At 44.8% G+C, this 72,089-nt stretch overlaps 1 pseudogene; it reads right to left on the bottom strand.

Moving 5' to 3' along the window:
- Positions 1-16,627: 16,627 nt before the first annotated feature.
- LOC143640721 (leucine-rich repeats and immunoglobulin-like domains protein 1) lies at positions 16,628-30,038 on the bottom strand (annotated as a pseudogene).
- Between the last annotated feature and the right edge of the window lie 42,051 nt (positions 30,039-72,089).

Genomic DNA, 72,089 nt, shown 5'->3' on the forward strand with positions numbered 1-72,089 from the left:
CTAAAACAGTTAAAAAAGAAATCCACATATATACAATTAAACAACTGAGTAATTAACTATTAATCAATAATATATTAACAATGCTAGATATTTTCATGGCTGAAATAAGAATCACCACTTTTACTAATATCTACTAGTACAAGTAAAAAATGTTTCCCTTTATATCAACCTATTTTATTGAGGAATAATCATTGTTTATATTAATATTAGGTAATAATTATACCTTTGACTTATGCATTACCTCATAAGGTTTACAGAGTGCTTCCCATGCATGATAAATTAAATTTTAGCCAGTTATAGCCTGATATACATAACAAGTTAAACCCTTAAAAACACATAAGTTTTAGCATACTCATTCTACAACATATCATAGATTCAAGAAGATATTTGAAATACCAAATGTCTCTCTTGCATCTTACAATAGTCCTATGACCTAAAATTTGATATCACATAAATTTTCAAGAACTTAACATTTGTATTTTGCATGTTAATCTACAAACAGTTTCAAAACTAAGAAAATGTACATCACAGGGAAACTTTATAACTTAGAAACCAACATTATTATTCCACCACAAACCTATGCTGAGATGTGTGGAATTACAAAGAGAAAGTCCAAACTGAAATATTAAACTTGCTCAGTACACAGACTAAACTGTCTAAATGAAAAAAAAAAAAAAAGAATTAACAAAGGACAATTATGAATTGCTTATCATTACATATTCTCCAAAACCCAATCCTCTAGTTGGAAAACAAGAAATGTCATAACAGAGCAGTTGAGATGTAGGAGATACCAGCACTGAGAAGTAACCTGTGTCTCATTTAAGAATCCCTTGGTCTCATCCCCCCTCACTGTTACTGACCAAAACAGAGGACCCGTCACAGAAGAGCCCATATCTCTGTGAACAAACCTACAGGAGTAATGACAACACGACACCCAATAATCTTATTCCTACTTGTCCTTCAGGACTAACCAGGGGCATCAGCATGTCTAAGACACATTCTCTGATCACTGTCCCTCACTTCTGGATTAAATGTCACCTTTATATGCAAGTGGGTGTTAGCCCAATTATTGCAGGTAGAAAACACCACTAGAGTGATGTATTTACATTTTTAGTTTGAGTGCTTTGAGTGCAAATTTCCTGCAAACAGACAATTATTATTTTATTTTTATATCCCTGGGACCAAACCCAGCCTAGCACATAAATGCTCAGTAAATGTTTATTGAATGTTGAATGGAAGTTGAATGTAGATACTGTGACTACATCTGGCACATCTACAACACTAATGATTTAGAGGGAAGGAGAAAGAGTTAATTGCTTTAAAATGCAAAAAAAAAAGAAATATTATTAATTGCATGTAGTAAAAATGCCACTATACAGTTTCCCTAATGGTGGAACTAAAGCAGTTATTATACCAGGAACCATTTTGAACCTACCATTATTGACTATGTAACACCTCTGAAGTATAAATATGGAGACATGCATCATTTATTATAATGAAAGTACTTTACTACCATTGACACTTTAAATCAAGATATGTGATTTAGAAAAAAACTATTTTTAGAACATTTCTTTTTCTCCCTGGGACTCCATATTTTATATGTAAAACTTATGTGAAGCTTTCAAAGTATTACATTATTTTTCTCTTTCCAGTTAAATATAGTAGTATCTTGTCACAAAAAAATCAGAAATTATTTAAAATATTTATATGGAAAAACTGATATCACTGAATTAAAAACACATTGTGTTATAGATGGCTAACTCTCTAAAATAAAATTTCATTTTCTTCTTTTGAAAACATGATTTTCCAAAGTGAGGCTCAATTTAAAAACTACCTATGTGTTGGGGAGTTAGGGGTATATTTCAGTGGTACAGCATTTGCCTAGCATGCACAAGGCCCTGGGTTCAATCCCTTATGCCACAATAAATGAATAAATAAGAGAAATTTATACAGGAGCAAAATATAAATATGCTTCACTAAGACATATGAAAAGATATTCTATATATACAAGATTTCTTTTCTTGCTTTCATTGTCTGTAATGTAGATTATAGTATTGCCTATTATATAGACAATTTGACAACTTAAAAGGGCTAATATTTGTAGCACTATGGAAAGTAGCTAGATTAATATGCTTGTTGAATAGAGCAACTGAAGTTCTCATTTTGATTTTGCATTTTATACTGTAAACTTAAATGACAACAAAATATTTTATTGAATAATATCATATGCTTAATAAAATTACTTTGTTTTTATGCAAAAATTCAATTATAGTTCTATAGATATTTTCCCCTTTATTAATAAATAATAATTCTCCAAGTAATACTGTTTGAAGCAGGTGTTTTATGAAGATTCTGACAAGTTTATTTATTATTATCTACCTAAATTATATACAATAACTAGAAATTACATGTTTTATGCAAAATTAAGATATATACTATCTTAAAGATGTTATTTGATACAAATAAACATAACACCAATGTTTATTTTCATTCCCATAAAATAACATTGTTTTGTAAAGCTAATATATGATCAAAACATGCCTAGTTACAAATAAATTTATCTTCCTGAATGTAATGTTAGATTGCTACTCCAGGTCCATAACTGTTTTTCTAGATTCCTTGGGGCTGGATGTGCTCAGCTGCATAAACTGTATTTTATGTGACACCTCCAAGGAGGGTCTGAGGCTTGACTTTGCTATCAATTACAGTAGTTCTCTATGTCGTTATGTATCAGCATCACCACTGAGTAGGTTAAATAAAGAATCTACGGTGTTCAGATCTGGTTTTGCTGTCATGAGTTATGAAAACCATTTCAGTTTTCTGAGCAGCTTGAATTTCATAATTACAGATAAGGACTGTGAGGAACACATCAGAACACACAATTGATAGGTTCCCAAATGCTGCTGTTAGGTGGGGGCTGAGCCTTGATGAGCATTGATGAGTCTTGATGCTGGAATTTCAGAAGGCAGAAGTTAAGTCATTGGAATGACAATGGGAGACATTAAAAGCCTTCTGGTTGACCTTGATAAAGGTGGTTTCAACAGGTGGTGGAAATAAAATTCTTTTGGGAAAAGATTACAAGTAGAGGGGGATAGTGAACAGAAAATAATGGCAGTGAGGAGCCTGGCTGTAAGAACAATGAAAAACAGAGCATTGACAGCTGTGGCCAGGAAGGAGGCTTCCTTTTGTAGAGAGGCATCCCATCAGAGTTGTATGGTGATGGGAATGATCTAGCAGAGAGAATAGAGGCAGACACAGGGAATAAGCAGCTTGCATAGTGGCTGAGACTACGCATCTAGAACTAAGTGAGGGGCTTGTTTTGGGTGGGAGTGTGGGCTGCACCCATTTGGGCACAGGTGAGATAAGCCCACCCCTGGTGCTGGGAGGGTGATTGTGGAGGAAGAGTCTTTGAACCTATTTCCTCCATGAAACAGAAAGCAGCATCATCATTAGAGAAGAAGAGGAGGAGAAGAGTTTGGGATTTGAGGAGAGAAGTGAAGATGTGAAATCATTTCTGAGGAAAGTGGATATGTGGATTGTTCAGCCACTGGCAACAACTTCGCCAAGCAGCTCCAGCGTGCACCTGCATTTGGGAGGTCATGAGTTCAGTGACGCCAGCCAGTGGAGCCACAGGTTCTCCAGCCTTTGCTGGTTTCACCACAGAAAGAAGAATTGGATTGTTAAAAGGAAACTAAGACAAAGGAAACGAGAGTCTAGTGAGTTGAAGGTATCTTTAAGAGACTGACTACAATAGTGGGCCATGGACAAAAGCTGAATAAGGAGAAAAACAAGGAACCAGGTGGTGGGTCAGGAGCAATGGAAATTTAACACAATCAAAAATTATCAGGATGGAAACTTGGCACACCCAAAAGTTGGGTGCCAGAAGGAATGAACAAGGACAAAGGCTAAGAGAGGGTGAGATACCTAAAATTGACAATAGCAATGGCAGATAATGATAATGAGAGGGTCCAGGATATGATAGAGCGAATGAGTGGGTCAGACAAGGTGGAATTCAAAACCAATAATAAAGAGCAGGTGAAGGAAAGGAGGGATCAGATTTGGGAAAGAATCACTGATGTTTATATTGATTTCACCAGGAAGATAAGGATTTAGGGAAAGTGCCTAAGTGGGAAGGGGAAAAGACCAGGGGATGGTCAAGCATGGCTTCAAGAACATGTGGATGATGATCAGGCTGAAAACATGATATTCTGGAAGCCACAATTCTAGGGAGAATTTTTTTGAGGGGTGGTGGTGTGGCAGGTAAATTGATAGATCAAAATCTGTAAGCAGCAGAGAAGCAAAGACTGGTCCTGCCTCTTCTCTGGCCCCACAGGCTGAAGATCAAAGAAGCAAAAAATAGCATAATTACAAGAAAATAGCCTCAAAATAAAAACCTTCTTCTCAGCAAAAGAAACAATCAACAAGGTGAATAGGGAGCCTACCTTTTGGGAGCAAATTTTTGCCACATGCAAGTCTGATAGAGCATTAATCTCCAGGATCAGAACTCAAAAAAGCAAACAACCCAATCAATAAATGAGCTAAAGAGCTGAACAGACACTTCTCAGAAGATGATACATAATTGATCAATAAATATATAAAAAAGTTTAACATCTCTAGCAGCTAGAGAAATGGAAATCAAAACTACTCTAAGATTTCATCTCGCGCCAGTCAGAATGGCAGTTATCAAGAATACAAACAACAGTGTTGGTGAGGATGTGGAAAAAAGACACTCTCATACACATTGGTGGGACTGCACATTGGTGCTACCAAACTGGAAAGCAGTTTGGAGATTCCTTAGAAAACTTGGAATGGAACCAGCATTTCACCAGGTATCCCACTCTTGGCTTATACCCAAAGGACTTACAAATGGCATACTATGGTAATGTGGCCACATTAATGTTTACAGCAGCTCAATTCACAATAGCTGAACTATGGAACTAACCTAGATGTCCTTCAATAGATGAATGGATAAAGTGTGGTATATATATATACACAACGGAATAGTACTCAGCATTAAAAAATAAAATAATGGCATTTGCAGGTAAATAGATGAAGTTGGAGAATATCATGCTAAGCAAAATAAGCCAATCCCAAAAAAACTAAAGGCCAAATGTTCTCTCTGATGAGTGGATGCTGATGCATAATGGAGGGGAGAGCATGAGAAAAATGGAGAAACTTTGGGCACAGGGGAAGGTGGGGTAGGGTGGGGGTATGGGGGAAGGAAAGATGTTGGAATGAGATGGACATCACTACCCTAAGTGCATGTATGACTGCATATAAGGTGCAATGCTAAATTGTGTACAACCAGAGAAATGAAAAGTTGTGATGCAATTATATACAATGAATCAAAATGTGTTCTGCTATCATATATACCTAATTAAGATTTAATTAAGTAATTAATGAGAGAGAGAGAGCGAGCGAGAGAGCGCGAGAGCACAATGTTGTGGGCAGCCAGAATGCAGAGAGCAGTGTTGAGTGAAATAAAAGGAAGAGAGGACTGAGGTCTTTCGAAGAGCATCTAAGGGTTCTCAGAGCCTTCATCTGGCCCTCCCTTTTCCAGCTCTCAGTCCTGGAACTCTTGTGCAGAGAGAGGCTGTAAATCATTTAAGGGCACAGAATTTGGACCAAGAGAGTCCGGTAACCAACCTTGGAACAGAGAAACAAACACTCTGGGACTTGGTTTCCTCATTGCTACAATAAGGATAATAATAATGCTTTCATAAAGATAAAGCAAATCTTAGATTTCATCTCATTCCAGTCAGAATGTCAGCTATTGTGAAGACAAAGAACAATAAGTGTTGGTGAGGATGTGGGAAAAAATGATACACTCATACACTGCTGGTGGGACTGCAAACTGGTATAGCCAATATGGAAAGTAATATGGAGATTTCTTGGAAAATTGGGAATGGAACCACAATTTGACCCAGCTATCCCTCTCCTCAGTCTATTCCCAAAGGACTTAAAAACAGTATACTAAAGGGACACAGCCACATCAATGTTACATCAGCACAATTCACAATAGCTAAACTGTGGAACCAAATTAAATACCCTTCAGTAGATGAATGGATTAAAAAATGTGGCATACGTACAAAACGGAATATTACTCAGCAATAAAAGAGAATAAAATCATTGCATTTTCAGGTAAATGGATGGAGTTAGAGAAGATTATGCTAAGTGTAGTTAGCCAATCCCAAGAAACCAAATGTTGAATGTTTTCTCTGATATAAGGAAGCTGATCATAGTGGGATAGGGAGAGGAAGCATGGGAGGAATAGACAAATTCTAGATAGGGCAGAGGGGTGGGAGGGGAAAGGAGGCAATAGGAGGTTAGAAACAATGGTGAAATGTGATGGATGTTATTATGCAAAGTACATGTATGAAGACAGGAATTGGTGTGAATATGCTTTGTATACAATCAGAGAAATGAAAAAACTGTGCTATATATGTGTAATAAGAATTGTAATGCATTCCACTGTCATATATAAATTAAAAAGTTGATTATAAAAAAAGATAAAGTGAATCAAGATAGAATGCACAGAGCAGTCTCTAAGTGGTAATTTAATACAACATGTGTTCAAAGAACACCAGGTGGCATCCTGAAGATTTGCATGGCTTCCAACATAACAAGAAAGGGAACATTTTGGGAGACCTTATGAAAAAAAGCAGCAGTCAATATTTCCATTTGGTGTTAATATATTCAAAGAATCATTTTGCTTTGGTTTAGAAGGGTAACTTCTAAACTGGATTAAATGGAAACATAAAAGTTTAAATTTAGTGGCCAACCTCCCCTACCTCAGCCCTCGTGGGCCTATCAGTCCTGGTGAAACCCCTTCCAGCTCCTCCACATATCCCACCTCCTGTCTCCAGTCTCTCCCGTGTTTCCAACCTTGCTCCACTCTGCATCATGCTCTGTCCCTGAGCACAGATTGGTAAAATTCATTTAATCTGGCCCAGTGTCTCTGTGTGGTAGAAATCTGGATGATGTCTCTCGAGAACTAAATCTTGAGCTTGTAGAGTGCACCTTCATGGCATTTGAGAAAGAATCTATCTCTTTTCTTAACTACAATTAGAAATTAAGTGGCTGCCTTCATATTAAAGCCCAGGGAGTTGACGAGATCATAAAGTTTCATGCTTAGCTGTTGTACTTAGGTTTTTATGTAGAAGAGCTTAAAAAAGCTAAATACTATGTTTTATAATCAATTTAGTGAATGTTCACTTATTAAATGCTTATTATGTGCCTAGCAGTGTGGGAGCTGAATTGCAGAAGTAAGACTCTTCTTTTTCTTTTCCTTACTTTCTTTCCCTCTTTCTTTCTCATTTCCTGAATGTTAAAGAAGCAAATGTTTTGAATACAGTATTTATTTTTTTTTCTTTCACATTACTCTTACCCAGTATCTAGCACATTATCTGCTATTAATGTTCAATAAATATTTAGCAAGTTGACTTTTTTCTTTTTGAACTACTTTTTTCCCTCTTACAAACACATTAAATAAATTCAAAATTAAAGGGATCCATATGTCTTCAACATGAGAGATAAGAAAATCCAGGTAAATAGGAAGATTGATACTAAAAAGAAGAAAAAAAACACATAGATAGTAATGTTGAAGATGAAGAATAAAAGTTAGATTATAAATGCATAACTTCTATGCATCAACCTGCAATTATCAAGATGATTTCAGGAGGGTTGAAGCAAGTATTTTTTTAATCTCATGAAAACACATGGTGTTGACATTAATATAGCACAGGTCTGGAAGACCTAGATATGGAGTAAGCCTCAAATGTTGCTTAACACACATGAAGTCTATGGATAACTAGTACTGTGTTTTGCAAAATAACATGTTTTTCTACTCAAATAAATTAATGTATTGCTAAACACCTTAAAATAAATTTTAAGCCATATGAAAATAAATTCATTGATATTCTGGAATAAGTGTGTGCTTTATATTTCTAGTTTTAAAACAAATTTATTAGTCATGAGGTACAAATTTTGTATATTTTGGATATTAAGGCTTCTCTTTTGGATTTCTTTGACAGATTTACCACTATTAATCAATATTTTATACCCTTAAAATTTTCATGTTAGAGTATATCTAAATTACTTAAGTTTGACTTTTCTTTGTTGTTTTTTACATTTTTTGTATGATGTCCACAATAATCAAAATATGACAGTAGTAGGGCAATTTCTTTGCTCTCGGTCTTTGCATGTAAAAGAGTACCCTCTCTTTGATCTGCTTTGTTCTTCTTATCCTGCTTCATTTCCCATCATATGACCTAATACCTCTTAAATTTATGTCACACATTTGTAAGTTGCCTGGTCTATTTCTCTGGAAAGGGAGCATTTCCTAGCTTTATTCACTGGCATATCAGAAGTCATTTTGAACTTTAAAGAAAGGGAACCTTCTTAACAGGAAGAAAATTTAGTTTCTATAGAGACATTTAACCTATATTTTTAAATAATAAGATTTAGATTAATTATATGGCACGTTTAAAATCAAATAGCAGTGCTAAGTTACAAAGCCATTTCACCAGATCTATAATATTTATGGATATTATTCTTGTTTTAGTAAGGTGGTTCAGCTTCAAAGGAGCCTCATTAGGTTTTCAAGGCTTGATGAGCCTATTTACAAATTAACATTAAGATTTAACAAGTTATTTTAGGAAATTCATTACATAGCTATTGCAATGTCTAATTAAGATGGTTTAAAGTAAGATTATATAAGATTATGAAAATTTTTGTTTACATTTATTTTTGTTAACATGTGAGTATTTTTTATAACTCTTCATGTGCAGTAGGTATATATGCTTTCCGACTAACTGTCCAGACAAGCTACAGCTTGTCTGTAATAGGTGGTATCTGACAAACACAGGAAGTCTTGAAGCATTCCCCAACACATCCCCCTCACTTTTATAAACACCCTTTCTTCTCTTGTTTAGGGGTTTTTTAATTTCTTTTTTTAAAGCTCTCTCAATTATGAATTTGAAAGTCAAAGAAAGAATAGGTGGAAAAATGTCCATCAACACAAAATACAAAATTTTGCATGGAATTTAAGAGATTTACAGAGCTCTTAAGTCCCATCCAGAGACTGGCTAGGGGTCATGGATGTCATATTAGTGTCTCCTGTTCTTTTCTGTTAGTTTCCCCATAGTACCCTTGCAACTGCCTTCACTTTAACCAGCACTGAACCATTAGAGGTGTCAGTTACACATTTCAAAATTGTTGAACCTTTTTGTACAATGCCATACTTGGGGGAGGGGGGCTAAGGAAAAAAGTTTAATTGAAATACATTATTTTAAAAAATTCTCTAGGAAAATATTTCAGGTAAGTTTCTACCCATAAGACTCTCAAGGTTTAGTATAACATCTATTTAATTCTCTTTAAGAGTGACAATTCAGCCTGTTATGTTTCTATCATTCTGCATGAAAGGGAAAGTTGGCTACTTGCTAAATATGGAGTATTGTAATAACAACAATTCAGAGAAAAATATGAACAATAGATGTAGGAAAAAATGTGCAAGGGATATGGGCAACAACTAAAGATAGACAATAAGTTAATAAGCTGGTGAATAAGTTTTACCTTGCAGATGTCTAGTAACAGTCCTTACCTCCATCACTCCTTTAACAGAAGCTTATCGACAACAACCATATGCAAGCCCCAGTGGGAGAAAGAAAAATGGATGAAGTCAGGCTTGAAAATCAAATTTTCTTTGAGGAGTCTAGAATATCATTCAGCCTGCTAATGTTTAATAAGGCTAAATTATTGTACATGTTCATTACTATTTAAGGGGAAAGACTAATATTATAGGTACAGACTCTACATCCATTAAAAAGTTATCTACATCACTTTCTTATTCATCCAAATCAAGCTGAATTCTGTGTGAGCTAGTAGCAAAAACATAGGAATTCTGTCTTGAATTAGAAAAAAGGGAGAAATGTAGTTTCTAACAGAATTTACCACTGTTCTCTACATGTATTTCAGATATTTTTTTCTGCTCTAATGGAACATCAAGGTAGAATTTCACCACTTTCTTATATTCATAAGTATGTCTGAACCCATAACTTAAACACAAAGAAAAATAAAAGTGAAAGCAACTTTCCAAGACAAATATTTGAAAGCTCTTCATAGACTGCATGCCTGTAATCTCAATGACTCAGGAGGCTGAGACAGGAGGGTTGCAAGTTCAAAGCCAACCTCAGTAACTTAATAAGGCCCTGAGCCACTTCAGGAGACCCTGTCTCAAAATTTTAAAAAAATAAATAAATAAAAGAAGAATGGGGATGAGCCTCAGTGGATAAGCACCCCTGGTTTCAATCCCTAATACTACTACTAATAATAATGAGTTTCAGAGGAAGGTATTCAATTAGGATTGCAGAAAATGATTCAATTAGGATTCCCCTTTATTCAGCATTCCAAAGAGAATAAGAGCTTCCTCACTGAAGCAAGGAAGAACATAGAAGCAGTGAGATAGCCATGATTATTATTATGATTAAATAAAAATAAAATGAAAGCTGACATTTCTCTATTTTACATTTAAGAACTAAATATCTACCAATGAATAAAGATAAAGGTCTAGTGGGTGTTATAAGTCTTATATTAAAAATAAAATTACCCTCATTGATAGGTGAAATTGATCTGGCGTTTCACAGAAGAAGATAAATGGATTTTTAAAAATGTTTTTCTCCTCCTTACATAAGACACTTCAACTATTTATATTATTTAAAAGTTATTTCTCATGGAAATAGAATCAATTTTATATATGTCTGAAGCACATTAATGAGTATTTTGAACTTCTTTCCCTCCACCCAAGTTATAAGTCAAAGCAAAGAAACTCTGAAAGCTATTACATGTAGAAAATGGTTTTCTCTTTGAGGAAAAAAGTATTTATGGGCTGCTGCTAAATTTAACAGAGGCAATACAAATTTAGTGTGGCTGATTTATGCATAGGAGCAAGGTTTTTGTGGTGGTCAGCTAATGACATAGAAATTTCCTATTACAAGTTTCTGGTACATTTTAATTATGAATATTTAAATGTTTTCTCAATTTGGTGTCAACCACGCTTCCCATAATGCTTTCCACCTCAACTTCCTTGAAGTTTTCATTTTGCTTTGAGTTGCACTCTCAAAATGATATTACAAAAACAAGATAATCTTGAATATGCTCTACCTAATTAATATGATCTGGACATTTCAACATTACTTCACTTGTACCAGAATAAGGATGCTTAAGGCAAATCTGCCACCATTTGGGCATCAGGGCTCTGAGTAAGAGTTATATGTACTTGCAAGTTTAGAATAGTTTTAAAAATTAAATATTATGGATAATTATATTGAATCATAGTTTTCAACTATAAACCTAAATAGTTCTAAAGCAAGATTTCTATTTTCTTATATTTCACATTTAATCTACTTCTTACACTATATTATGCATTTAAGTTTTTTTTTCTTCCTGATGATGAATTACATCATTCTAATACCTCAGGAATCCCCTCTCCAAGTCTTAACAGCCAGCCACTTGCTGCCCAGTGTTATAGTTGGTCTTGACTAACAGCTTATAACCTTGAAACTATTTTCCCTTTTGGTTTTAGTAGCAAAAAGATGGTAACCACCTAGATGTGAAGAAAAACACTCAAACCAAGAGCAAGCCTAATGACACTCTAAGTTGACATGTAAAACTATGTACTTATTATGTGTGATGTGATGTTTTGAAGCATACACACACACACACACACACACACACACACACACACATATCATGGTAAAATTAAATCTAGCTAAATGTTTTATCCCACACAAAGCTTACCAGTTTTTCTATATAAAATTACTATGAGGTATCTCATCAAAATCCTGCACTTGGGTTTATTTTCCATTCATCTTTTAGTCATAGAATCCCGGAAGGCATCTCTGCTTACCTTCCTGCAGGGCTAGAGCCACTGTCTTCACTTTCCCATTGGTCATTTTTACTTCTTGAAACTGGGGGCTGCAGAATTCCAGCAGCTAGTGGATCAGCATCGTTTTCTTCTCTACCAATCCATTCTCCAATCACTGGGGGCCTCAGAAGAGAGGAACTGAATTCCATTGTTTCCTTAAGAGAAGAAAAGAATGTGCTGCTTTAGATGGCTTTTTCTTGTTCATGGACAACAGGAAAATAACCCTGTCTAGAGGGTTGGCTGCTCACTCAAACCAAAATGTTCTTTTCTTTCTCCTGAATTGACCTAAAACTTCAGTTCTCCTCATCTCTACTCAACTTCTTGTTCTGTGTGGTTTATGCTGATTCCTGAGGATCACTGTGATACAGGATTTAGTAGTAAAATCTTGGATTTGGATTTGGAAGGTTACACATGTGTTCTCAGATGAGGAGTAGGACTAGCATTCCTGGTGGAAGGAGGAGGGTGCTTTAGGGCCCACAAATTGAGAGCGTGGTGTCACTCCTGGAAATGGTACATAATTTCTCTGGAAGAAATTGGGTTGGGGTCAACAGACAAAGTGAAGAGGCAATAGGGCCAGATGGACACATCATCTCCAATTGTGAAGACTCCTGGACTTTTAAAGATCCAGTAGAGGTATGTCATACTAATTCAAAAAATGTTAATCTCTTCTCATAGATTTAAAATGAGGTAACTCATTCAATTGAATGACTTGAACATGATTCAGCTATAAAAATTGTGTTGCATGAAGATACTGAATATATGTAATTGCTAGGGATATTTTAAGTTAAAAAAGAACAAGTTAAAAAGAAATACATATACATTGATCTAATTTTCGTTTAGAATTCACATGGATTGACACCCATCATTCATTCATTTTCTAAAGTTCATTGATTCTTAGTATGTGCAAAAAGCTGCTCTTTACTAGGCAAAACATTGAGTAAAACCAAAGTTTTATAAAGGTTTTATTTGAAGGGAAGAATTGAGGGTGATCTTAAACTTTTGATTTGGTATTTCCATGTCTTTTCAACATTTTATGATAAATATAATCTGGTGATTTTGAAAATAGTTTGATCTCAGAAACACATGCTTTATTTAAATTATGTCTAATGATAAGTTTTAGTATTAGAAGTGTCTTGAACAATTTTGAAAATGTAGATCTTGTGTTCTGAGTCTTTACAATTCACAAATATATAAATCCAATACATGATACAACAAAAATAATAATATCATATATGTAATACAATGTGTAGATAAATATAATTTCAAAAGCAGCATATAAAAAATAATGTAGATAATATTTGATAAGAATTTATCAAATATAATTTCAAAAGAAGCATATAAGGAATGATGTAGATAATATTTGATAATAATTTCTCCAAGTGTGAATAAGTAATAAAAGGTAGTTGGATACCTAAATACTGTTTTAGCCTATGAAACATAGTAGATGTACTTTAATAAGAGTGTGTGGGCTGGGGATGTGGCTCAGGCGGTAGCGCGCTCGCCTGGCATGCGTGCGGCCTGGGTTCGATCCTCAGCACCACATACAAACAAAGATGTTGTGTCCGCCGAGAACTAAAAAAATTAATATTAAAAAAATTCTCTCTCTCTCTGTCTCTCTCTCTCTCCTCTCTCACTCTCTCTTAAAAAATATTTAATAAGAGTGTGTAACTTTTTTTTTTAAAGAGAGAGTGGGAGAGAGAGAGAGTGGGGGAGGGAGAATGAGAGAGAATTTTTTAATATTTATTTTTTAGTTCTCGGCGGACACAACATCTTTGTTTGTATGTGGTGCTGAGGATCGAACCCGGGCCACTGGGCAGAGATCATTGTCTGGCTTATAGAGCTGAGTACTCCTGTCTGCATCAATAGGGAAACATTTTAACATTCAAGCTCTAGAAAGAGTTTGAAAATCAACTACCATCAAGACCTTTATCCCTGGCTTTAATCACCATTTTCATTAGCCTGAGCCTGTGCAGTTCCTTTTCCATTTCTATTATTCTCAACCAAGGACTTGTGTTTCCAAATCTTTGTTCTTTTGAGCCCCTAGCTATTTCTTCCCATTTTATTCCACTGAACTCCACCTCATACTCAATCTGTCCACCCCAGGCTCACAAGTCCTTGCCTGAAGTATGGCCACCTCTTTTTGATTAAGCCAGAGCTGCATCCTGTCTGCATTCCATCACTTCTAAGCAATTCCTTGTTCCTCCTTCTACAGGGGATTGTAGGCTGATTATTAAATCAGATTCTTGCATATACCCTGTTACTGAGATTTACTTCCCATTTGATCCCCAACTGGGGTAATTTTCAGATTTTTGAAAATATTCACACATGACTTAAAGCTTTGACAGCACCACTAAACCTCACCATCTTCCACCCATGTCAAGATACAATCACAGTTACTTGCTTTTCTCCATTTCTTTCATCCATCTACTCCTATGGCCACACCCTAAAACCTGCCATCCCCCAAACTATCCCTTTTCTGATGCTTTATATTTCAGTACCTCATTCCTTACCCACTTTCTTTGGTGATGTTTGTCACTCATTGTCTTCTCTTCAGTTTTTGGGCATCTCCCTTTTTGCACACTCTATCAGCAATTCTCTGACCTTTCATCTTTTTTCTATTGAGCCTAGACCTCTTCATCAAATCTACTTTTCCTGTAAATCCATTAGGCTTATCTCATTACATATTTCATTATATACTCCAGTTGGCAAATCTTGCTACAGAAACCCACAACTTAAAATATATACCATCCTACCTCTGGACTCTCATCAGATACTGAACATATAATTGGATGCTATTTTACCATCCAAGTGACATATATTATGTTAAAAACTGAACTTATTCTATCAAAATTTGGTTAAGCTTGAGTGAAGAAACAAATTGCTGTTGTAAGATGTTTAAAATCATTATCTTTTTTTGCATTTATAAATGAAGAAATGTCATGCTATATTTGGTATATATATATATATATATATATATATATATATATATATATATATATGGTATCTTCTAGACCAAGAATGGAAAATATACTTCTTTTTCATGCCAATTTCAATTGCTTAGAGTACCAGTAACTCATTTGTATTGACAACTGAACACATAATGCACAATTTGGTTAACAGGATTTGGACATTAGAGGATTAGAGAAGGTAGACTGTTTTCCAAGCAGTGCTTAGTTGATATGTATTCAACCATCAGGTTTCAGCTTAAACAGTATTTCCTCAAAGACAATTTATCTTGAAACTTGATCTAGATCTTACCATGTGGTCCTTATCATAGCTCTTAACTAATATCCCTGCCCTAATAGACTAACAGTTTCCCTAAGAGAACTTTTCTATCATGCTTACCATGGTATCCTATGCTTAAGTGTCTAGCAAATGCTTAATAAATATTTACTGAATAAGTTGCATGATTCTAACCTGCAAACCTGCTTTGCACATACATTTTCTAGCCAAAAGAAGCCATTTGTTGTCTCCCTAAGGACACCATATATCCCAATTTTCATTCCTGCCATTTGCTCAACACTTATAAATGAACCTTTATTAAAGACACTTCAGTGCCGTTTGTTAGACACTTCAATATTTTACATGTTTTCAATGTACATTGTACAAAAATTTCTATAAATAAATAAATTTGTACATAAAAGTAATACTTCCTCTTTCACATTGCCTCTCAGAAGCAGCAAATTCACATATTTTGTGGAAGTAACATATATCAGTTAACTGTTGAGGACAAAACAATGGATCAATGATGACCTCTGGAACAATGATGACCTCTGACAGGAACATCTGACATAGGTAGCCATTTGGCTAATATCTCCCTTCAGCTTTTTGGCTAAAGAAATGTACTTTGAGATTTTTTTAAGGACCTTATTTGTTTCAATGTAATTTTCAGTGAATTACACATTGGCACTCACAAGACAGTTAGCTACAGGTCTCAAAAGTGCAAACACACCCAGGTCTAGGGCTAAATCTTATGTAGTCCACACCCAGTCCCGTCTATGTGAAGGGAGGGCATGGATGGGCCTGCTCAGGCTCCTCAGTAGACATGAGCTAGCCCTGGAAGGTGAGAACTTGATCTTTTTTACCCCCAATGTACTATTATATTGGCAGAATTAAAACGTCACTATTGAAAAATCCACAGGTACCAACACCAGCAGCCTTTGCCTTAATAAAAAGCCTCAGCTAACAATCCGGCGACATGGACAAGATGACATTTGCTTTTAAGAAAAAGTGAGCTTCAGAGAAGGGAGAAAGGCCTACCGTCCTAACTCATGGCTTGTGGTGGATTAGCAACCTTCACTTCATCCCTCAAAGAAGCAAGCCTCCAGGGAAAAGCCCCTCATGGCACATTGCAGGAGCCACCAACGCAGGCTAAATGTAACTGCGAAGAGCACACAACACCAAGGACTCCCCGTCCTTCCTAACCCACCAGGAACCCCAGGAAACAAATGTCTTTTTTGTCTCTAAATTCCCACCATGCACTAAGGCACCAGAACTATTCCTAACCCCCCTCCAAGGAAACAGCAACCTGCAGGAAAGGCCAAGGAGGCCTCTGGGAGCTCCGTGCTGCCTGAAGGGCACACAGGGCAGGGCTGAAGGTCTGCGGGGTCCGCGTCACACAGCCTCACTATAGAGTACAGGCAAAGCCCCCTGGGGAAAGAGAAGGCCGTCAGAGCCAAGTTCCAGCATGACCAGCTGTGGCAGCTAGTGTAGCTGCCAGGGAGGCCAGGAGGACAGTAAGGGATCACCTTTTCCATCTAGGGACACCGCCGGCTTCCTCAAGGATGTCGGCATTCTATTGTTTGCTGGGGTAGAGGGACCTGTCCCCGGCCCCACTGCGAGGATGATGTGGAGAGACTCCTTGGTCGCCCTGGCTGGGATCCTGGCCACATAGTGCACTTGGCTGTGTGCTGTCCCTGCATGTGGGCTGAGGGTGGGGGGCCTGTTCCTTGGAGTAACTGTCCACATCAGCATTGCAGTCACTGCACCCAAGAGGGCCACTGGGTTCTGAAGGAGAGATGGGCCAGGTCAGAGCCACCCCCACAGAACAGGCCACCCACCTGCACCCAAGTGGGGGTCCTGCCCCCGGCCTGCAAACGCCCCCTCCCAAAAGACCTTCACAGAAAAGGCTGGGCACATGCCACACCATTAGTGGAGATGGGGTCCTTCTTGCTCACATGCCCCAGATTAAGCTAATCTTGTACTTAGTGACTGTAGTCACGCTACTGTGATCAGAGGGAAAAAAAAGAAAAAAGAAAAACCCCAACAATTAGGTACCATGCAGGGTTAAGAGTTTTCTGAACTATTAGAAATTTAACCTCAAAACAGCCCTGGTGAACAGATACTAAAACCCCCTATGTTGCTTATTATTCTGGAAAATTCTTGCTCAGGTTTACTGTACCATAAATAGTAACTAAGAGACACACTCCTCTAGAATTAAAAGGGCACCAGGCAAGAGCTTCCTGTTTATATACTAAATACCCAATTTAGAGAGTGCTAGATGGAAATGTAGGCATCTCCCCTCTTCATTTAGTGAGTGGGTCAACCCAGATCTTGATTTCAAAAAGACACTACTTTTCCTGGTGGAAGCATCACCTGCCCATCGTAGGTGGACCAGGTGTCCCAGTGGCTTTTTCTGACACTTTCCAGGGCTCTTTACTGTATCTAACACAGAGCTTGGGCTGCCTCTGCATGATGCTGTGGATGTAACCTTTGGGAAGAGGCCCGCGTCTCTCAGACACACACCTGCAACAGACTCCCCAGGTTAGAAACTGCAGAGGAGGTCTCAGTGAGTTTGAGGAGCAGAACGGGTGGGGCTGCTGCTGTAGTCTCTCTATCAGTGTGAGTTACTACTGTGCCACCACGAAGCTGGCAATGGGCCTGTTTTCTAGTACCATTTTCCCAGCAAGCACTCTTTGAGCATCTGCAGCCATGTTAGAGGACCAGCTCTCTCAGGCCCGGCCTTCAGCTCAGCAAGCGCTCACAATCTCCCACCAACTGAAACAGCGCCCCCTGCAGAGAGCTTTCCCTGTGAGTATGGAATACAGAGCAGGTCTTGGCACTGCCGCTGCACTCGCATCCCTTGGTACCTTCATGGTGCCAGAGCCCCCACACAGATCCCAAAATCCAGGGATGCTCAAGTCCCTTGTATATAACAACACACCATTTGCACATAACCTGAATACACTGTCCCATGTAAGTCACCCTAGATTAAGCATTGTGACTAGTAGAATGTAACTTTGTGTGCACAGCTATTGGACTGTGTTTTGGGGGAATAATGACAAGGAAAAGAAGGCTGCATGTGCATCACCTTCTCCGCCCTGGATATTTCTAGTGTGTAGAGAATCAAACCCACAGATACCAAGGGCCAACTGTGGAAGCAGGGCTTGGTTTCAGGGCCTGGGGTTTCCCTTCAGCTGTTTCTGACAGTGATCCTAACTTATCGAACTGGGAGGCTTACTGCTAAGCCCAGATGGTGACCTTCTGGAGAGACAGGATGTTGAAACCTCTGCAGAGCTTGCACAGACCAGGACTGAGCTGAACAACAGAGGCCTGGGTCAGCAGCTGCCTCGTTCACCTGATGCTCCCTCCTACCTAACGCCAGACACCTGAATAGGGAGCTAGAGGCCATCTCCACCTACGGAGGACAGTCACCTAGATAGAGCTCCATCTCACTGTGTCAGAGGCCTTACTGTTGCTCTCGATATGCTTGTTGGCCCAATGGCCACCCTCAGTCCTGATTGAGGTTTCTCACCAGTCAGAAAGGGTCCCCTGAGAAGAGAAGGTACCCTGAGAAGGTAGCTTGGAACATCTGGTGGCATAATAGTTTCATCTTCAAGGAGATAAGACAATGAAATATTCAAGATTGCGGTGACAACAGATGCAGATGCGCATTCACTGTCAGGCCCCGAACAGGATCCCCTGGCAACAGCCATCGAGGCTGCGCAGAGACCAGGAGTTGGTGCAGGTAGGAGGCCCTCCCAGACCCGAGCTGAACCTGAGCCCAGGTCAAAAGCATGTGAGACCACAAAAGACGGGGAAGAGTGACAGGAAGGGAGACAGAACTAATAAATCCACAGCACTGTGATGCTTCAGGGACAATCCACCTCTGTTTATGAGGAGGACATCAGCAGGAAGTTCTTTTTTTTTTTTTTACTTGTCAATAGACCTTAGTTTATCTATTTATATGCTATGCTGAGGATCAAACCCAGTGCCTCACTCATGCCAGGCAAGTGCACTACCACTGAGCCCCAGCCCTAGCCCCAAGGCAGCTCCATTTCTGGCTCTGCCCTGACTATGAACCCAGTGTCCGCAAGACCAAGGGTTCAGTTCTCCAGAACCACATTCCCAGAGGTCCTGGTGTTCCCAGAGCATGAGAGCTCTTGAAGAGTGTGGACCTGGCTTCTCCTGCCCTGGAAATGAATGGCCACCGTGCTCACCTGTGTTGGTGACACTGTACTCCTCGCTCTTCTTCCTGGTTTGGTAGATGATGCACACCCACACCAGCGACATAAGAACAATGCTGCACACCACGGTAATGGTGAAGATGCCATGGTGGTCCTTCCTGCAGCCAGGCGTGGGCAAGATGCTCAGCTGGCTGTGAGCGGGCTCCGTGCCCAGGGTGTTGGACATCTCGCAGGTGTACTGGCCCGCGTCCTCCACCACCACGTTCTGGACCACCAGCAGCTGGTTGTCGGAGGTGAAGTGGTGCCTGTCGGTGAGACTTAGGAGGCAGTTCCCTTTGAGCCAGGTGATGCGGGTGGAGGGGCTGCCAGTCACTGCACTGGAGGGCCACCATCTCCCCCACAGACACCACGAGGTCTTCCAAGGGTACCACCAAGGACGGGGTCTCTGCAAGAGATCAAGAGACAGCACACTCACTCTGGGGCCTCAGTGCTGTGGTCTGCTTGGTTCTCTAGACATGGCATAATCCCACCTGAGGGCTTCCATCAGCGTGGCAAGCTTTTCAGAAGATGGCTGATCGCTGGTCATAAAGGTTCCTGTTCCCAAACTGTGCCGTGTCCCTGTTCTTGACTAAGACCACACCCCTCCTGCATGCTCGTTGGTCACCAGTTGCTCAAGGTTCTGGCACTGCACTGGCCTTTAGGGGCCGGCTCTGCCCTCTTCTGCTCTCCTGCCCAGGACCCCATCGCTTGGTCACTCCCACAGTGAATGCCATACAAGATGCGCAGGTTCTTGAGTCCCTTGAAGGCACCTTTGGTGATGTGGCTGATGGAGTTGTGGCTGAGGCACAGGATGCTCAAACTGCCCAGCTTGGCCAGGCTCTCCTTGTCCAGCCACGTGAGGTTGTTGAAGGACAGAATCCAGGGGAGGTGGAGGGGCACAGGCCATTATCAGGCTTCACAGACTTGCTTACAACAACCCATGGGATCTCCGTGGGCAGGGAGCATATCACAGTGGATGTGCAGCTAGGTCATCCACCTGGCCTAACAACAGGGATGGCTGTGCAGGTCCCAGTGTGGTTAAACTGTGGGGATGGCACAAGGTCATGCAATACAAAACCTCCCTGCTGGTGTCCAGGCTGGTCCTGATTCAGACTTTTCTTGGCAGAGGCCCGACACCCTGGATAGGCCCCTTGTGGGTCAGATGCTGCCACTCCATGCACTGGACAGCAGAGGGCACCATGCATCCCTGCCTGGGACAACCACTGCAGGGCCTCAGCCTCAGGCTGGAGGCTCTGGCCTGAGTGTCACCTACCCTCCCTGTGAGCAGGACAGGACACACCCCAAATCATCCATTTAGCCTGCATGTGAGACTCCAACCCTCCTCCCAGACACCCTTTCATTTCTGACACAACCCTGGCGCTGGTCACTTGGCATACGGGTCACCTCTGGTTGAAAAATGGGAAGTTTGGGCTGGGTCAGGAGGAACAAAAATAGTATCAGTGAAGATTAATGGGTTTTTAAAGGGGGCAGCAGGCAGCCTTCTTTCCCTGCTGGAGAAATAAGTCATGGTTTCTGTCAGTCACAAGACCTGGCAGGAGACCAAAATTATATCCTCACCTGCAATTAAGGAATTTGGCTTAGGGGAGGGGCGGGAAAGCAACCCTCAGCCTGCCTCTGAAGTGACCTGAGAACGGGGCAAGCTTCTAGGACTGGTCAAGGCATACTGCAGTGACCCCCGGTCCCTCTAAAGGGCACAGCAGACAGCGGTCCACAGCCAGAAAGGGGAGCAGGGAGCTCAAAGCCCCATCAAGGCTCTGGAGCACAGCTTCTCCCAGGAGGTCACACACCCTCTGCTGAGTCACAGGATGGTGGCTCCTCACCCTAGGAACTAGACAGGCTCAGGACTGTGGGACTCAACCTGCCCTGCTTCCCCAGGGCTCCTGGACTAGGACAACAGAGAACCACGTGTCCCTGGAGTTACCTCATGCAGTCCTCACCTGAGCAAAGAGAGTGCCATCCGATACCACAAGAGGGAGGAAGCAGCACCCTAAAGCACCAGGAGGGCGAATCTAACACCCCAAGTCCAAGGGCAGTGAGCGGGAGGGAGAGGCAGGCTGTTGCATGGCACACGCTCTGACCACTGACCCACAGAGACTGAAACGCCAGGTCAGCAGAGGGATGCTTGTGGGCCCGAGATTCAAGGGACACACAACTGGAGGGACCGGCTAAGGACTCGGGCTGCAAGCGCAGCATGAAGTTCCAGGTCCCTGTGAGTGTGCCTGGCACCCATAATGCTTGCTCACATTAAGTGACGATTTTTCTAGGCCAAGCCTATGAAAAGTGGGAAAGGAGAAAACCCTCCTAAACTCTCCTGAAAAATAAGGAAACCCAACCGGACTAAACTAGAGCATTATGAAACTGAAAATTTCCACCTAACGAGGACCTGTTCCCCCAACACAAGCAGAGATCTAGAAACGGGTGCAGACACGGGAACATGGCCATGTTCTCCGACCTTTGGCTATGCAGCTCCGGCTGTGCATGCAGGACAGAGAGGGGACCCAGGTTCCCTCTCCAGGGGTCACCACTGTGGCTCTCAGCTTGGGCAACAGTGAGCTCAGGTGCCCTCAGGCCCAGCCTGGGTGTCCTGCCTGGGGATCTTCCAAAGGAATGGAGGGTGGGGGGACACTGTGAGCCTCCATGCACATCCACCTCCTCCACCAGGCACGACAGGTAAAGGGAAGAGCCAGGTCCCTGGGGAAGCTGACTGAGGTGCAAGCGCTGAGGACACACAGATTCTTCCAGTCAGCGGGTCGCCATTGCTCTGTTCATGATCCCAGTGTGGTTCAAACACACTGTTTCTCTCTCTCTCTCTCTCTCTCTCACTGGGGCTTGAACCCAGGGGTGCTCTACCACTGAGCAACATTGCCAGCTTTTTTTTTTTTAAATAGGTCCCACTAATTGGCTGAGGCTGGCCTCAAACTTGTGATACTCCTGCCTTGGCCTCCCAGGTCACTGGCATTACAGGTGTGCCACACCATGGCCCAGAGGCCTAAGGTACCATCACTCTGCAAGAAGCTACAGTGAGAAGGGTTCTTTAGGTTGCCCTTCCCAGACAGAGCCCTTGACTTCAGGAGCTTTTTCCACACCCAAGAAATCCCTGGGGACAGAGGCTCTTCATGGGGACCGACAGGCTACACCTCTGTTATTTCAAAAATAGGAGGTATGAAGGGCCTGGAGCTCAAAGACCTGACATTCCTGCTTTGGGCCTGGCTGGCCTGGACATCTATCCTTCTTTCTGCCAGAACAGGGCCACCGGCCTGCCTGCCTCTGAGCTGCCTTTGCCCCCGAGGCCTACACCCCTTCTTAGTCCACTGCTCTCTGCCATCGCAGTGGATGCGTGAAATGGAGTTGTGGCCAAGGTGCAGCTGGTGCAGGGCCGTGAGGCCAAAGAGGGAGCCGCTGTTCACTTCCACCAGGCTGTTGTGCTCGAGGTGTCTGCAATGACAGTGCCCGGAGTCAAAGGGGTCCGACCTTTACTCAATACCCGGAGTGTGCCTGGTCAACGCTCCGATCAGACACGGTGGTCACACTGAGGGTGTAAGAGCACATGGGAAGCATGGAGACCCCCTGGTGTGCATACACATGGCGGAGAGAAGACAGGCAGACCCCAGTGGAGGGTCTCCAGGCCAAGACATACTCAGAAAGTTTGGAAGGGCAGGGGATGTTAGCCATAAGTCACTTTTAGCTAAGTCAAAGTGAACCAGGCAGATGAGTGGGCAGAGGAGCTCTCAGCAAGGGCAAAGCCAGGAGAGGAACAGAGAGAGAAGGGGAAAAGGGAGGCAGCCCTTATCCTCATCCACCTGAAAAAATCCACTGTGCCAGGAGACATGGCATTAGCTCTGGGGTCCAATGACTGTATGATTTTTGTTTTTCTGGTACCCAGGATTGAACCCAGGAGTGCTTAACCACTGAGCCCCAGCCCCAGCCCTACTTATATTTTTTATTTAGAGACAGGGTCTCACTGAGCTGCTTAGGGCTTTGCTAAGTTGCTGAGGCTGGCTTTGAACTCACGATCCTCCTGCCTCAGCCTCCTGAGATGCTGGAATTACAGGTGTGTGCCACTACTCCCAGCTCCATGACTATAAGATTTAAATCTTGATTTTGCTATTTTGATGGCTTAATGAGTCTGAACACCTGCGAAATGGAAATATCCAGAAGAATCCACCTCATGGTGCTGTATGGAGAGGGAATAGAGAATGTACCTCGGGGTTGTGGGCAGTGTGAGGATCTGGCTCCCAACATGCTCATTAAGTATGCACCATAGGTCCCTGACTTACAGTATTCCAACTTGTGATGTCCACACTCTATGAAGGTGTGAGACTAACACACATTCTGCAGAAACTCCGCTTTGAATTCCGAATCTAGATCTTTCCTAACTGGTACAATCCTTTCTCAATGCTGGGAGTGGCAGAGAGATGGCTCCCCCTCACCCCTGTAGTACCCAGAGGAAACAACTGACACTTTACCATGTGTTGTGCTACAAGCTAGGATGCCCTGGGGACTAGGAATTAAGTGTATTTTCAACTTATGACATCCTCAGCTCACAGTGGGCATCTCAGGATATGACCCCACTGAATGAAGAGCATTCATGTGCCATTTCCTCACTTCTCAGAATCCTCACCAATGACAGCTCTGCCTAGACACCTGGTTTCTCTCATGGAAGTTACCGATGCACATTTTGCTCTTTTTTTGGTACCAGGGATTGGACTCAGGGGTGCTTAACCACTGAGCCACACCCCCACCCTTTTTTATATTTGATTTAGAGACAAGGTCTCACTGAGCTGCTTAGGATCTTGATAAGTTGCTGAGGCTGGCCTCAAACTTGCAATCCTCCTGCCTCAGCCTTCTGAGCCACTGGGATTACAGGCACACACCACCATGACCGGCCCTAATTTGTATAAATTCGTTCCACATAAAAATGAAATGGTAGAGCCTCACACTGTTTTCTTCTGAAAATTCTCTTAATCCTCAGACCATCATCAACTTAGAACTTCAGATTCTAAATGACAGACTTGAGGAAGGAAGAGTGTTCTGGAATATGCACGACAGAGCTCCAGCCCAGCTGAAGTGGCAAAGGAGGAGAAGCCACTAGCATCCTGGTCATGCAAAGCAGAGATGCTTCTGCACAGTACACTGTGGGTCCTTGAAGAGAAGAATCCCACAGGGTCAGAGCCTCCCTGTGCACATTACACACACACACACACACCCCTGCCGAGTTTCCCAGCCAGCGAGCCAGCGGGTATCTAATGCAAAAACATTTGCAGTCAGGGCATCTGATGGGATCTCCATATATGGGGCAAGCGCAGCGGGGGACCCCCCATGAAGCACACACATTCAGCTGCTGGCTCTAGTACTAGAGAGCCTCGGGAGACTGAAAGGACTCTGGGTGGCCTGGAGGGGCAGGGAAAGACACATGGAGCTAATGGGAAAGCCCTGGTTTCCCCCAACTATTTCTGGAGCATCTCGTGACCCAACCTCCTCAGCATCATGGAGACATTCTCCGCAGACAGCCCAGGATCCACACCCCACTGAGCCTCAACAACTGTTCTCGTCAATTTAAACCAAATTTCCACTACTGGCTTGTTTTCTTGACATTTATTCTTCCAATAATAAAAAGAAGTCAAAAATCAATCAATTAATCAATCAATCAAGAGCCAAGCATGGTAGCACAGGGTTATAATCCCAGTGGCGTGGGAGGATTGTGAGTTCAGAGCCAGCCTCAGCAACTCAGCAAGGCCCTAAGCAACTCAATGAGACTCTGTCTCTAAATAAAATACAAAATACAGCTGGGGAGGTAGCTCAGTGGTTGAGTGCCCCTGAGTTCAATCCCCGGTACCAAAAAAAAAAAAAAAAAAAGCGAGAGACCATCATAAATCAACCACCTCGTAAGATTTAGGAGATAAAAATTGCCATCTCCTGCTTACCGCCTTTAGCCATGCTAACTTCCTGCCAAATTCAAGAAATGTCGAGGATGCCTTCAAGCCTGAGGTACTTATTTTACGGGTACCTTTAAAAACAACACTAAAACCTCTGAGATAAATAAACGGAATGAATGCAGCCTAAGCACTAGCCACGCCAGCTAACCAGCAGGATTCCTCATGTCATCGAGGAGGACACTAGCATAAACCTGTACGTCCATACTCAGTGGACCTCATCCCTGCAAGATGAGGTGGCCCACCGGCCCCAGACCCAGCTCCAATCTGCTTTTACTAGGTGTTGTCATAGGGGCATTAATTACAGTTCATGCAGAACTTTACTGGGGGCAAGGTGGGGGGGGGGAGTAGGGGTTGCATTTGGTGCTAGGGCCTTGGGGAAGTTTGGCCCCCATAAAAATTGGGCTATAACCTTAATTAAAGTGCTGGTTTCTGTACTCACAGTTGTGTCAGCCTGGGTAACTTGAATGCTTTTATAGGAAGCTGAGTGATCCTGTTTTTGCTCAGGCAAAGAGTTAGCAGCGACCGTGATAGGCCATCGAATGGTCCTGACTCCAGGGATCCAATGCGATTGCTGGCCAGGTTGCTGGAAGGAGTCAGGAGAGAAAATGTCACAGCTGTAGGAGGCCTTCCTCATTCTTTTACAGACACCAGACCCATCTGGATGCGAGCTGGGAAAACACGCTAAGATACACCCAGAGGGACAGGTTTCCTGAGGAGATGTCTGTTATCAGGAGGCTTCAGAGCCTGCCCTGACTCCCAGATGGGGAAGCACTGCAGGTGGCAAGACTGTCCAAGGTCAACCTCAACTCAGCCCAGAGCACACAGCACCTGTGGCTAGTGGGCTGAAGAGGGCGGGAGTGACCGTCACTCCCGAAAGAAACCCTCTAGAAAAATATGTGATAAGTGAAAATTACTTTCTATTTCACAGAAAGATTCTCCTCCATCTAAAATAATCCTGTGACCTTGTGGAAACAGTCCTGGGTTAAACACTTAAAGCACAATTCTTTACCAAATTCACCAGTACATTACTGCTTTGAGAGCATTCAATTCAACATCTACTATGTTCTCTAGATGTATATTCTTACACTGGTTTAAGCCATTTGCAGAAAATCAACATAAACCCTTAAGAACGTTTGAACTGACATGCAACTTTAAGACATGTGAGTTTTAAATTGACAGATGTTTACATCTTTCATAATGGAAATTATCAGAATATACTCTGAAAGTTAAGTGATTCTTCCACAGAGCAAATTTAACTTGACCTCCTAAATGGTACAGATTTGACACACCATTTAGAAGGCTAAAAGAAATACTGATTTACTTCTTCTCTAAAGCAATACTGTTCAACAAAATTATAATGCAAGTTACACATGTAATTTTGAATTTTCTAATAACTATGCTAAAATGATAAAAATACAATTTTTAAAACATTTACTAAACATGTCAAATATCATTTCAACATGTAATAAATATCTTTAAAATATTTATTCTTTTACAAATTGTACTAAGTTTTCAAAATCCAGTATGCATTTTACACTTACAGCATATCACATTTTCAACTAACCACAACATCCTGGTCCATAGTCAGAATGTGGCTAGTGGCTACACTATTGAGCAGTATAATTTTAAGTAATATTTTGAGATCTGACATACCACTCTGTTTATAATTAGTTCACATTCATGTCTCCTTTTTAAACTGAAATGGCTGCGACTACAAATATAAGCAAAACTATTAATTCACTGGATAAATCAGGATCAGATCCCCCTTATCTGGGGATCTGGTTAACACACACAAGGTAGTAAATGGATTATTCCTTATTATGTCTCAGGTAGACTTCAGAGATGGTGCTGATCAACAAGAGCAAACACAATTTGTAGCCAAAACACAGGTTAAACACCAAAACATTTTTATATCAAATCATAACACTGCCTTAATTATAGCATCCCTTCCCCTCTCATTCTTGAGCACATACTTCTATGCAATTTATTTATAATATTGCTCTCTAAATTTGATAAATTTTGTCAACCCTACAGTCACCATTCAAAAATAAACAGAACACTATATAAGACACAAATGAAAAAAATCAACCAGCTACTTTTAATACAATTTGTCAACAATTTGTTAAAATCTGAGTTCCACTGACTTTGATTCTTCTCACAATTTCAATTAATTTACTGCTAAGAAATTTCCCAAGTCATTAGGATATTTGCTTAAAATGTAAACAATTCCAACAATGTGCTTTCTAGAAAATAACAACTACAACCATAGCTTAGCACATAAAATTTGTCCTTTAGGCAAGTTATTGAATAAATCCAACAGATACAACTATACTCCTGTTTTACATTTTGTAACACCATATTCAACAATTTCTAAATTTGGAAAATCAATTCAGATTGCACACAAGCACTAACTTTAAAACTTAAAACCTTACAGGTTTCTACAAAATACTTGTGAATAAATATATTCCACAGAAAAACAACAGAAAAATCAACACCACTCAAACAAATCTCAGCAAGAAGCACAAGATCACTATATTCATAAGTACAGAATATATGATACATGCTAAGAGTATTTTTCTCCTAATTTAATTTAATTCACCTAGGCAATTTTTGTTTAAAGCACTTGCAAAGCTTTAAGGAAGCAAACATAGCTAGCTAGCCTCTTCTGCTGCACATACATACAAGGATAATACATTCATCTCCTGATATTATTCCACCATTTAGAAATCAAAACAACAAAATTTGATTCTTACCTGAAGTTAGGAGAGGATTAAGGGTTATTTCAGCTAGATCCTTCTGAATTCTGTTAGTGAAATGGGAACAGACAAAAAGGATTTGAGACAGTCTACAGAATAAGCAGAAAATCAGAATGCCCTCTACCATCATGCAGGTAAATGCAAGGCTGGTTTTGCCTTCAGTAATGCTAACATGGCTGCTTCCTCTTTGTTCTCAGAGGCATAACCCAAACTCCTTAACAGAAAATTGCAGCTTTTTTCTCATTTGCTACTGTAAATAGGTAAGTCACTTAGACGTGATTTGAGAAAGTCCTCCACTACTACTAAACAAAAGGATATAAAATCTATTTTAAAACTCTTTTTACCAAAGAAATTCTCTTTTCAAGCTTATATGCAAATGAGACAAAACGGAAGGAGGAAAAGCACTAGAATATTTTTGACAATGACTTCAATCCATATTTATTGTGGTAAAAATTAGAAAGCTATTGCAAAAGCACATTAATAGTTTTATCAATATTTATCTGTTTAAAAAAAGTTTAAAATTTACAAATACCTTTACCAATGAAAAACTTCCAAGGACTATTTTAGCAATCTTACTTAACCATTTATTTTCTCTGATCTTAGGTTCAGCACATAAATTTAAATTTCATACTCTTGGAGGAAAGAGGGCCTTGAGGTAAGGGGAAAAAGAGCATTTCTCTGATTTTCTTGAAATTTACAATGTTTTCAAAAGTTGTTTAATGTTCTCTCCACAAGATTACAACACACTGAGAAGAATTTTAAATTATTTCAAAGACTGCTGCTATTCAATATAATATTCTCAAGTTCATTAGTGTTTGATTAATGGTGCAATGAAGGTGAAAATATATAGAAAAATAAGAACATGAATCACTATAAAATGCAATAATTGATCAGTTTTTATATTCTTTCTTTTAGTTGTGATCAATGAAAAACAACAAAACATCAATATTAAGTAATGCTATAGGTGTATTTTATGTTTGATACAAGAGTTCTACTCAATACAACCACTATCACTGATGGAGTCCCATTGATGGATTTTTTTTGCCATCATAGAAAATAAAAGTCAGCAGGAAACAAATAATCTTTCACTTACAACCAACAAAATGTTTTTTCCTGCTGTTGATTTTCACTACTATGTCAAGAACATGCACGAGTTTTAAAGATGTGCAAAGTTTTAACAGCAAAGTGACACCTGAGATTGTTAATGGCTACTTTTCAGTTTTATTTGTTCTCACAAGAACAAGGAGGGATAACTATAACTACAAAAAAAATTATACCTATTATGCAGGATTTAAAGACCTGTTTGTAAAACTAAGCAAATTTAAAATCTGCTTTCAAAAAATGCCAAGGCCTGACATTCAACATTTTTTAGCAAATATAAACTTTTTTGATCATTTCCTTTCATGAAAAGTGACACATTTCCTTTTATGAACCTGCCACCACAGATGCCTGGACTGACACCCAGGTGGACACGTGCTAATTTCACTCAAGAGTATAACTCACAAAAGGAAACATCCCCAATGTACCATCTAATTCAGTTTCACACATTTTCCTTGCCAACTCCTTAAACTGTCAGGATGAGAATTCAGTCTCTAGGACTCTTACTGAAATTACCAAAGTACAGAATAAGTTTGCTTAGAAGCATAATTTTAGTGAGGATGTTTTCATGCTCCCTAAAGGATGACAATTCATTCAAGTACAAATAAAATTGGTCATGAAGTATTTCTGGAGTATTGTTCTTGATGTAAAAATAAAAGCATCCAATTGCTTGGAAGACAACCTGACAATGTTACCTTTTAGCACTAGTGGATAACTTAGCAGTGGTTTTGCTAGAGAGTGTGATGCTCTTCTTCCGATGGATGGCAGAAGGTTCTTTCTTCATGATCTTCAGGCTCTGGAACAGCAGGGTCTTGCTGGTCCAAATCTGAACTACCACTGCTGGTACTAGGGCTGTCATCATCATCAGACATTTGCTTATCACTGGCCATCTTCATGAAGTTATCACTTGGAAAACTTTTTTAAAGAGAAAAGGGAAGAAATGTTAATCTAAGAAATCAATCAACAGCTTTTCCTTATCTTAATATCATTCCCAAATTGTATCTTTATAAAAAGGCTTCAAAAGTGCTCGAATTTATGAAAATGTTCCTGGGGATAGGATGAGTTTTCCAATGCCAGTTCTCAGGGATTGTCCGAAATCACCCACTCACATTTTTTTCCATTCCTTGGATAATCTATCAATTGTCTACTTTCTCAGAAGGCATGAAAAAGATTTGCCGGGGAACTTAAGGCAAGGAGTATTAACAACATATGACACACTGTAAATAACAGATTCTTATGAAAAATGTTAAAAAGTCACTACAGGTCTAAATATTCACAGACTGACATGGGTCAGAGCTACCAAATTCCCTTTCCCAGAGGAAAACATTCCCTGTTAACTGCTCATATGCTTATTTAAGGTGAACGTAAAACCTATGCACTAAAACCTTTAAACACAATACTGGGAAATTTAAAACTCAACTAACAAGCCTCCCTAGCTTTTTCCAGGGCCAGCAGTGAAGATTCATCCAGCTGCCACCATGGGAAAAGCAGAATCCAAGCTGCACTTTCTGCAAAGCTCCCCATGTCACCAAGGTTCCTTGCTCAATCTTTACATCATGGGGGACATTTTATCCAAAATTAACGAAAAGAAGGGTAAAAGCCCAAGGAAAAACAACAAAGCCCCAAGAACTACAACAAATGACCGCGCCCTCATAGGCGAGCTGCTGCTGCTGTCACTGCTGCTGCCGGTGTCCACGCAGCTCCGAGGCCCTTTGTGGGGAAGGCTGCCCACGGACAGCTGGCCGCCCCAGCCGCCAAATAATAGGAGCAGCCAAAAGGCCCCGCAACTCGTGGACACCGGTGGCGGGGATGCCTGACTGGAATGTAGCTGCCGCTGCCGCCGCCGCCCTAACTGCCCACACCCCAAGACCCCAGCTCCGCCGCCCTACCTTGCTGCCTGAAGGAAGCTGCTGCCGCCCCTACTGCCCCCCACGCGGACCTCAGCCCCGCCGCCTTACCTCGCAGCGGGAATGAAGCAGAGCCGGCACCGCCCCGGCTGAAGCCCACGCGGAACCATCCCTGCTACCCTACCTCCTGGCGGGAACAAAGCAGCCGCCACCGCTACCACAGCCCTACCTTCCCCCAAAGCCCACCTCAGTACGGCTACCTGAGAAAGAGGAACGAGGCGGAGGCAGGAACGAACCAGGCGGAGGCCGGAACGAGGCGGCCACCTGAGGAGAAGGAACGAGGCGGCGGCCGGAAGGACGCGGCGGCCAGAACGAGGAAGGCGGCCGCCTGAGAAGGAGGAACGAGTCGGCGGCCGCGGCCACCGCAGGAAGAGGAACGAGGCGGCGGCCGCGGCCACCGCAGGAGGAGGAACGAGGCGGCGGCCGCGGCCACCGCAGGAGGAGGAACGAGGCGGCGGCCGCCGCCACCGCAGGAGGAGGAACGAGGCGGCGGCCGGAAGGAGGCGGCGGCCGGGAGGAGGCGGCGGCGGCCGGGAGGAGGCAGCGGCCGCCGGGGGAGGAGGAGCGAGGCGGCGGCCGCGGCCACCGCGGGAGGAGGAGCGAGGCGGCGGCCGCGGCCACCGCGGGAGGAGGAGCGAGGCGGCGGCCGCGGCCACCGCGGGAGGAGGAGCGAGGCGGCGGCCGGAAGGCGGCGGCGGCCAGGAGGAGGCAGCGGCCGCGGCCGCCGGGGGAGGAGGAGCGAGGCGGCGGCCGCGGCCGCCGGGGGAGGAGGAGCGAGGCGGCGGCCGCGGCCGCCGGGGGAGGAGGAGCGAGGCGGCGGCCGCGGCCGCCGGGGGAGGAGGAGCGAGGCGGCGGCCGCGGCCGCCGGGGGAGGAGGAGCGAGGCGGCGGCCGCGGCCGCCGGGGGAGGAGGAGCGAGGCGGCGGCCGCGGCCGCCGGGGGAGGAGGAGCGAGGCGGCGGCCGGAAGGAGGCGTGGCCGGAAGGAGGCGGCGGCCGCCTGAGAAGGAGGAACGAGGCGGCGGCCGCGGCCGCCGGGGGAGGAGGAGCGAGGCGGCGGCCGGAAGGAGGCGTGGCCGGAAGGAGGCGGCGGCCGCCTGAGAAGGAGGAGCGAGGCGGCGGCCTCGGCCGCCGGGGGAGGAGGAGCGAGGCGGCGGCCGCGGCCGCCGGGGGAGGAGGAGCGAGGCGGCGGCCGGAAGGAGGCGTGGCCGGAAGGAGGCGGCGGCCGCCGGGGGAGAAGGAGGAGCGAGGCGGCGGCCGCGGCCGCCGCGGGGGGGGGGGGGGGGGGAGGAGGAGCGAGGCGGCGGCCGCGGCCGCCGCGGGGGGGGGGAGGAGGAGCGAGGCGGCGGCCGCGGCCGCCGCGGGGGGGGGGGGGGGGAGGAGGAGCGAGGCGGCGGCCGCGGCCGCCGCGGGGGGGGGGGGGGGGGGGGGGGGGAGGAGGAGCGAGGCGGCGGTCGCGGCCGCCGCGGGAGGAGGAGCGAGGCGGCGGCCGCGGCCGCCGCGGGAGGAGGAGCGAGGCGGCGGCCGGAAGGAGGCGTGGCCGGAAGGAGGCGGCGGCCGCGGCCGCCGGGGGAGGAGGAGCGAGGCGGCGGCCGGAAGGAGGCGTGGCCGGAAGGAGGCGGCGGCCGCCTGAGAAGGAGGAGCGAGGCGGCGGCCTCGGCCGCCGGGGGAGGAGGAGCGAGGCGGCGGCCGCGGCCGCCGGGGGAGGAGGAGCGAGGCGGCGGCCGGAAGGAGGCGTGGCCGGAAGGAGGCGGCGGCCGCCGGGGGAGAAGGAGGAGCGAGGCGGCGGCCGCGGCCGCCGCGGGGGGGGGGGGGGAGGAGGAGCGAGGCGGCGGCCGCGGCCGCCGCGGGGGGGGGGAGGAGGAGCGAGGCGGCGGCCGCGGCCGCCGCGGGGGGGGGGGGGGGGGAGGAGGAGCGAGGCGGCGGTCGCGGCCGCCGCGGGAGGAGGAGCGAGGCGGCGGCCGCGGCCGCCGCGGGAGGAGGAGCGAGGCGGCGGCCGGAAGGAGGCGGCGGCCACCTGAGGAGAAGGAGGAACGAAGCGGTGGCAGGAACGAGGAAGGCGGCCGCCGGAGGAGGAGGAACGCCGGAGGAGGAGGAACGAGGTGGCGGACGCAGCCGCTGGAGGAGGACGAACGAGGCGGCGGCCGGAACCAGGCGGCGCCTACCTGAGAAGGAGGAGGAACAAGGCAGCGGCAGGAACCAGAACCAGGCGGCGGCCACCTGAGGAGGAGGAGGAACGAGGCGGCGGCAGGAACCAACCAGGCAGCGGCAGGAAGGAGGCGACCACCTGAGGAGGAGGAAGGCGGCGGCGGCCGGAACCAGGCGGCGGCAGGAACCAACCAGGCGGCGGCAGGAACGAGGCGACCACCTGAGGAGGAGGAAGGCGGCGGCTGCGGCCGGAACCAGGCGGCGGCAGGAACCAACCAGGCGGCGGCAGGAACCAACCAGGCGGCGGCAGGAACGAGGCGACCGCCTGAGGAGGAGGAACGCGGCAGCGGTAGCAGGAAGGCAGCGGCCGCCTGAGGAGGAGGAACCAGGCGGCGGCCACCTGAGGAGGAGGAGGAGGAAGGAGGCGGCGCCAGGAACCAACCAGGCGGACTTTGCCAGGAACCAACCAGGCGGACTTTGCCGGCGCTGACCCCCGCGCCCCCGTTGCCTTATCTCCTGGCAAGAAGGAAGCAGCTGCTTCCACCGCCCACAGGAGCCCAGACCCGCTGCCTACCTCGAGGTGGAACGAAGCTGCTGCTGCCGCTGCCGACCTTGCAGATTCCAGCCTCCTGCCTGACCTCGCCGGGTGAGTAGTTTTGCTTGTGTATAACTACCCCACAATAGACTTTTGTCATTTAAGAGGGCTGCAGGAAATCTTTGCCTGTTATATTTAGGAATACAATGACAAGGAAAGTGTGAGTTTCTGCATGGGTGCACTCATAGCTATGTGAATTGAGCGCTTGACCCACCACATTCATTCACTGACTGCAGGACCATGTCCTGTGCACCTGACAGAAAATATGTGCAATATGTATCTCAGCAAAGCTAAAACCATCACCCATCACAGACTACTCCAACTTCTGAGAAAGTGTAGAAATCAGTAATCTTTATATTCTAAGGGTCTTTCTATCATATGTAACCATATAAATATATATGTGATATCATTAATTCTAACATGTGCCTTTTATCATCTCTAAAATCAAAATGTACCATCCAATAAATGATGTTTTCAATCACTCTTAGGCAGCAATTGTGATGCAATTATCATTGCTTGGGACTGCATGAACTTGTCCATTACTCTTTATATTGTGATGTACGATAAAAATCCAAGAACAAATAAGTTTAAGAAAATTATTTCAATAAACATAAAATAAAAATTCTAAGTAACAAAAAATATTATTACAGTTTAATTGGTAATGATTTTTCATTTATAATGGCACATAAAATATTGCATCTTTGAATTAACTCTTTAACTTGATATTATAATTTATGTCATTGTTTAGCTAACAACAATTTTTCTTAGAGGCAAAATAATGATTATATTATAATCAAACGTTCAATTTCATGTCATGGCAAAAGCACATACTAATTTTTCAGACTAGTCATTTATCAATTTGTTGACTATGTTAAAGAATTCCGAATTGTTGATATAGTTAAATGCATTTATCTATTAAGCTAGGCAGTAGACATTACAAAATGTTTATACTAGATCTGGAAAGATGATTATAGCTAATAGTTCTTAAGCACTTACCATATGTCAAGCACCATTCTCAGTTCTGTACATGTCCTAGGACTTAATCCTTTTGCAGCACTATAGGGTTAATATTATAACTATCCCCATTCAAGAACAGTGGCAGTGATGGAGTGAATGAGAGGAGTGGTGTGGGTGGATGAGGCGAGGCACAGTGCGGTAAGGGAGGAGGAATTTTAGCTCAGAGCCATAGCAGACACTCATAGGTATTATCAAGGAGCTAGTCTACCTGTGCATGCTCCTTTTGATTTTAGAAACAAGAAATAGTCAGAGATCAAGCCAGATGGATCCAATATTATCAAGGTATTCCAAGAGAGTGATCTGTTTGTTATGTCATAGGGGCCTTCTGTTCAGAACTCTTATACCTACAATGATTTTAACACTGAAATGACTAAGAAGTGCCTTCTGGCATGCTTTGTTAGGTTTTACATTTCTAGACTACTGTAAATCATAAAGGTCACATAATCCAATTAACAGGACTAAAGAAAGAAGTTGTCAAGAAAGAAGAGATGTTAGCCAGGCATGGTGGCACATGCCTGTAATCCCCATGGCTCAGGAGACAGAGATAGGAGGATTGCAAGCTCAAAGCCAGCCTCAGCAAATTAGGGAGACCCTATCTTAAAATTAGAAAGAAAATGGAAAGGGCTGGAGGTATGGCTCAGTTGTTGAGCACACTTGGGTTTAATACCTGGTATAAAAAAAGAGAGAGAGAGAGAAAGAAGGAGAAAGATGTAATGAAAGTTGTAATTTGGTCACATCTAATGCAAAGCCAAAGAGTACTGTGCATTTCAAAAGAAGGAGGGCATATGTACACATATGAATACACACAGTGAATCTCACCATAGTGTACATCCACTAGAAATTAATTTTTAAAAATAACTATGGTAAATGGCAGAAAGATCAATAGAGGGAAGGGAGTAGGGGGTGGGGAAAGGGAAGTAAAGATACTGGTGTCAGAATTAGAATAATGCCATGCTTGTATAATTATGTCAAAATGGATTCTACTGTCATGTATAACTAAAAAGAACCAATAAAAAATTAGCGGAAAGAGACAGTTTTTTTTTTTTTAATGTAGGTAAAGAAGAAATTTGTGACACATGGAGAGATAGTAAAATCATTCTCTGACAGCTCCCTCATAATATCCAGCCTTCCCACAGATGACCCTCAAATACAGATAGGAGATGATTCAAACGAGAAATGGCGGGAACCACTTGAATCATTTCCACATTAGTACAAAAAAGAAAAAAAAAATTCCTTAAGGAAAATCCATTAAAAGTTACATGTTTAATCTCTACCAAGCCAATTTCAGTTCCCTGCAAGCCATGGATATCCGTGTCCTTACTGCTTTCCTTGTGGGGATTGAATGTGCAGTCACACAGTAAACAGGATGTCATCTCCTCTCCCCTGCTGAGGCATTATGAATGCTGTCATGTATATGGTGAAAAGAAATTAGTAAGCTGTGAAATTGGAATTTAATTGTGATAAGATATTTTCTCCAAAAAATCAAATAAATAAGTCACTCCAGGGTGGAAGGTTGGCAAGAAGGTGGCTCCCCACACTTGGCTTTAGTTTCATTAATCATGGTGACAAACTCTCAGCAGATACCTGTCTCTAGAAGTCACTCTAAATATGTGCCTGTCCTGGTGGTCACAGTGCATGAAATCACCTTGGGGTCTGGTGGTGAACGAGGCAGGGGGTCACGTGTATGGCATGCCCCACAGGTCACCCAGAGAGGGTAGATGAAATATTTTCCATTGCATTTGTACCTGCAGTATGTCATTACCTGAGCGATATTTGAAATGTAACCCCCAGAGTCTGGAGAGAATAAACACCAATTTTTAAGAAGTGGCTCAGTAAGAGCCTAAACTAAAAATTGAAGACCAATGTTTAGCATAGATGTTAGTTTGAAATATTGGTCTATACTGGACATCCTAACCTTTTTACTTTGTCACCCTTCCCCCCCAAAAAAATATATAAATCTGGATTTTTAATTTGTTTTAAAATGGAGAACATGTACTAGTGGCCCCTCATTTGCCTGGGGCACAGAGGGCCGGGCCTGTACCTGGAACACCTTCTAGGGTTTTAGCCATGTCCTGTGCTGCCCCCTGCCTGACCTGTGAATTGCCTCTGATTTTCTGTTCAGCACAGTCAAAATTTTACCCAGGTCTAAAAAAAAAAAAAAAAAACAAAACAAAACAAAACAAAACAAAAGTTTCAAAACAAACTACAAACTGTGAGAAGTGCATGTTTCACGGAAAATTGAAGAGTTGGGCGAGAACCTCTTTTTCTTTTTTTAACTAAATAAACTTCCCCAGCCTCTGAAGAGCAAAGTGCGTCTCTGTTCAAATCATGTTAACATCTTAACTCGGCTTATTTTTCAGCCTCGTCCTTTATAATCACCCCTAGTATATAACTTCTTGTTTGCTTTCTTGTTTTTCATTACTTGACTAAAATAGATTATTTTGATATCATGGAGGGAGCTGTGGAGACATCCTAAATTAATATTGGAAACCCTCCGGATTCTATTCTCTGTTATGTTGTACCTGTGAATTCAGGTACCAGGATGCTGAGGGCTCCTAATCCTACTGGAACCAGAGGAGGTGTGGGGAGGGTAGCTTCTTTGTCTTGCAAATTTGAAAAATGAAATCCCCAGAGGCCAGGGTGAATGCAAAGTAACAGGATTTGTTAGAGAAATAGCAAACAGGGCTCTCATAGGGGAGGGGTCCCCTTGCTAAGGGGTGTCTGTTGTCTAAGGGTTTTTATGGGCTTGATCTGTCCCTATAGGTGATTGGTGGAATGACATGTAAATATGGGATTCAGAAAAGGGACCAATCAACTCAAGTGATTTCTAAGTCCTTACTAGCACAAATGTCTATTGGCCCAAGGAGAAGTACCTTCTGTGGTTACCTGTTGTCTGTTAGGGAACTGTCCTTGGGGGTAGGATCAGCTGGCATTAGAAATTTGATTTCCTGGCTCCCTATGGGTGGTCTGTCTTGTCATCTGACTACCCACATTTCTCAACTGAACTCCAATTGTCTTCCTGAATTCCTGGCTGTAATGTCCCCCTGCCTGTGTCTCAGCACATCCAAACACGCTTCTCCTCCTGGGCTCATTCTCGGGAACACAAGTCCCTTTGCTCACCTGGTCACTAACTGCAGGGCCAGGGTAATTCTCTGTGAGCTGCCCGGGTTTCCTTCTGGACTTCTTCAGCAGCCATGACATGCAGCAGATGGTTAGAATTAGATAGACTTGACCTCTTTGACATCTTGGGACTTCATCCCAGTCTTTCCAACTTCAAGGTCACTATTACAAATACCACAAATACACCCTTATTTCCCTCTGGGATTCTGCAGTGGCCTCCCACACACCATCTTCCTGCTCTAGTGTGACCCTTTCTGCTACATTTCCTTTGCTCCTCTGGCATGATCTTGCTAACAAGTACAGCTGGCCCTGTGGGTCACCAGGCCCTTCTTTGCTCATGGCATCATAGGAGAGGTGTAAATCCTATGCACTGGTGCATAAAGGTCAAGTGTCCTCTGTGCTCTCCTCTTGTCTCATCCTCCAACATTGTGTCCCAGTGGGTGACCTTCAATCGCTCCTGGCAAACCATTTTTTTTTATCTTTAGTATCCTTCAGTTGAACATCATGGCCCCCTCCTCCTCACCAGGCTTTCACTTGACCTTCACAATGACATCTACCCCTGACCCCTACTTCCACACCCAAACTCTGAGCAAAGTTAGCTCTTGGTCCTCTGTGCTTTCATGGTTATCAACGTTTTCCTCGACTGTCCTTTTTGATTGTTACCACCATCCCCAGATTGGGTGCTTATTGAAGACAAGACTCCTAACTTTTTTGTTCTGGTGGCCCCAAGTTCTAACACGCATCTAGTACCTAGTAAGTGCTCAGTAACTCTGCATTGGTGGAAGGAATCCACAAGGAATATTGTCCCTAAAGCACATAAAATATGCAATTAGGATTCCTCATTTGACACTGATGTATTCAAGATTTCCAATGTTGTAACAAAATATCTTACAAGTCTGCTCTGTTGGCCTTTACCATGTTATTCTGAGTGGCCCTTTCAAGAATTTGAACATTTTGTTAAGAGGAGTTGGACGGATGGCTCTTGCTGTATGGTTGCACTTGAGGTCTGCAGACACAGAAAGAATCCCTGTGTCGAACCTGCCCTGTCACTTTTGAATTAAGAAGGCGTCCTTGTCCTTAATTGAACGGAGCTGCTGCTGTTTCACTCTTTTTAATTGAGACCTTCCTCATGAGAGGTTGGGAACACACTGAAGGGCAGAATGGGGACACTGTGAAGGTATAAAACCAGAGGTGTAGACAGCCTCGGATCAGGAATAATCCGGTAGAGGCTTCCACAACCATCTATTAAATGCAGGGTGAAGGAAGGAGGATGAGATGCTCCCTGTGCCTCAAAAAAGTTCTGTGGTCTTGATGGTAAACTAAGAGTTCTCATTTGAATGACGGCTGCTCTCCATGGTGCGCATTCCTGGGTTAGTTGGACGTAGCAGGGTCAGGACAGGAGGAAGGGAAATGACCTCACTGTCACAGAGAGGGTAAGGGCAGTCCTTACCCTGGAGCTGGGCTCCTGAAGTAGGATTTGTGCAAGAGAACTTAAAGCTGAGATGCCGACCAGCAGGAGAGCTCCCGAGAACTAGGCCAGCGCGACAGGCCAGTGAAGCCTGTCTTGGGGGATGATGGGAGGAGAGAAAGAGACTTAAGCTCAGGAAAGGGAGGACTCAGGGGCAACTGATAATGGACGGATATGTGGAAGTTGGAGAGGGACAGAAAGTTCTTCCTATGACTGGAGTCAAAAAATTGTGTGTGTGTGTGTGTGTGTGTGTGTGTGTGTGAAATGTCTTCACAGCTTTACCACTTCAAAGGCACAGAATGTAGGGCGCTTTCTTCTCACCAGGGCCCAATCTCCTTATGCTTATTTTTGTCCTTATCCACCAGTGACTAATGCAGCATAAAGTGGGTTTTGCAGCCTGCACAGTCATAAACAAGACAGTCCCAGCTCAGCCTCACTTGGCAGATTTACAACTGAGTGGAACCACTGAGGGCAAATCTCCCTTTAAAAAGGGTGGGGCTGAGCCACACATGGTGGCACATGCCTGTCATCGCAGCGGCTCAAGAGGCTGAGGCAGGAGGAACGCGAGTTCAAAGCCAGCCTCAGCAATGGCAAGGCGCTCAGCAACTCAGTGAGACACTGTCTCTCAATAAAATACAAAATAGGGTTGGGGATGGGGCTCAGTGGTCGAGTGCCCCTGAGCTCAATCCCTGGTACCCACCCTCAAAAGATGGTGGGTCTGTCCAAGTTGATTTTGTATGTCACATGGACAGAGAAATGAGGGGACAGCTTCTGGGATCCTGTTACCCTCAGAATGATCCAAAGATGAAGTAAACTGTTTGGGAAGGTAATGAGCCTGCACCGAGAGGAGCAATCCTGAAAACGTGGGATGAAATACCTTGGGAGCAGCAGTTCAAGCCTCAGCGATTGGTTGGACTTAGACTTCTAAGACCTGTTGGTTAACAAAACCATGCCAAAGCCCAGCACCAAGAACAAACAAACAAACAAATAACAACAACAACAAAAAACCCCACACACCTGGAATGACACCTGTTCATATGAGAAGAAATGCCTCTTCCCATGTCGAGAAGAGGAAACGCATGATTTAGCAGCTTAACCTGCTGCCAATTAAGTAAAGTAAATGCATGAAACACGACTAGCCACATAGCTGCCGTGTGTGTATTTCACTCTGTAAGTGAAAGTCCTACTCCCACGGCTGGGAGAGCAAGCAGGAGACCTTTCAGCCCAGTGAATTCTGTGGGGACCATTGATCTGCCTCCCTTCGCCCCCACCCCCATTTTCTCTGTTTCTTTGTGGTCTCCAGCCTGGTGGTTGATTTACTCAATATAGAGGAGAGACTGTTCTTGCATTAGATTATCTGAAGGGAACAGGCTCATCCGGGCACTCTGTGTTTCTCATAAGTGCACAAGAAAAAGCATTTGCCTATACAGTTTTTAAAATTAAAAATGACAGTTATGAGTCCCCTCGTAGGGGTTAAAAAAAAAAAAAAACACCATTTGTGCTAGCAAGGCAAAGCAGAATAAGAAACAGATTGTTGGTAGAAGGAAAAAGAGTGGGGAACAGGGATTTCCGCTTTATTTTTTTCATCATGAAGACAGGCGGTTAGCTCTGAAGCATGACTGCACAGATGAGAAGTATTTAAAAAAAAAAAAAAACCTTTGTATTTCTTGCTGAATTCCAATGACAGTGCATGAACAGTGGCTTCTGTCAATGCACTCGAAGACACGAGACACAATCCCCAACTGTCATTAAAAATGTAATATTTTGAGAATCGGAGTGGGGTGCAGGAGATTCACATGACTGCCTCATTTAGGTGCTTTGAGGCAGCTTAGTTGAGGATGGGAATGGGGTCTGCTCGTTGGAAGTTTGTATTCCATTCAAGTAGGACACAGGATTTGGGGAGTTTGACTATCGCCCAAAATCGGCTAATTGCTGCTTTCCAAACAGGACCCAGACGTTATTTGATTAGCAAGCACTATCAGGTTCTTAATCCTAGGGAGAAATATTCACACATCTTTGAAAAGCACAAGCCGAGACGTCTTCCATCCAATAGCTCGATCTCCTTGCTCTCTGTTTTTTTTTTTTGTTTTTTTTTTTTTTTTTTTGACAGAGACAGTCGATAAGCCAGGAGCATCTGTCTCTTTCCTGGACCCACCTCAACTTCCTAATGTCCCCCTTCCCTCCCCACCCCCAAGACGGCCCCCAAAGAATAGACAGTGCTGTGCTGCTTCCCAAGAGCTAGTTAGAACAGTTTTGTCACTTGAAGAATGTGATCATGATGCTGTGACAGATTTGCCAGCATCCTTCCAGTACAGTGCCCGAGATGGAAATATATTCAGAGCATCCTTTCTGTTCAGAGAGTCCCCCCCCGCTGTACCCCTACTTTCTGATCCTAGAATTCTCATTGGCTTTAGAAGGATTACCAAATCTGAAAACGTGGGTGCAGAAAGTGACCTTGGGGGAACACTGAATTCTTGAGTTCCCGTTTCTTGCTTTTTATGGAAAATGACTTTATTTTTCCCCCATGCAAATTTCTTTGTGATGTTATGTAAGAGGAGTGTGGATCTAAAAGGAGTCAAACTTCCTGAGCAAAAGATGATGACTGAGGAATCCTCTCTTTCTCTCATCATTCCTATTGCTCTCAGCCACAAAATGTGGCACGCTGAGGGGTCATTATTTGCATTCAACCTGCAGATGGTAGTAAAAAAGATCTCGCCTATCTAATAAGAAGGTTGACAATTTACCAATATCTGTGCTTAGATCTGAATGTGGAGACAGAGGTCTGGCTCACTGGTTGGTGTGTTCACGTCTTGCTCTTTACACATCTACCCACCCAGGGGGATGTGACCACCTGCCAGGTGGGCACAGGCTGGGTGGGGCCTACAGACTGCACCCGCCCTCTGTCTCTTCTGTCTGTGCTGTTCCAGTCTTTCAGTTAGTTTTTGGTTGACCATCTCTAGCAAAGAGAGCCTTAAGGTCCCAAGGGAAAGTCAATTCTCTTGGGGGTATTTTATTTAACCTTGAACAAACTTCTGGCTCCTTGTAACTCCTGTTAGAGTTTCAAACAATACCTTGGTTCCCTTTTTTCATATTTCCATGTTCTCCGTGGTTATCTACACTGAGTGAATACTTTCCAAGTGAGAGGTAAAACTCTAATAAAATCTAAGCCTATGATGAAGTGTCCCCCTAAAGCTCAGGTGTGAGACAAGGCAGGAAATTTCAGGGATCAAAATGGTTGGATTGTGAGAACTAATGGATTAATCCACTAAAATGGATTAACTAGGTGGTAACTGGGGTATGGCTGCAGGAGGTGGGTCACTGGGGACATGACTTTGGGGTTTATATTTTACTCCTGGTGAGTGAAGCGTTTCTCTCTCTCTCTCTCTCTCTCTCTCTCTCTCTCTCTCTCTCTCTCTCTCTCTCTCCCTTCCCTTCCTAGTTGCCATGTCCTGAGCTGCTTCCGTCCACCACACTCTTCCACCATGATGCTCAGCCTCATCTTGGGTCCAGAGCTATGGCCTCAGCCAACCATGAACTGAATTGAATCTCCGCAACCATGAGCCAAAATAAATTTTTCCTCTTTTAAGTTGTTCTTGTCAGCTCTTTTGGTCACAACGATGAAAAAGCTGACTAAAACAGTTGCAAGTGAGGAGTCTAAGGCTAATGATGTTAAATAGCGTGTCCAGGATCATCTCGGGAGTAATTATGGAGTCCATATTTGCATGAATTTTGAGATCATCCTGTTGATGTGGTGTGTTAATTTGAGCTCTGCAGTTAGCTTCAGGATCTATAAACGAGCTTCACGGACCCCTAGACTCCATGAAATTGAACCCCAAATTTGGTTTGTATGCTGATTTTAAGGAAAAAGCATCCATAGACCTCCCTCATCAGATTTTTAATGAAATGTATAACAACCCCAAACAATATTAATACCCTTGTTTTGCATTATCTCCCTTTAGTTTGTCATATTACATGAAAACTTTGTTTCATGTATATTAGTTAGTTGTACTTCCTTTTTTTCTGAATTTTTTTTCTTTCTTTTCTCCTTAAGCCCATGTGTAAGACTTGAACCCATTTGTACTATATTTAATCTTGTTAACTTCTACTGTTTCAGTTCATTGCAAACTCTTAGGATCCTGATTCAACTGGGTGGTCTTTTTATCACCCATCTCTGTTTCATGCCATCAGTCAATTCATATCATAAAACAAAACAAAGAAGGAAAAAAGGGCCAGTTTTCAATGATTCTAGGCTATGGAAAATTGCTAAAGTCCAAGGATCCAGGATGGAAATACTGTCTCTTAGTATTCAAAAAAAATTATTCCTTGGAAGCAATTTCTTGGAGATTTTTATCTTTTCTAATTCTGTTTTGTTGGGAGAGGGGGAGTGGATGTACCAGTACCTTCATCAGACATCAGGCTGAAAGTGATACAGGGGCATCGCAGACAGCCTAACCATCTGGAGTCACCCCTTCAACCTGATATTCTTCAGGTGCTTGTTTAACACTTATTCAGTAGAAACAAACAAACAAACAAACAACAACAACAACAAAAACTGGCTTTCTATTTGACAGGATATATTTCTTGTTAAATTTTTCATATATTTGGAATTCTTTGTTTTTTCACTTTTTCTTTCTTTCTTTTTTTTTTTTCCAAATCACCCGTAGCATGAAACAAAAACTAACTTATGTAGGGTAAATGTTTGACTTGTGTTCAAAATTTAACCCATGTTCACAGTATCTGGCTCTCAGGTGAATAAATAACTTCCTACCTTTTTGTTTGTTTATTTGTTTTGTACTTGGAATTAAACTCAGGGGTGCCCCAGCCCTTTATTAGTCTCTATTTTGAGACAGGGCCTCACTAAGTTGCAGAGACCAACCTTGAACTTGAGATCCTCCTGCCTCAGCCTCCAGAGTCACTGGGTTGACAGGAGCGTGCCACCATGCCCAGCTACCTTCCTCTCTTCGTGTTCTCACTTCTGTTTTACGTTTGTATGAAAGCAGAACATAGGTTGGAGGTATATTCCAAGGGCTGGTATTTAGGTAGTAAACTAAATCACTCATCTTTAGATTGAAAAACAGAAAAGCGTTTGGCTGAGACTTAGCTGTAAGCACATCAACTGATTGTCATCGAGCCTGTCTTAAGACTTCCAATGCAGTTTGTAATTGCAACGTGCAATTTGCAATTATTCTTTGCAGAAGAACTCAGCGGAGCAAGTTCAGCACTGAGAGAAGTGTCTTCCTAATTTCCACTTGAACATGTTGCTTCCTTCTGCCAATTATGTGAGTAGTCTCCCGTGGAAGCCGAGTTAACCAGCACCGTATTTATTCTTTATTCCAGGGATGTTGTAATGTGCTTTATGAACTGATAGCCCAGGCAGCTGTCCAGCTGAATCCCCGTTAATTTGGATCCACAGACAGGGATGCTGTAAAGATTAAATAAATATAGCTGTCAGACACTCCAGGAAAGTGGTAAATGCAGACTATAACCAGAAAGGAGGAAAACTGATTCGACTGGATTCATTTGACTAAATCCTTTGCTACTTTGGAGGAGAAAAAAAATTGTCACATCCCCAACTCTGGGCTGTTTTCTAATTTAATAGTGCCTGGGAGGAAGTGATTTATCAACCTTTAGGACATGAACATAAAAGTTTGGATACATATTTTTTTGAACAAAGTTATTATTAATTTATTCATATCATTTGTCATTTGAACACTGTTGAACACACATATAGCTTTCCTCCCCCTATGACTCCTGGAGGCCTCATGGAACGAGAAGGGCCAAACATCACATATTCTCTCTGCTTCACTTTGGGGGTTCAATGTCACCCTGCAGGATTTTAAGCAGAGACATGATATGATGAAGAAAATGACAGTGGAAAAAAGATTAGTTAGAAGAAGGTCTCAAGCCTGGGAGATCAGCTCCTAGCTCTGGTCATGGTCCAGATGGGAAATAATAAGTCCTCAAAACCAAGGGCATGGAAAGGCAGGGTGGATCCTTCGAGAAAACCCCTGCAAGTTCTTTGAGTTTAGTTTTCAGTCTGCACATTTGTTTCAAGAAGAATAACAAATTAGGGCACAGGCGGGGCAGTTGGAAATGGTTTTAAGATTTGTTTGGAATTGGCTAACTTCACTTAGCATTATCTTCTCCAACGCCATCCATTTACCTGCAAATGCCATTGTTTTATTCTCTTTTATTGCTGAGTAATATTCCATTGTGTAGATATGCCTCATTTTTTAATCCATTCATCCACTGAAGGGCATCTAGGTTGGCTCCACAGTTTAGCTATTGTGAATTGTGCTGCTATAAACATTGATGTGACTGTGTCCCTGTAGTGTGCTGTTTTTAAATCCTTTGGGTATAGACTGAGGAGTGGGATAGTTGGGTCAAATGGTGGCTCCACTCCCAGTTTTCCAATGAATCTCCATACTGCTTTCCATATTGGCTGCACCAATTTGCAGTCCCACCAGCAATGTATGAGTGTACCTTTTCCCCCACACCCTTGCCAACACTTATTGTTGTTTGTATGCATAATAGCTGCCATTCTGAATGGAGTGAGATGAAATATTAGAATAGTTTTGATTTGCATTTCTCTAATTGCTAGCAATGATGAACATTTTTTCATATATTTGTTAATTGATTGAATATCCTCTTCTGAGAAATATCTGTTCAAGTTCTTGGTCCATTTATTGATTGGGTTATTTGTGTTTTTGGTGTTTAGCTTTTTGATTTCTTTATATACCCTAGAGATTAGTGCTCTATCTATCAAATGCTGAATGTTTACCCTGATATAAGGAAGCTAACTCATAGTGGGTTAGGGAGGGGGAGCATGGGAGGAATAGATGAACTCTAGATAGGGCAGATGAGTGGGAGGGGAAGGGAGGAGGCAAGGGGTTAGCAAGGATGGTGGAATGTGATGGACATCATTATCCAAAGTACATTATGAAGACACAAATTGGTGTCAACCTACTTTATATACAACCAGAGATATGAAAAATTGTTCTATATATGTAATAAAAATTGTAATGCATTCCCCTGTCATGAATTTAAAGAATAAAACCAGTTAAAAAAAAAAAAAAGATTTGTTTGGACATGGTTACAGAAAAGACACATCCCTTTCCTTACTGGAGGATGAGGAATGGAGGCACAGTCCCCTCCGGATTTTCTCTGTCCTTGGCTTGGCTCCCCATGCTGCTGGGGACAGCTTCAGCATGCCACCACCCTGCGTTGGGCTCCAAATGGGAAGCCTAGCCTAGAAAATAATAACTGTGCTTCCATGCACCTGAGCCCACCGGGAGAAAGCTCGTTTTAATTCTGCCATGGCTTGATAATATTTAAATGGCTCAAATAATTTTTTTTATAAATGAATAGATTACAAAGTTCATGTTCAAGAATCCACAATAAGCCATAATGGACTTTATAGTTTATTAGTTCCATAAATGTAACCTTGTTATTAACAACACAGGTAAAGCAACCTTATGAATTTTTCACTCTCATCCATGGAAGGAAACACACTGGGTTGGCTGAGCTGGGGTATCAGCCATCTCCATCTCACATTTCACCCTTGTAATTCCTCTTCTTCTGGAGGCCTGGGTGCAAAAACCAGGAGGTTTCTTTTTTTTTTCTTTTATTTTTTGGAAACACTTTTTAAGATTCTATTTTCATGTAAGGATAAAATTTGTAAATTAAACATCAGATGTCACCCTTTCAAAAAGTGGCATGACCAGATCGAAGTATGGTAGCTGCATAGAAAACCAGTTGTGAGCCTAGCATCTATTCTTCAGGATTGATTTTTCTGGGGGGGAAGGAATGGATATGGTGATTTGGTGTGCCCCTTCTGAGAATGTGGACAGGGCTTCAATCATTTTAGAAAAGCCAAGGGAGGGGCCGTGTGCCATCTTGCCAACCATTCTCCTGTCTCAAATATTTAATTCTGATAAACACTGAATTATCTCTAGCGTGTGGTGGTGTATGCATCTTCAATGTTAGACTAGAAGAAAAATTATCAAATTTTTTTCTTTCATTAAGAGTACTTACTTTCAGGGACTTATTAATGAATATTTGGAAACTTATTTATGAATATTTGTCAAAATTCATCCACACTTTAATATCAAGGAACTACTGAAATTTATGATAGACAATGAAATTCCCTGCAGAGTATGCCATATTTTTTTTTTCTTTTTGTTTTGAGCAAAGTCATTCTGGAAACAAACAGGGCAGAACCCTGTGATTCAGCTTTCTCGCGGATTTTCCCCAGTCACTAATCTTGGAATCCACATTAGGCCCACCTACGTGTCCAGCAGGATGGCCTCTGCCCAGGGTCCCCACTGCACACCACCTTACATGGTCACTGTTCACATCTTCATTCTTCAGAGATGTGTCCACGAGGCCTCGTTGCTAGTCACAGTCCCAGGAACTGGGGGGGAGGGGATCTCCAGTTCATCAAGGGAGGCATGTTGTAAAGCAATAATTACAAAAAGGATGAAAGAAATAATTACGAAAATGACGACGATTGTCATGAGAGTTACAAGGGGAAAAAATGTAGCCGGGTAAAACATAGAAATAGGGTCCCAAAGTGTCCAGGAGAGGAAGGAAGTCTTCCCAAAGACCTAATTGTCACTCAAAGGCTGAAAGAGTGGAGAATACCGAAGAGGACAGCCCCTGAGCAGAAGCAACATGCAGGAGGCTCTGAGATGGAAAACCTGGGCTTGCTGGAGGGACAGAGAATCGTGGAGAAGACACATAGAGGGAAGGAGGGAGGCAGCTCGGGAGGCTGAGGCCAGCCTCCCTGACTCTCTTCGGGTTTGTCAAGGCGCTTGGGAATGTTGGGCCTCTGTAATCAGAGCACTGGATAATCACTATTAAGGTCTGGGGGTGAGGTGTCCCCCCAAAGCTCTCATGTGAGACAATGCAAGAAGGTTCAGAGGAGAAATGGTGACAAGAGCCTTAATCTAATCATTGAATCAATTACAAGTTGGAATTCATTGAGTGGTAACTGAAGGCAGGTGGGGTGTGGCTGGAGGAGGTGGGCATCGGGGGTGTGGCTTTGGGGTATATATTTTGCATCTGGGGAGTGGAATCTCTCTCTGCTTCCTGATCACCATGTGAGCTGCTTCCCTCTTCCGCCACCAAGTTCAGCCTCACCTGGAGCCCTGAGAAATGGAGCCAGCTGCCTATGGACTGAGACCTCTGAAACTGTGAGCCCCCAAATAAACTCTTCCTCCTCTACAGTTGTTCCGCTCGGGTCCTTTAGTCACAGCAGTGAGAAAGATGACAACAGTAATTACCCAAGGGTTTAGCAAGGACGCCACGGGATCCAAGCTGTCACTGCCTCAGGTGAAGGGAACAACACTTAGATTCCTGCAGTTCATGCTTTCTTGTAGAAATTGCTCTGCACATGGCAGAGCCATGGAGTCACCCCTGGTAGGTTTCTCTTTAGGGCAGTGGAACGATTTGCTTTCAGCCTGCCATGATTTCTATTGGAAACCAGTTACACTGATTGTTTGCTAGTCTCACACCTGTTTAACCAGGCAGTGGTAAAAATCACCCAGACACTGTGCACTGGGTAGGGGCTGCACACTTACAAATTGCTGAATAGGACTTTTTAATATGAACACCGTTGGACTGTGGGATGCACTTTTGCTCCTCTCTCTGGACATTTTCTCATTTAACTCCTCTTGAGAAGGAGGTTGGTAGCAGGTGGTGCATAAGGGGTTCTGAGCTTCCCTAGGGGAAATGACTTGGCCCCTCACTGTGCTATGCAGAGACCCTCTGCCGCCACCACCAAGGTACCTTTCTCTGCCTGGTCAATTTTTGCTCATCCAAGCTGTTCTTCAGATGTTAGCCCGTTACTTGCCATCAGTCACTGAGATGAAGGCTCAATTCTAATTCCCAATAATCAGCTGTACCTCCTTGAAGACTTATGTTCCTGCAAGATCTTCAAAACACAGCATGCGCTTCTCAGGCCACATGCCCTGAAGAGCCCCATTGGGGGGCTGCTGAAATGTAAATGGCTGAACTCAGACAGGCTCATCTGACCATCTGGTTGTAATTTTGGTGCCTGGGCCCTGGATGTATTTATTCCTACACATTTGAGTTATCTTGAAATAACCAGTTTTGGAAAAGGAAACAAGGAACATGTCAGTGCATGTACTCCGTGTGATTATTTATCCTGTCTGATTCAGCCACCTTTCCAAAGGACACAACTGTGTGCCTATTTCTAGAATATAAATATAAGGTGGTGGTGAAATCTCATGACAAAAGATGGAATTTTTGCTCTTTATGTATCAGGGTTCATTTAAGTGTGTGCAAATAGTCTTTACTCCACCACAAGTTTTTGGTACCCTCTTGTCTTGCTAAAGTAGGAAACATCATTTAACAAATTTTATTTACTTTAAAAAATATTATAGTGTTTTTCTTTTTAACAAATTTTATAGTTATCATTAATATAACGTAGACTGTGCTAGAGTGTTTTGCAAAAGGGATTTTATTATAAGTGTATTTCCTGGCCTGTATTTTATTTTGCTTTTTTTTGCCCCTCAGCACAAATATTTTGTGTAGGATAAAGATAGTTGCTTCTACACAGTTGCTTCGACCCTTGCACTTTTTGACAGGTACTCAGCTTCTCAATATTAATGTCATATAAAAATCAGGACTCGTTCATGCATGGTGACTTAATTCTGTATGCGCCTCTTCCTTGACATAGCCCATCTTTTCAAAATCTAGACCTGTCGAACACATATTCATGAGGATACAGAAGGTTCTGGGAGTAGAGGCAGGTAGACGTGAAGGTTAAGCCTTTAATTTTCTGCTCTCCACGGCAGGCTGGGGAAACTCGGTGGACCTGCATATCAAATCCCTCTTTCTACCTGCTTTCCAGAAGCTTCTTTTTAGAATCAGCAAGAAAACGGTCTCCGAGGTCACCAGCTCCCACGCCATCTCTTGCTGCTCTTGAAGGATTTCTAGGGGAGAAATGGCACCACATATGGGCTGAGTGGTGGGGATAGAAGGTGGCCCCATTGGCATGACCGACAGATATTTAGGTACTATTGCCATGTACCAGGTACTTTATTTCTTTTTCTTTATTTTTTGAGTTAATTTTTTAAAATTCTTTTTTAGATGTGCATGACAGTGTATTTTGACCTATTATACATACGTGGAGTATAACTTATTCTTCTTAGGATCCCATTCTTTTATGGCCAAGCACTTTTCTAAGCACAGTATATGCATTAAGTTCATTTAACCATCCTAAAAACTTACAGGTTAGGTGCTTTTATCATCCCACTTTACAGATAAGGATGATAAAGTGAGAACTTGCTTATTTCCTGAGTTCCCAACTCTCTTGGCCTGAAACCTGCTCAGGAGTAATTCCTTATGCAGAGCATGTGCTGTGGGGATAGACCCACGCAGAGCTTCACTGGCCATGATTGGAGTTGAAGGTTCTTTGCCTTGTCTCCTGCCTCCCTGCATCTGGGGAGACCTTGCCAAGCTGTGCTGGCTGCCTCTGTAGCCCACAGGTAGCATCGATGGTTGTGTCCATGCTAGGATTCAAGTCCATAATATTAAGTGCCTTAGATTTTTTTCTTTCTTCATGTCAAAATTTGTTTCAGGTATCTTTGTAACTTATTATATAATTCCCTAAACAAATAAAGTATCACAAAATATTTATTCATTTATTTGGGGGGTACCAGGTATTGAACTCAGGGGCACTCGACCACTGAGCCACATACCCAGCCCTATTTTGTATTTTATGGAGAGACAGGGTCTCACTGAGTTGCTTAGCACCTTGCTTTTGCTGATGATGGCTATGAACTTGTGATTCTCTTGCCTCAGCCTCCCAAGCCACTGGGATTACAGGCGTGCATCACTGTGCCCTGCAAAATATGTATACAATGACCATCCTCTTGCACTAGTCTTGAAAAGCAATCCTTTCATTCATTCATTCCTTTCAACTGTCATTTATTAGGTGACTGCCTCTCTTAGACTGTAAGTTCATTAGGGGAAGAAATCAAGAGTCTAGGTGTCCTGGGTAGCCCAAAGCTTGGAGCATTGCCTGGGACTTGGATGTTCTCTGCTAAACTAGTCACTCCAGGTGAACTAGGAAGAGTTACACCCCTTTGCAGGAACTGTTGTCTGTCTGGGTTTATTTTTACATCATCAGCCCAGAGAAACTGCTGGATGTACAGTAGGTGTTCGATGGGTACTAACTGAATATGAATGGGTGCTAGGCTCAGACCTGGAGTTAAAGGTAGGAAGAACTAAATCCAGCCAAAGGTATTTCAGAGGCAACAGCATACATGAGGTTCTGGAGGTAGGAAACCTCATTACAGTCAGGTGACACAGAGAGTTTTGGTGCATAGGGACCAATGTATGCAGTAGTTGGTTTTCATTTTCAACTCTACTTTTCTTCATTATCTTAGAGTGTGGTTCTAATTATATATAAAACATTGACTGTCGGTAGTCTCTGATTGGCAGCCTCAGACGTCTCATGCTGCGTGACTCTGCATCAAGAGGCCCATGGAGTGATTGACATTTTCCATCTAGGTTTCTGTAAGCACGCTCAATGGAGGAAACCCTTGAAATGCAGAACCTTCAGGAGCCTTCAGGATCTGGGGACACGTTGTGCATAACTAATATCTTTTACCCAGATCTGTGTAGAATTTTGCCAGAATGACATTTTCAGAATTTGACTGAATTTCCTTTCCCTTGTTCTCTTTGTACTTTCTGCCATTCTGTCAGTGATTTCGGCTGCCTTGGGAGAAGGATAATATGGCAGAAAAGCAGAGTGAACACTGGCTCATTTCAAAAGCCAGCTCTTTAGACTTGCAAGCACCTGAACTTGAGGGTTTAAAAAGTTTAATCCCCCCAAAAAAAAGAAGAGGAAGAAGAGGAGGAGGAAGTGGAAGCTGAAAAAGATGGCTGACTAGTGATTCCTGGGACTAGTCAAAAACAAAGATGAAACAACAGCCGCTTCACTGGAGGGCTTGGTGAGTGCTGAAGTGCAGTGGGATGTGTCAGAGATGATGCTGGGGGAGCTCGTCAATATCATGTCCACAGCAAAGCCGCACAACTTTGTGAATCGGAAATAGTTTCCTGGCTGGAGGAATGAGAGAGGCAACAAGTCTCACGGGAAGAAGAGGTCCAAGGCGAGCGGGAAAAGGAGACTCAGGAAGGTGATGTAGACAGATCAAGTCAGCATCCAGCCGTCCATCCCCAGTCCCAGAGCTACATGGGAACCACGTCCTGTGATACATGGTTCAGTTTCCAGCTGAGGCTACTGTGCCCAGCGCCAGTGACCAAGAGCCCAGTGATTACCATTGCCACTGATGTCCAAGAACCTCCTCCAATCAATATGAAACCCATGACCATACAGGGGACAAGCCCAGGTGGGTCCCACTGCTGAGCCAGGCTCCCCGAATACCCAACCCTGTGTGGACAGCCTCCAGGGTCAGAGGCTGGGCTGACCCAAATCTCTCCTCGGAAGGAAGGTGGTGAAGGAAGGAAAGTGGGGAGGGGGTGGAGGAGGGGGAGAGAGGGATGAAGAAAGGAAAGAAGGAAGGAGAAAGATAGGAAGAAAGGAAGGAAGAAGGAAGAAGGGAAGGAAGTAGAAAGGAAGGAAGCTAGGAGGAAGGAAGGAAGGAGGAAGGAAGGAGGAAAGAAGGAAGGAAGATAGGAAGGAGGAAGGAGGAAGATAGGAAGGAGGAAGGAGGATGGGAGGAGGAAGGAAGGAAGGAGAATGTAGAAAGTAGAAAGGAAGGAAGGGGATGAGAAAAAAGTACAAAGGAAGGGAAGAGGAAGGAAGGAAGGAAGGAGGAAGGAACGATGGAAGATAGGAAGGAGGGAGGAGGAAGGAAGGAAGGAGAATGCGGAAAGTAGAAAGGAAGGAAGGGGATGGGAAGGAAGGAGAAGGGAAGGAAGGAAGAAGGAAGCAAGGAGGAAGGAAGGAAGGAAGGAGGAAGGAAAGAATGGAGGAAGGAAGGAGAAGGGAAGGAAGAAGAAAAGGAAGGAAGGAAGATAGGAAGGAAAGAGGAAAAAGGAAATAGGAAGAAAGGGAGAATGAGGGAAGGAGGAAGGAAGGAGGAAAGGAAGGAATATAGGAAGGAAGGAGGGAGGAAGGAGGAGGGCAGGCAGAAGAAGGGAGACAAAAAAGAACAACAACACAAAGAAGGAGGAGCCACCCCCAGCCTGCGTTGACCTCAGACTGAATGAACTGAGCCAGGTTTCCCAGGGTGTCCCCAGGGTGTCCCCAGACAGTGGGGAGAGCCATTCTGCAATGGCCTCACTGAGGCTGTTAAAGAGTCCCTATGACCTCAGAAGCCCGTGGTTCCTTTTCCTTCTTCTCCCCTCCTCCCCCTGCCCTTGACCCCTTAAAGTTGAGTCCTCATGATGCGCCTGGGTCAGACATGGAGTGTGAAGGATAGAAGGTCACGATCGTGTGGGGTGGGGGCACCCGGTGTTGAGACGGGTGGAGCGGGGCCTGTTCACTGCACAACCACGACTCCTGGCCACTATCTTATTTTTTACCTTTTAACCCAAAGAAAATCCTGATGGGGTCTCCGGAGAACGCAGGGCCGAGGCTGCCCAGAAATGCAAGGTGTTGCTGCCCAGCCTCACTTCCATGGGAATCGAACCTCAAATCAAAAGCATCTGTCCCGTCCCTTGTATATGTCAACATGTAACTGGCAACGGTTGGGGTCTGTTGCTTTTATTGCTTTTAATAGCTGTATAGCCACTGATTGCCCAGGCTGACGGTTAATTTAATTTCTGTCAATACAATATTGGGGCTGTCTGCACATTCAGACCGTGATTAACTGCTGCCGAGTCCATAACACTGCTGTTATTATTACTGCATTTAACTACCTCTCGGGAGAAGACAAATTATGTTGAAAATGCTGTTGATTATCATTACGAACTTATTTGTAGAGCACAATTACTGATGTGTTGTAAAATAAATCAAATTTTTTATCATCTTGATATAAATTAACTTTACTGTAGGAGAACGGAGAGAGGAGCCTGAAAGAGTGGAGGCCACCTTGTTCAAGTCAACAGAGCACTGGATTAAAATAATCATCACACACGGACGTGATATTATATTTTAATAACGAGCCGCTTCATGGCCAGGAGTGCCTCATAGATTATGAGATCTCAACCAGCAAGGAAAGCCCACCTGGGCTGGCCTCCGCGGACACACACACAGGTTGAGGCCGGGCAGTGAATTATTCCTGGGCTGTGGCTCCCATTCGGTCTGAAATCACCACCTGGGTAATTTAAGGAGGCAGCTTTAAGAACACAATTACGTTAACAGCCCACACGCAATCATCATGTAGCTTCTGTCACTCCCTTACAATTTACTGGGTCACTTTATGCTAGTACAATGCAAGTCAGGCCAAAGCCATCACTTGGGATCCATAAGCCACAGCCTGTCACCTCAGTAACTGCAAGGGGAGCAGAGACACGGGGCTGGTGGGAGGGGTCCCCCTACTTGTCCTCTTGCAGTTGGTGCTATGTTGGGAGCTTTGCCCACCACGTGCCGAGGAAGGCTGTCATATGGCTACTATTTTGAGCCATTTGTTATGGTGTGGGTGTGAGGTGTCCCCCACAAGCTCACATGTGAGACAATGCAAGAGGGTCCAGAGGGGAAATGAGTGGGTTGTGAGTGTCTTAACCCAATCAGTGAATGAATCCCCTGATAGGATTAACCGGGTGGTGTCGGGAGGTAGGTAAGGTGTGGCTGGAGGAGGAGGGCATTGGGGACATGGCTTTGGGGTATATATTTGTATCTGGCCAGTGGAGTCTCTCTGTGCTCCATGATCATCATGTGAACCGCTTTCCTCTGCCACACTCTTCTGCCGTGATGTTCAGCCTCACCTGGAGCCCTGAGGATGAAGCCGGCTGTCTGTGGACTGGGACCTCTGAAACCTTTTCCTCCTCTGCAATTGTTCTGGTTGGATCTTTTAGTCACAGCAGCAAAAAAGCTGACTAAAACACCATTCCTGCACCTTTAAATAACCATGCAGATCAAATGGCTGAGTGATTTGAATAAGAAATACATAACACAGTGTCTTTTATCTGAGTACACATGGAAGAGCAATTATTGATTGTGAATTTAGCCAAATTCTGTTCTACTGCTTGTCCTGCCATGGGCAGTTGATCTCAGGCAAAATGGCCAATCATGCTGGGCCTTGATTTCCTCATTTGTAAAATGGGGGTCTTTTTCGTTGTTTTTGTGTGTTACCTGAATATTTATTTTCCTATGCTGCTTAACAACTCCCACAACAGTAGCTTGAAACAACACTTGTGTACTAGCTCATAGCTGTGGAGGTTGGCAGTGGGGCTGGGGGTGCTCAACCAGGTTCTCAGAGACCCTGAAGACTGAACCTGCTGGGCTCCTATCTGGGGAAAATCTGCTTCCAGATCATGGAGGTTGTTGGCAGAACTCCGTTCCTTGTGATTGTAGGCTTAAAGTCCCTGTTCATTTGTTGACTGTTCGGTAGGAACAGCTCTGAGCATCTAGAGGCATTCTGGAGGTTTATCCTCAGCCCCATCAGAACCCCAAACTGTGTACTGGACTCTTTAATACTCGGAAGATCTGACGTCTCCATCCCCCCATCATTACCTGGAGAGAACTCTCTGCTTCAGGGGGCTCCTGGGATGGAGCTCACAGAGGTCACTGCCCTTTCTTATAATCAATCAATTAATAAGTTAGCTATATCTGAAAAAGCCCCTTTCCAGGTAAGATGATGTAAGCAGGTCTGATGGATCAGCAGATGCACATTGCCTGGGATCTGGGCTGGAAAAGTCCGGAGCCATCTCAGAGTTCAGCTCACCACTCCAAGTCCACATTATCACCTCCTTTAGATCAAGAGCTCTAACTTTCTTTAATCACAACATCTTTCAACAGTGAATCCATTTCGATCTTGGGATAGTCTGGGTTCTCTATAATAATCACATGAATTAACAAGAGCAGCTAGTATTTGTGGAGAGTGACTATTCTGGACACTCTGGTGACCAATGTGATAAAGTGAGTTTTACGCAAGCAATAAACTCATGAGGTGAATTCTAATTATTCTCATTTTTCATAGGTAAACACTGAGGCCTGGAGTAGAGGAGTTATTTGTTCTAGCTTATATTGTCCCCCATTAAGGCTGAGACCCAAATTCCAATTTCTCTAACTACTTACCAAATCACCACAACCCTTGACAACTTTATGCCAGAGCTCTGGGAGGCCATCTTCCTGAAAACAGATTCTGTTTCCCTCAGACTGCATCTGGGAATCCCATTTTGATTTCTTGTTCCTTCTTCAGGTAGGCATAATGTCCTTTTTATGTCACCTTATATCCACTAAGTTGCACACAAACCTCTTCATTAGTGATAAGAGGAAAATTCAGGAACATCCAGGAAAATTCAGCAACATCTACAAAGGTTCTGACCCACACCAGAAGGCCCAACAGCCCAGACTTTGTCCACAGACAGCTGGACCACCAGGCCACCAAAGGCCATCACCAGGGCCAAGTCTTGCCTCCAGTGATTGTCCACCAGATGATTGTCTAGTGATTGTCCAGTGATGGCAACCATCTGCCATCTTCATGTTCCCGTTCCCATTTCTTCCAGTGGAAAATACCATGACCCCATTTATCTTCAAATCTAGTAAGACCAAACCTCACTAAAGTTCACAAACCATGGATGTTAAAAAAAAAATCACATATATACTAAAGAGAAATGTCAAGTTTAAAGAAGCCTGAAGTGTCATTTAATTGAATTTAGCCAAAATATTCTAAGAACCTAGTTAGTGTAGGACACTCCTGTCATTATCTTGTCCCCAAGACAGGCTGAGATTCAGACAAACCATTTGCTCTAACCAAAACTCAGCCTCCATTTGCACCCTCTGCACATTTCACAGGCTATTTCTGCCTGAAATATCTCCAAGTTTCCTCACCCATGTTGGAGTCAGCGTGTTCATGGCTTGACTTAAAGACACAACCAGAACAAGAGAAGAGGGGGAAAAGTTTATTTTAGGGCTCACGGTTTCAGAGGTCTCCATCCATATGTAGTCAGCTCCTTCATGGTAGAAGAGTATGGCAGAGAGAACCAGTTCGCATGATGACCAGGAGGCAGAGAGACCCACTCTCCAGATACAAAATATATACCCATAGCTATATTTCAATGAACCATTTCCTCCAGCCACACCTGACCTGCCTCTAGTTACCACTCAGTCAATCCCATCAGGGATTAATTCACTGATTAGGTTTAGGATATAGCCCAATAATTTCTCCTCCAGACCTCCTTGCATAGTCTCACACTTGAGCTTTTGGGGGACACCTCACATCCAAACCATAACGGCCAGATGCATTTATTTCTATGTGTTTGTGGAGGCCTTTCCCTGGCCCTCCACATGGTGCGAGGGTTTCCTCCTTTTGGCTCCTATGGCAGCTCCTCAGACCTGCCTATTATTATCACTGTGGTCATCATATTGTCAGAGTTGGCTTTCCCACATCATGAGCTTCCTGAAGGCAGCAAATATGTCTGAAATGGCCAATGCTTAGATACCAGAATGGTGTTCCTGGGATGCCTCACCCTCCGCCTCCTCACCTCCACCGGGTTCACAGTTGCTCCAACAGAGCCTGGCCCAGAGAAGGGGACAGTAAACCTGAGCAGAATGAAAACATGGAAAGAGCTGTGTGCATTGGGAAGTCCAGGCTGCTGGCATGCCACCTACTGCCTCACCACTTCCACATCAATGGGATCACAGTTGCTAAGTCTAAATAGGCTGACCTTGTCTTCCAGTGTGTCTGGTTAGATCAGGTAACCCAGGGACAGGAGCCATGATGAAGTGTCTGCACTGACTCATGGAACAGAGCCCAGGTCTGCCTTCCCCTATTCTGGGATTTCCCAAAACCAGAACAGTGTTCCTGTGCTAGGCAACCAAGGTTAGCAGTGACCCAAAATACAAGTCAAATGGTTCAAGAGCAAAACTTCTGGAGCGAAATCACGGGGTGGGGCACCATCTTGTTCCGCATGACTCTCATTCTTCCAGTGCTGTCATTGACTTAGGTCCCACACTCCCCTTCTCTTCTCCACTTACATGTCACCTCCATGGAGAAGTCTCCTGATCCTGAGCTAACATAGCCCCTCTCTTTCCATCTCATTCCCTCATCTGCGTTCTTTCTTTACACTCTGAAATGAGTCTCCCTGTGTATTTACGTTTGGTGTCTGCTTCCTCCACAAGAATACAGTGCTACAGGTTCTGGCCTGAAGCCGGATCCATGTGTTCCTTCTGAAAATGCTCCAGGCATGCCTAGTAAGGGCTCAGGAGCCGGGACACTTGTCAGAAGGCTCTGGAACTAGTGGAAGTTAGAGATGACAGGAGCATGGAACAAGGCGTAGAAACGTGGGACGGAGAGAGGTCAGGACAGAAGGGAGCTGCAAGTGACAAGCTCAGAAGTCATCAGAGGGCCACAACTATCCCACCACATTTCAAAACTTTATTTCTCACTCAATTTGATCTTACAGTTATTTTGCTCTTCTTAAAAAAAAATACCCACAGCTCTTTATTTATTGGAACAAAGAACCAGGAAGAGGAAAGTTAGAGGAATCTGTGTCTCAGTCACCACCAGCACCCCAAAGACAAGTGCTGCAGGAGGAAGAGTTAGACCAAGTCTGAACAGGAGATGCTACCTCGGGCCTTCAGGGGACACTGTGTGAGTCTCCAACACGTGTCTCATAAATTTCATGGACACATGTTCTCTTTACTTCTGTTAGATTCTGTTGTGATAAATGCACCCCCAGCCTCTGGGGCTCACATCAACAAAGGTAGATTTCTCTCATCACGTGTGGCTGCAGCATCTTTGACTGAGCTCTGGGTATATTTCTTCATTCTGGATCAGTCTGCCCAGGATTTTCCAGCAAATCGTCATCTTTTCGCTTACCCCCAGCAGCTGGCTTTGGCAGACCACAGAGAAGCAACATGACCTTGGCTTGACCTGTTAAACAACAGAAGGCATGGCCCAGTGAACTTGACCACTGAGGAACAGCTTTAGATAAGAGAAATAGCCTAAGATTGCAACCTTGGCTTGGCCAGCCTTAGAACAGGAGAGTTGCTAAGGACCAGTGTGAGATCATGACCTTGGTGTGGACACTGAGGACCAGCCTGGGATCATGACCTTGGTGTGGACACTGAGGACCAGCCTGAGATCATGACCTTGGTGTGGACACTGAGGACCAGCCTGAGATCATGACCTTGGTGTGGACACTGAGGACCAGCCTGGGATCATGACCTTGGTGTGGACCTGAGGACCAGCCTGAGATCATGACCTTGGCCTGGACACTGAGGACCAGCCTGGGATCATGACCTTGGTGTAGACACTGAGGACCAACCTGAGATTGTGACCTTGGTGTGGACACTGAGGACCACCCTGAGATCATGACCTTGGTGTGGACACTGAGGACCAACCTGTGATCATGACCTTGGTGTGGACACTAAGGACCAGCCTGGGATCATGACCTTGGTGTGGACACTGAGGACCAGCCTGGGATCATTACCTTGGTGTGGACACTAAGGACCAACCTGGGATCGTGACCTTGGTGTGGACACTGAGGACCAGCCTGGGATTGTGACCTTGGTGTGGACACTGAGGACCAGCCTGAGATTGTGACCTTGGTGTGGACACTGAGGACCAGCCTGAGATCATGACCTTGGTGTGGACACTGAGGACCAACCTGGGATAATGACCTTGGCATGGACACTGAGGACCAGCCTGGGATCATGACCTTGGTGTGGACACTGAGGACCAACCTGGGATCATGACCTTGGTGTGGACCTGAGGACCAGCCTGGGATCATGACCTTGGCATGGACACTGAGGACCAGCCTGGGATCATGACTTGTTGTGGACACTGAGGACCAACCTGGGATAATGACCTTGGCATGGACACTGAGGACCAGCCTGGGATCATGACCTTGGTGTGGACACTGAGGACCAACCTGGGATCATGACCTTGGCGTGTCCACTGAGGACCAGCCTGGGATCATTACCTTGGCGTGGACACTGAGAACCAGCCTGGGATCATGACCTTGGTGTGGACACTGAGGACCAGCCTTGGATCATGACTTGGTGTGGACCTGAGGACCAACCTGGGATCATTACCTTGGCGTGGACACTGAGAACCAGCCTGGGATCATGACCTTGGTGTGGACACTGAGGACCAGCCTGGGATCATGACTTGGTGTGGACCTGAGGACCAGCCTGGGATCATGACCTTGGTGTGGACACTGAGGACCAGCCTGGGATCATGACCTTGGCGTGTCCACTGAGGACCAGCCTGGGATCATTACCTTGGCGTGGACACTGAGAACCAGCCTGGGATCATGACCTTGGTGTGGACACTGAGGACCAGCCTTGGATCATGACTTGGTGTGGACCTGAGGACCATCCTGGGATCATGACCTTGGTGTGGACACTGAGGACCAGCCTGGGATCATGACCTTGGTGTGGACACTGAGGACCAGCCTGGGATCATGACCTTGGCGTGGACACTGAGGACCAGCCTGGGATCATGACTTTGGTGTGGACACTGAGGACCACTGGGATCATGACCTTGGTGTGGACACTGAGGACCAGCCTGAGATCATGACCTTGGTGTGGACACTGAGGACCAGCCTGGGATCATGACCTTGGCATGGACACTGAGGACCAGCCTGGGATCATGACCTTGGTGTGGACACTGAGGACCAGCCTGGGATCATGACCTTGGCGTGGACACTGAGGACCAGCCTGGGATCATGACCTTGGTGTGGACACTGAGGACCACTGGGATCATGACCTTGGTGTGGACACTGAGGACCAGCCTGAGATCATGACCTTGGTGTGGACACTGAGTACCAGCCTGGGATCATGACCTTGGTGCGGACACTGAGGACCAGCCTGGGATCATTACCTTGGTGTGGACACTAAGGACCAACCTGGGATCATGACCTTGGTGTGGACACTGAGGACCAGCCTGGGATCATGACCTTGGTGCGGACACTGAGGACCAGCCTGGGATCATTACCTTGGTGTGGACACTGAGTACCAGCCTGGGATCATGACCTTGGTGCGGACACTGAGGACCAGCCTGGGATCATGACCTTGGTGCGGACACTGAGGACCAGCCTGGGATCATTACCTTGGTGTGGACACTAAGGACCAGCCTGGGATCATGACCTTATGTGGACACTGAGAACCAGCCTGGGATCATGACCTTATGTGGACACTGAGGACCAGCCTGAGATCATGACCTTGGTGCGGACACTGAGGACCAGCCTGGGATCATGACCTTGGTGTGGACACTAAGGACCAACCTGGGATCGTGACCTTGGTGTGGACACTGAGGACCAGCCTGAGATCATGACCTTGGTGTGGACACTGAGGACCAGCCTGAGATCATGACCTTGGTGTGGACACTCAGGACCAGCCTGGGATTGTGACCTTAGTGTGGACACTGAGGACCAACCTGAGATCATGACCTTGGTGTGGACACTGAGGACCAGCCTGGGATCATGACCTTGGTGTGGACACCGAGGACCAGCCTGGGATCATGACCTTATGTGGACACTGAGGATCAGCCTGCTATCATGACCTTGGCGTGGACACTGAGGACCAGCCTGGGATCATGACTTTGGTGTGGACACTGAGGACCACTGGAATCATGACCTTGGTGTGGACACTGAGGACCAGCCTGAGATCATGACCTTGGCGTGTCCACTGAGTACCAGCCTGGGATCATGACCTTGGTGTGGACACTGAGGACCAGCCTGGGATCATGACCTTGGTGTGGACACTGAGGACCAGCCTGGGATCATGACTTGTTGTGGACACTGAGGACCACTGGGATCATGACCTTGGTGTGGACACTGAGGACCAGCCTGGGATCATGACCTTGGTGTGGACCTGAGGACCAGCCTGAGATCATGACCTTGGTCTGGACACTGAGGACCAGCCTGAGATCATGACCTTGGTGTGGACACTGAGGACCAGCCTGGGATCATGACCTTGGTATGGACACTGAGGACCACTGGGGTCATGACCTTGGTGTGGACACTGAGGACCAGCCTGGGATCATGACCTTGGTATGGACACTGAGGACCACTGGGATCATGACCTTGGTGTGGACACTGAGGACCAGCCTGGGATCATGACCTTGGTGTGGACACTGAGGACCAGCCTGGGATCATGACCTTGGTGTGGACACTGAGGACCAGCCTGGGATCGTGTCCTTATGTGGACACAGAGGATCAGCCTGCTATCATGACCTTGGCATGGACACTGAGGACCAGCCTGGGATCATGACTTTGGTGTGGACACTGAGGACCAGTGTGGGATCATGACCTTGGTGTGGACCTGAGGACCAGCCTGGGATCATGACCTTGTTGTGGACACTGAGGACCAGCCTGGGATCATGACCTTGGCATTGACACTAAGGACCAGCCTGAGACTGTGTGGAGCAGCTCAAGACCATGACATTATCTCAACTACTGAGAAGCAGGCTCTTACCACTGAGCTAAGGTTCCCCATCCCTACTACTTGGAGGACATGGCTGCCTCCAGAGAACAGGTACAATCACCACAAACAACTGCCCCACTGCCAGGCACGGCCTGTGCCACATGGGCCACACACATCTGTGCCACCCAGGCAGAGGGACAGCCCAGCCACAGAGCCAGGCAGTTGCTTAGCCTAGGGCAGCGACACTGAACAACGGTGGCACTGTTTTCCAGGACATATGTTGAGTGGCCTTGCAAGGTTGGATGATCTTAGCTTCCTGTCACAAATTGGGCCTGACGTGGCATTCACATGAGAGCCAAATGTGGTAAGAAATATTTCATTTGCCTAAAACAAGTGTGGTCTGCAATATATTTTTTTTTTTTTACTTCAAAGGAGACACCTCTGTCTTGCTTGGGCTCTGCATGGTTTGGCTAGGGTCAGGGTTTGGTGGAGGAGCTCTCCATGACATAGCCCACGGGCTGCTTTTCAAACACAGGATACTTGCTTCTCCAAATTGAGCATCACAGAAATCTGTTCCAGCCCACTCTTGTTCTTTTGGAAGACTGGATTGGCACTTGGCTCCCCAGGACCAGATAAGAGCACACATGGAAGCCCAGCCCCAGAGTTTCATGAATCTACTCCAGTTAGCTCTGTCCCTCTGAGGGAACAGCTGAAGGAGAAGGACAGCTCCTCATCACTACACGGAGCCCTGGTAGCTCCCTTGTAGATCTGTACCGCTGGGAGTGGAACTGTTGGCAGTTGACCCTGACCTCTGGCTCCTTTTCTATGGTCCGGTCTCCTCTGAACCTCAGGAGCATGCCCTTCTGGCCTGGTCTTGGGTCTGAGTCAGGGCAGTATGGGCTGCTACTCCCTGGGGGCAGCCACAGGCAGATGCAGAGGCAGCTGAGAGGGCCCTCAGCGCCAAGGCAACCTCTTATGAGTCACTCTTTCAGTGCAGCAAACTGAGAAAGTTGGTAGACACATTCCTGAAACTTTCAAGGGTTTTCCCTGCTCCAGCAATGCTGCTGAGATGGTGGGCCCTCCCGATGGCCGAGTCGCTCACCCCTTGTCTGGAAGCCCTCCTGCAGGATGCTTAGACAGCTAATGCTAAGTTCGTGGAGAAAGGCACCAGCCCTGGGTACACACAATCCTGAAAAAGGCAAATTAAGTGTTAGGGATCCCGCCATGCAATCCAGAGTCTTTCCCGTGGCTACCCTGGTCAGGACAGGGTGGCATCTCCCAAGGAGCAGATGCATAGATCAGAGAGAGAGCAGAAATCAGAACCAGAAAGGCTTCTGCACAAAGTGACTTTTGCCAAAGTTGCAAACAATTTGATAGGAGAAGGAGGCCTTTCAACCACTGATTCAAACAACTGGACGTCTATGGGTAAGAGAAAATGAGTCCCAATCTAAACCTCACAGCTCTCACAAAATTAATCAAAACAGATTATGGACACAAAAGGAAATGTGAAATCAGAAAAGCTGCTGTGGTCTGGGAGAGGAAATCTTATTAGGAGCTGGGGGTAGGCAAAGAGTGCTTAGAATTGCCATGAAAAAAAATGATTCATAAAAGGAAAAGCTGATCATAATGTAATTTATTATATAACTTCATCATCAAATTATAAACTTTTGCTCTGTAAAAGATCCCCAGTAAGAAGACAAAAAAGCAAGTTATAGGTTGGGAGAAAATATTTGCACATAACATATCCAATAACTAGATATGTCTAAATATACAAAGAACTCTCGATATTCAATAGTAAAAACTTGCAAAGAAAAAATCCAGTTAGAAAATGCATAGCAGATGAACAGACATTTCACCAAAGAGGATATGCAGATGTCAAATAAGCACATAGGAGATGTTCAACATCCAGATCTGACCAGGGAAATGTAAGTTAATCCCATATTAAGATAGCCTTACCCATCTACCTAAATGCCTAAAAAAAAAAACAAAAAACAATAACAACACCAAATGCTGGGAAGGATGTGGAGAAAGTATCACTCATACATTGCTGGTTGGGGTGTAATGGTACAGCCATTCTGGCAAATAGTTTGCCAGATTCTTATAAACTTCAACATGCAATGACCACAGAATCCCACAAAGGTACTCTTGGATATTTGTTCCACAAAAATAAACAACCTGTACATATATATTATAGAAACTATTCCTCATAATCCAACATAACTCTTAACATCCTTCAGCAGGTGAAGGGCTAAGTAAATTGTGCTACATTGACATCATGGAATACTTAAGTAAATGGAGTGGACTTTGGATGTAACAACCCCGAAGACTCTCCATGGAATTGTGATGGAGCTAATTCCAAAAGGTCTATGATTCTATTTCTATCACATTCTTGAAATAACAGAATGGCAGAAATGGAGGAGAGATGGGTAGTTACCAGGGGTAGGGATGCAAGAGGGCACAGTGTTGGTGGGAGTGGGTGTAACAAACCACACATCTTGTGGCTATGGAGTTGTTCTATACCTGACTATAGTGGTGGGTACCCAGATCCATGCATGCTACAAAGTTGCATAGGACCAAATACACACACCCAACCCATACACCCAACACACATACCCAATACTCAGACCCAATACACACACACGGAACCAAATCCCATAGGTTGCATCCAAAACCAGTTGTGATATTCTACCATAGTTTTGCAAGATGGGACCATTGCAGGAAACTAGGTAAGTTATATGTGGGGTTTCTCTATATTACATGGAAATCTTAAATTATTTCAACATAAGGACTTTAACTTTTTTCCAAAAGTACCACATAACACAGGAATTCAGGAATGATTGCTGTTTTGCTGGCAAAAGTCTTCTCCTAAACAAAGTTCCCCACTCCAACTACCCCCAAACCAGTCTTTAAAAGACAGTTGAAAAAGAAAAGTCCTGTCCACTGAGATGAAGCACTGGCCATTAAAAAGACACTGATGGGCTGGGATTGTGGCTCAGCAGTAGAGCGCTCGCCTAGCACGCATGGGCCCTGGGTTTGATCCTCAGCACCATATAAAAATAAAGGCATTGGGTTGTGTCCATCTACACCTAAAAAATAGATATTAAAAAAAAAGGACACTGGGTTCTTCCTTCACTCTCAGGAGTTCTAGACCTCTCCTCTTGGACTGAAGTGCTATGTATTGGCTATTGAACACACACACACAAAGTGAAAATCAAAAACTAAAAGAAGCCTTTCTCTATGAAAAGCAACCAAAAGGATTAGCCAACATCTTCCCCGTGCAAAACCCCAACAATCTGCTTCTCATTTCTTCTGGCAAAACCTACCAAGATGCACAATAGATGTGGCAAAGTGTAGATGAAAAGCAGACTTTGAACTGTATGTAGAAGCTTAAATTGGATTTCTTTATGATTTAGGACATGTTGGGTCATTCACAATTAATCACAAGCCCATCTTCAGTGGTCGTAGGAAAACCAGGGCAGCCCAGCCTTCTCTACAGCCGAGGGAAGATGCATTCTTGTTCGCCAAGGGCAAGAGTGGGCACAGGAGGAGGAAGGCGCTCTTGTGGGCTCCTGTGTGTGTCTGTTTACACACAGTGCATACGTGGACACACAGTGCAAATCAGCACAGACCATCCCCAACCACTCCCAAATCAGTGTGAATGGGGACAAACCACAAGCAAGGTAGTAATGTCACATTAATATCAGTAAATGTTCTGAGTGAACTTTTTGCTTTTGTAGGACAAGGAATTGCTACTATTGGGTACATGGTGGCTCTGGACCCAGAATTAGGTTTCCACTACAAATAGACATCTGAAAAAGCGAGAGGGGAGAGGGTTTCCCAAATACCTTAACTTAGTTAGGGCTGCCCTGTGCCACCCGGGGTGTTCTTCCCCGTGGAACCCGTGACTCCTCAAAAGCACAGTCTTGTCCGATGACACCTTCCTGTTCCTGAGCATGGGACCCCCAGGATCATGGCCGCATGAGCGTGTTGAATGTGTCTCTTCGTCCCCAGTCCGCTGAGCTCTGTTTCTATGTGAGTCACACCTACACAATCACAGTGTTGGCTTCTCCTGGCTGCTCTTTCCCTCTCCATATCCACTCGGCTTTCCTTGGCCACCGCGGGCCCAGGGAGGCTGACCATTTGATTATGTAACCAAGGACTCCGTGTGTGCTGGCTCTGAGCAAGTCCTATTCAAGGGACCTGTTGTGGAGAATCAGATGGTGGTTGGTTTGGTGGCCACCGTGCTTCCTGACCCGCGGCTACAGCTCTCGCCGTCCCCCAGCCTCCAGCACCAAGTTTAGGTCCAAGGGTGCTGACGGCTTCCTCGCACTGATGACATTAGTGTGCCACTGTGTCCGGCGGCTTCTTGGTAGCTATTGGGCTGTCTGCCAAACATCCAAGCTCTTTCTCCTCCGCGCTGGAAGGAGGGTGCCTCCTCCCTCCTTGCTCAGCCTGTGGAACACCGGAAATCATCTTGGCATGTTCCCTGGAAATGCAGGGTTACCAGAGCTTTCTATTTCTTTTGTCAACATTTTCAGAGAGAGGTTGCTCCTTCCCACAGCCTGGACTCCAGAGAGAAGGCAAAGAAACCATCAGGCAGCAAAACCTAGGGACACTGCCCCAACTGCAGCCTGAGCGAACCGCGAGCTGAGACAGGGCTGGTTTTTGCTCATCCCCCCACCCAGGACCCAAACTGCGACCTTAGCTCTGGACCCTGCAGGCAGTCGCTTCCCTGAGCACTCTTAGTTCATCTCTGAGAATTGCATCTCCTTCCTGCTGAGAGTTGAAGGGATATCAGCCTATTTTGGAAAATTTGAAAAAGTACAGAAAGTTATAATAAGCAAATAAAATAACCCAAAGGCCCTGAGATAACTAGAAAGATTTGGACGGGTCTCCCTCCGGTTTTTCCTTTTTTTTTTTTTTTTGCCTGTGTGTGTGTGGTTAGAAGGACAAGTGTATGTTTCTTTGTGTTTAGACATTATAATTAAGATCCAATGAAAATTAACACCCTCACCACTTCTTCCAATAAGGTGAAAATTTAGAAAAGTAGTGGCAATAAATTCAGCCAACACAGCTCTGACCTCGTTTCATTGATTTGACTGGTGCCCCAGAGACAAATGGCCAAGCGAGGCCAAACCTCACAGTGATCTGATAGCCACTCAGCCACAGCCTGTCTTTTTGCCAGGCTCCTACAGTGGGGAAAAGAAGGGAGGACACTTTGCCAGAGGAAAATAAAACCTCGGCCTCCGGGGGAGCCCGCACAATGGCTGCCCTGGTGGAAAACAAGCCACCCAACGTCAACAAACACAAAATGAATGGGGCCTGTCATGGAGTTAGAATTTAGGAAAGCTTTGGTTTCCAGGAGTTTTGTGGTAGCAGCGAAAAGGCAGGGTGATCTGTGTGTGTGTCAGGTAAACCCTCCCACCGTGGCCAGCTGACATGGCTCAGAGGCGTGTGTTGCTGAGGCCAGAGATCCATGCAGCCTGCACAGCGGCCTTGCTGAGCCCAGGAACAGGCCTGTTGCCTGTGTTTCCCCAGATTCAGATGTTGAAATCCTGACCAGAGGTGGGGCCTGTGAGACCATGAGGATGGGTTTAGTGGCCTTTTATAATGGGGTCCAGAGAGCTGCCATGGCCCTTCCCCCATGTGAAGACATGGGAGAATGCAGTGTTTAGGAACCAGGAATCAGGCCCTCATCAGCCATCAAATCTCCCAGTGCCTTGATCTTGACTTCCCAGCCTCTAGAACCAAGAGAAATAAATTTCTGTTGTTGATGAGCAGCCCAACCTATTGTGTTTTGTTCCAGCAACCTGGGTTGATGGAGACAGCTACGGACTGGTGCATTCGTCTGCTTTCCATTGCTGTGACAACATACCTGAAGGATTCAACTGTGGAAAGGAAAAGTTGATTTCGGTTCATGGTTTCAGAGGTTTCCATCCATGGTCCCTTGACCTGTCACTCTGGGCTTGAGGTGGGGTAGAGCAGCACAGCAGGAGCACAGCCGCTCACTTTGTGGTAGCCAGGGAGCAGAGAAAGAGGCTGTGGCCCCAATATCTTCTTCAAGGACATTTGCCCTGATGACCTTCTTCCTCCCACTAGGCCCATCTCCTAACGATTATACTGCCTCTCAAGTGTCCACAGCTGGGACCAAGCCTTCAACATATGGCCTTTGGGGACACTTAAGAGCCAAACCACAAACACTAATCTGGGTCCTACTCACCCTCCACCTGGGATGCACTGATGAAGCCTAAAAGATTATCAACCTCACAAACTTCTCATACAGAAGGAGTGGGAGCCCTTTATTGTAGGACAGGAGAGGTATTTATACATTCCACACAGCTTATCTTAATTAACATAAACTAGATACAGCAGTCAACCAATCAGGAATCTCCACACTTAATGGCTCGCTGGCCTTACTTCACAAACCACTCCCTCTGCAAAACGCCAGGCGCCATCTTGACTTGTTTACAGACCCTAACAGAGAGAAAGGAGTGAGTGCTTCTGGTGGTTTGGCAGAGTCTGGCTGGACTGCCCTTCCTGTTGTTTCCAGGTCCAGGCAGAGGACATGGACCAGGATGAACCCTCATTGCACACCAGATCTGCTGCTGCCTTGACTTGGACTTCCCAGGCTACAGACCCATGAGAACTGAACTTCTGGGGTTCCCAGCCTTCCTGTTTAGCATTTTGTTCTAGCAGCCTGAAGGGACTGAACAAGAATCCAACTTCATTTTTCCCCATAAAAACAATCAATGGCTCCAGCCCTGTGTGGGGGTTTCTCATCTCTTCTTCATGCATCTCTAACAACATCTGTCAAGGACCAAATTTCCAGGTTCGTGTGAATTGATTTCTGATCTCTGTGTCCTGTTGCCACAATATCACGCAGGCTAACTTTGTCCATGTCACAAGACTGTCCCCCAACACATCTTGAGTCCTTCAAGATGTCTTCCGCTACTTTGGGGATAAAAGCCAGAACAGGAAACATGGGGACAGGCCTTGGGCCATCTCTTTAGGGCCCACTTTCCCCATCTCGACTGACCCCTCCCGCTGCCCTTCCAGCCACAGGGACCTCCTTGGCCTCTTGCCCCTTGCCGCTGCCTTCTGTCCCTGGCCTCCACGGCCTGGAAGGTTGTCTGATCTCCACGCCAAACTCCACCCTTCGAACCCAGGATGAGGGTCAGGGTAAAGTCGTGCATGACACCCCATCTGGAGGGGGAAATGTGAGGTGGGCCTGGAAATTACTGAGGTGGAAGTGGCCGGGCGTGTGGAGAAAGAGGCCTACCTCAGTGCACGCAGGGTGGTTCTTACAGGGTGGCTCCCGACTTCCCTCCTGGCAACACAAGGGCTGGGAAGGACAGGTCAGAGGAGCGAGCAGAGAATCTGTGGGAACTATTCTTGGGAAAGGGAGCCCTGGAAGTGGGGTGGGAAGTGGAGGAGCCAGGAGAGCCCAGCCAGGAGAAGCTGGTCTCTGCTTCTCTTCCTGCGTGGAGTAGCCAGAATGGGGGGCAGATCTGGGGCACTGCCTGGCGAACCTTAGAATGAGCTCCATGGTGGATGCAGCCTAGGAGTCTGGGAGGACAACCAAGAGATGGACAGGGATCAGGGCTAGTGGCTGGTAGCACAGGCCATGTGAACCAGGGGGACACACTGGTGGTGATGGTTTTAGTGTCTGTCACCTGGACTGGGGTGTCAAGAAGTCCAGAGTCAGCAGGGCACGGTGGTGCATGCCTGTAATTCTGGAAGCTCAGAAGCTGAGGTAGGAGGATGGCAAATTAAGGCCACCTTCCGCAACTTAGCGAGGACCTTAGCGAGACCCTGTCTCAAGATAGAAAAGGGCTGGGGATGTGGCATAGTGGTTAAGCACTCATAGGTTAAATCCCTGGTCTAATGAAAAAGAAGCCCAGGGTCTGAGCTCCATGCCTAGGAGGGAGTTTCTCTGAGGGCAGCAGAGGTGTAGCATGCAGGCGGTCCCCAGGGTTGGGAACTCTGTGCAGAAAGGGCTTACAGATGAAAGAAGAAGGGAACTGAGGCAGGCCCTGCCCTTGAGGAGCTTGTCCTTGAACTTACTGTCATCTTCCATTTGGCAGCTGGGGGAACATAGGCTCAGATCAGTGCAGCCAGGGGAGGGGCAGGGATCAGGGCTAATGGCCACATACTTGGACTCCTGAGAGGCTGACCCGAGACCATGCAGCTGAAACCCAGACGTCGACCCCTGCCGCCCCACTTCACCACCCAGGCTCAGGAAGTTTCAACTCCACGGAAGGCTCCGACAGCAAACCAGGCCAGCGCGCTGCCTGCACTCTCCGGGAACATGCAGGAGGCATCTGGAATTCTATTTTGGAGCGCCATCCTAGAATGCCCTTCTGTCATCCACTGCCACCTTCACGAAGCCAGAGAGGGTGGCATTTATATTTTTAAACCCTTTTTGTCAAAATTAATGCTATCATTCTCAGGTGCAGCATCCTGCCCGCCGAGCACCTGCAGAAGCAGGAATAAATTGTAAACAAAAATTCCCGGTATTATGTAAGACATTAAAATTGGAACAAAAACTTGAATTTAAACCAGAACAGCTCCATCCCTAATAGCAAATGCTGAACAATGGAGAAGCCCTTTCTCTATTCAGAGTCTTCCAAGAACAAAGGAAATTGCCCCCAAATAAAGCAATAACCTATTACCATATTAATAATAACCTTGCATTTGTATAACCTTCTTAACTTTACAAAGCATTTTACATCTGCCATCTTGTGGGGAGGTGACTTCAGGCACAATTGTAGTTATTAAACAAAACCAAGAGTTTATTATAAGGTTATATTTGAACAACCACCAATCTACCTTCTGCGTGATAGCCGGAGTCAGACTTGCTCAACAGCCCTTCTATTAAGAGCACTTATGGGTCCTGAAATATTTGAATCCTCTGCATCGGCCCCAGAAGGAAGATAAAAAGATCCTAATAAGCCTTGGTAAAACGTGGCCTCTCCTGTTCTCTCAGCCCCATCTTACTCAATTCCGGGGAGGCAGGGTTTGTCAAGAGGTTAGAAACCCTCAGGGGACCCCAGGACAGAGCTGGATTCTGATCCTTCTCAAGTCACTTTCGCACCCTGTCCAGTGAACACTGAGTCCTCCCTTCATGCTACCCTGATCCCACGCTCAACCAGGAGCCACTGCGGGGAGGGCCAGAGGAAAGGCAA

The sequence above is a fragment of the Callospermophilus lateralis genome, unplaced genomic scaffold, assembly GCF_048772815.1.
Source record: "Callospermophilus lateralis isolate mCalLat2 unplaced genomic scaffold, mCalLat2.hap1 Scaffold_592, whole genome shotgun sequence".
NCBI classification, from domain to species: Eukaryota; Metazoa; Chordata; class Mammalia; order Rodentia; family Sciuridae; genus Callospermophilus; species Callospermophilus lateralis.